Source organism: Passer domesticus, chromosome Z, assembly GCF_036417665.1.
Source record: "Passer domesticus isolate bPasDom1 chromosome Z, bPasDom1.hap1, whole genome shotgun sequence".
Taxonomy (NCBI): domain Eukaryota; kingdom Metazoa; phylum Chordata; class Aves; order Passeriformes; family Passeridae; genus Passer; species Passer domesticus.
The window spans coordinates 822,059-893,326 of record NC_087512.1 but is presented as its reverse complement, the minus strand read 5'-3'; the positions used below and the strand labels follow the sequence as shown (position 1 = coordinate 893,326).

Below are 71,268 nucleotides of genomic sequence, written 5' to 3'. Positions count from 1 at the left end.
GTTTTCACCCAGTCAGAGCTGAGGTCCTGCCTTTTTTGCAGCATGGGAAGAAGCCGGGCTGCCTCCCGTGAAGGATGGGGAGCCCAGGCAGGGAATTCTTGCCTTGCTGGCCGGAGAAGACAATTCCTGCTCTTTACACCTCACAGAATGGCACTGCAAGGCACAAAGAGCACAGAGGGAGGTGACAAAGGGATGATGAGATGGCCGAGCAGCCATCCTTTATCTCCACCTTTCATCCTTTGCCTTCCCCTGGTTTGATTCTCCACCACCCAACCCTGGTGTGGGGTGATACAGAAAGTCTACCAAACGTCTTCTCACCCCAAAAGCAGCGAGGAAAGGGGTTGAATCTCTGGCTCCTCTCTGTGCCCACGTCTGGGGGATGATGCCTGGGAGGGGACCTGGGCAGCGGTGGCTGCAGGGAGGATTCTTGCAAAGATGGTGAATTCTAATTTATTCCTACCTCTGACCCCAAAAGGGTGCTTAGAAATCTCCAGCTGAACCACTCCATTCAAAAAATGCACCAAACTGCACCCAGATCCAGCCACTGGAGGGTCCTTCCTGCTTGGTGTGGACCCCAAATCCCCTGTGCTCTGACCCCCAGGTGCACCCTGGGCTTCTGGGCCCTCAGTCCCCCTGGTTTTCCTTCATGCGCCCTCAGAAACCATCAGAAATCTGATCTGTGTTTTCAGGAGTCTTCTATATTCTCCCAAAGCCTTAATTAATTTTCTCTGTCTGCTCTTGCTGGGCCTAATATCACTTGAATGGCTCACTTATGTGAATTAGCTTGATTAATGGCAGCACCCAGACACAAAGCTCCTCAGCCTGCTCGTGCTTTTCATGGCAGCGTTTCCAGCCTCTTATTCCCCTCTGCTGAAGCCAAGCTTCAGCCTCAGCTGGTGGGAGCAGCAGCCCACAAGCACACAGAGAATACACAAATAGAGCTCCCCAGATGAGGAAGAACTGAAAACATCAAGTTGCAGATCAATCTGTCACACGGGAAAAAAACCCTGGAGTGCCTTCCTGCTCCTCAGCCTTGTCACTGTGATCTCCAGTGGGAGCCACGCTGAGGGGCTCGGGGTCTCCTGCAGGCTGTGCTGCCTCTTCCATCAGCTGCCCTGGCTGTCCAAGGGTGGCTCTGGCACCTGGAGCCTCCCCCACACCAAAGGCTCTGCCTGGCCCCGTGGAATTTCCACCCAGCTGGAAATTCTGGTTTGTTCTTCAGTGTCTCGGAAGCCTGGGAGGACCAGGGAGGTGAAACCAGAGCTGCAAAAGCGTGCAGGGCTCTGTGTGTCCGTGTGAGCCGGGGCTGGTGCTGCCCTCAGCTCCCACAAAAGCAGCTGGTCCAGCCTTTCCCGGGGATGAACCACGTCCTGGAGAAACTGGGCGGTGCTTGCCTGTTCCTGGGGGGCACTGAGAGGGAAAGCACGGCCTGGGGAGACGCAGGATGAGGGGAGCAGCATCAGCTGAGCCCCAGGATGTGGGAGCCAAGGCTGGGGACACAGCCCCACGTGAGCTGAGCCCCAGGATGGGGACACAGCCCCACGTGAGCTGAGCCAGGCTGGGGACACAGCCCCACGGGAGCCCCAGGATGGGGACACAGCCCCACACCAGCTGAGCGCCAGGATGGGGACACAGCCCCACGGGAGCCCAGCCCCAGGACAGTGACACTTTCCCTGCAGACACCCAGGAAAGCAGAGCTGGGAGCAGCAGCCCTCGTGTCCCACGCAGCAGGAGCACCCCTGCCAGGAGCAGCGGGGACACACGAGGCTTTCTGGCTTGCTCCAGGCACCAAAGCAGTGCCTGGAGGCACCAGGAGGAGACAGCCAGGGGGTGTGAGCTGTTGCCTCCACCCGCCTGTTGGACAACTCCTCCAGCACAGCCCGGCTCCAGGGGGCTCTGAGGAGGTGGCTGGGACAGCTGGGGACCCCCAGCCCAGCCCTGCCCCCTGTGCCATGCCTGATTTTGGGGCTGGAGCCCCCCAGTGATGGCCAGGGCGTGCCAGCCTTGCCCAGGCCTGGCTGGTGGGCAAGGGCAGGCTCTCAGCTCTGCCACCACTAGCATCTCAGCAGCAGCCAAACTTTCCTGGGCTGCTGGCTGCCACAGGTGCCAGCAATCCACAGCCCTGCTGCCTGCACCCCATCCTCGGGCTGCTGGAGCTCCGGGAAGGGCGAGCTGCTGCAAGGGAGCGCCCAAGGTTTGCAAATGCTCGTGGTTGAGAGGAATTGCAAAATCAGGAAGCCCACAAGGACTCCTGAAGTTTTATTAGTAAATCACACACTTGGCATGGGAATTGTTGTTAGTCCCAGAGCGAGCACAGAGCAGTGTGGCCTGGATAAAGGGATAGGGCTGGGTGTAGGGAATTCCCATGTGCTCAGCTTGGCGTGGAAGAGAGCAGCTCTGCCTTGCCCTTGTGAACCCTCAGCTAAGAACCTCTGGAAAAGGCACAGCAGTGCTAATTAAAATCTGCCTTGGGCATTATCTCAAGCGTTCTCCCCATGAGACTCCCAGATGCTGCTGGCAGTGCTGGGCTGGGAGGTTTCTCTGCAGGGAGGTCGGTGCCAGCTCCTGGAGCCCTTTGCTCTCCCAGCTCTGGAGTGTTTGGGGCTCAGCTGTGAATCCCCCCCTCTCGAAAGGCCAGTGCAGGTGGGCACTGCTCAGGTTTAGTGTGTCTGGGGATCAGAGAGGCTGGGCAGCTTCATCGCCTCCAAAACAGGTTCTTGAAAGGGAAAGGACTCCAGACCACGGCCTGCAATCAGAACAGCAGTGCAGGAAAACAGCCGGTCTTGGGGCAGTTTAAAATAAAAAGTTATCTTGCTGTGCACCTGGCGTGGTGGTTTCTGAGGCTGGAGCACCCCCAGGGCGCTGGATCTGGAGCACAGAGGGCTGCAGGATGCCTCTTCTGGGCTGCTCCTGCAGGAGACGGCAGCTCCTGGCACACAGGAGCCGGCCCAGAGGGGCTGCTGGAGGCCACTGGAGAGCCCTGCTGGCCCACACGCTTCAGACAGCTCCCTCAGCAGTGCCATCGCCAGCCCCGGTGCCCAGCCCAGCCCTCAGACAGCCAGCAGGGCTGCTGCACGGCCATCCTGCCTAATTGGCACCTCAGGGAGGCAGCTCCCCCTCTGAAGCAGGCTCTGTTTTAATTGACGGGTAAAATAATCCATGGATAAATAGGAAGGCCATGACTAACTCCCATTTTTATTTCTCTTCTGCTTCCCATGCTTCTCCCAGACAATTTGGAGCAATGCCTGGTGAAAGCCCATGCAATGGACAACCTGGCTGCTGGTTTCCTGCAGGCTCAGTCCTGCACACCACCAGGAATGCCAGAGCTGGGAGCTGGCAGAGCACGTGAGCACCCAGGTGAGCAGGTGAGGTGTTCCTGGGACAGCTCCTTTGTTAAAGCTCAGCTGGGATCCAGGGATTGGAAGGGATTCACTCCAAAGGGTGGGGGAGTAGGAGATTTGAGGTGGTGCTGTCTGACCTGGGCATCATCTGCCTCTGGCACGCTGGGGACAGCCATGGCACAAGAAAGGCTCCTTTCTGCTTTCAGAGAGGAAAAAACACCTTCTGAAACAATGCCATCCATTTTCCTTCTTGAGGCTGGGTTCCTGCTGTGGGTACGGCCAGGGATGCCGCTGATCCGGGCACCCAGAACTGCAAACCTGCACCCCACAGTCTCTGCGGGGCCTTCCTGCTGTGCCTGGGCTCTCCCAGCCCGCTGTGGCTTCCAGGGCTAACCCAGGGGCTGCGGGGGCTGCGAGCAGGCAGAGGCTGTGCTCTCAGTCAGAGCCTTCCTTAACGAGCAAAGTGCCAGGATTAATGGCTTGTGTGGCAAGGGGGAAGGATGCTGGGCGGGGCAGGGGGAGCTGTGGTGTGAGGGAGTGCTCCTGCTCAGCTCAGAATGTTCCTGGCACTGTCTGGGCTGGGACAGGGGCTGTGGCCATCCCTGGAGCCCCAGCACTGGAGCTGTCACCTCAGGGGTGTCCTGCCCCCGCTCCAGCGTGCTCTGGGTGAGTAAAACCTGCTCACAGAGCTCCCAAAAAATAACAGCAGGAGGTGAGAGGTGCTGGGTGTGGGTGGGCAGAGCAGAGCTGCTCCAGCAGCATCCCCCAGTGCCAGGAAGTTGTGACAAGCCCGTTCCCAAGGATTTACAAAGGTGGCTGCCTATGACGAGAGAAAAATTTCATTTTTTTTCATCGCCTTGGCAGTTTTAGGTCAGTTTAATGGAACAGGAGGAAAAGGAAACCTTCAAGGAAGCTGATGCTAAACTGATGGCAGTTTGGGAAATGAAAAGCTTGGCTCTTGACTAGTCCTGCTGCCAGTGAGGTGGAAGGAGCAGGCTGGGTGCCTGGCAGCTGGTGAGTGGCAGCGCTCACCACCCTGCCTTGGTGGTGGGTGGGTGCCCCCATACCAGCAGTAAATCAAATGTGACGTGAGAAAATGGGGGGAGAAGGGAACAAACTGTTATTTTGGGGTGCCAGGGGGCTGGGTGCAGCTGTGGGGCAGGGAGGAGGGCAGCAGGGACAGGCTGTGCAGCACAGAGCGTGAACAAGGACCTGCAATAAGCAAGAAGCAGATGGGTTGGTGGTTGTGCTGTGACATCGCTTTCTCCACTCAGACCCAGCTCTGCTCACACTCCATCACTCCTCACACCCTGCCCTGTGCCCTCCTCTGCCACAGCACCAGCTGGATCCAGGGCTGCTCCGGAGCATCTCCAGCCCTGCTCCCTGTGCTGACATTTCCTCCTCGGAAGCGCTCCCCTTTCCAAGAGGCAGGCTTTGCTGGGAGCTGTGCCCACAGGACACCCCGGGAGTGCCTTGACTCTGTGTCCAGCAGAGCTCTGAGCCCAGCTGTGCTCCCCCAGCACCCAGCCTGCCAGGCCTGCTCCCTCTGGGAGGCACAGGCTCACCCCGAGCTGCCCCAAAGGCAAGGACACAGCGCAGGGCGTGCTGCCCAGGGCTGGTGCTCGTGGTGGTGTCCTCAGTCCCAGTGGGACCCCAGACCCCTCCCAGCCTGCTCCTTCCACCTCACTAAACTCGTCAAGAGCCAAGCTGTTGACTTCCCAGCAATTCAGCATCAACTTCCTTGAAAGTGTCCTTTTCCTTTTTTTCCTTTTCCTTTTCCTTCTGTTCCATTTTCCTTTTCCTTTTTCATTTTCCTTTTCCTTCTGTTCCATTTTCCTTTTCCCTTTTCATTTTCCTTTTCCTTCTGTTCCATTTTCCTTTTCCTTTTCCCTTCTGTTCCATTTTCCTTTTTCATTTTCCTTTTCCTTCTGTTCAATTTTCCTTTTACTTTTCCTTTTGCATTTTCCTTTGCCTTTTCCATTTCCTTTTCCTTTTCCTTCTGTTTCCTTTTCCTTTTCCTTTTCCTTTTCCTTTTCCTTTTCCTTTTCCTTTTCCTTTTCCTTTTCCTTTTCCTTTTCCTTTTCCTTTTCCCTTCTGTTCCATTTTTCTTTCCCTTTCCCTTTTCTTTTCCCTTTTTCTTCTGTTCCATTTTCCTTTTTCCTTTTCCTTTTTCCTTTTCATTTTCCTTTCCATTCTCATTTTCCTTTTTCTTTTTCCTTCTGTTCCATTTTCCTTTTCCTTTTCCTTTTCCTTTTCCTTTTCCTTTTCCTTTTCCTTTTCCTTTTCCTTTTCCTTTTCCTTTTCCTTTTCCTTTTCCTTTTCCTTTTCCTTTTCCTTTTCCTTTCCCTTTCCCTTTCCCTTTTTCTTCTCTTCCATTTTCCTTTTCCTTCTCCTTTTCCTTTTTCCTTTTAATTTTCCTTTTCTTTTTCTATTTACTTTTCCTTTTCCTTTTCCTTTTCCTTTTCCTTTTCCTTTTCCTTTTCCTTTTCCTTTCCCTTTCCCTTTCCCTTTCCCTTTCCCTTTTTCTTCTCTTCCATTTTCCTTTACCTTCTCCTTTTCTTTTTCCTTTTCCTTTTCCTTTTTCCTTTTCATGTTCCTTTTCCTTTTCATTCTCATTTTCCTTTTTCCTTTTCCTTATGTTCCATTTTCCTTTTCCTTTTCCTTTTCCTTTTCCTTTTCCTTTTCCTTTTCCTTTTCCTTTTCCTTTTTCCTTTTTCCTTTTTCCTTTTTCCTTTTTCCTTTTCTTTTCCCAGCACCGTGCGGCAGACCCGATGGGTGCACGGTGGGGCTGCTTTGCTCCATGCACATCTCCCCACCTGCAGCTGCTTCCTAGGCAGCGATATTTAATACCAATCTGATTTATAACACTCAGGGGAGAAATCAGAGTGCGTAGAAGGATTGAACAGAGCACACGGCGAGTGGCAGCGGTTTTATTTCCCCAGATTGACACTCACAGCATTTTTCTGTCCTGCTGTTTTTAATTTCCACTTTATTCTTCTATGTTAATACCACTCTGGGGCAGCTGATCGCACGTTGCTGTCACACATTTCCCTGGTGGCAGCAGTGCAAAGGCAGAGCAGTTCCAGAGGTGTGACTACCCCAGGGCTAGGGCAACAGGACCACTCAAGCGGAGCTTTACACCAACGTGCAAACCACCACCAAGTGTGCCAGGCACCTCTGAGTAGCAGTAGGGCAAAAAAGGCACATGCATTATTAAATGGCATTTTTGTTCTGTGTGCTGGAAATATAAACTGACCTTTATGAGGGCTTGAATGTGAAACACGGGCAGGGAGGCTCGCTCTGGTCCGACCATCAATCAGCCTCTCCTTCGGTACTCCTGCACGTCCTTTTTCTGCACGGAAGGTTAGGAAGTCAAAAGAGCTTTTTAAATGTTTCATATTGTCCTTTTTTCCCTGTTTAGAGAGTGTTCAGCCAGAGCAGTTTGAGGCAGTGACTCAGGCAAGCGCTGTACCCAGTTCTCTGTGTGGCAGCTGGGCTGAAATCAAAGGATCACAGAAATCTTTAGGTTGGAAAATCCCTCCAAGACCATGGGGTCCAACCCAGCACTGCCAGGGCCACCATGACCCATGTCCCCAAGTGCCACATCCACACTGCTTTTAAATCCCTCCAGGGATGGGGACTCCACCAGTGCCCAGGGCAGCTGTGCCAGGTATGCCAGCCCTTTCCATGAAGGAATTTCTCCCAATATTTAATCTAAACCTCCCCTGGCCCAGCCTGAGGCTGCTCCCTCTCCTCCTGTCCCTGTTCCCTGGAGCACAGCCCGACCCCCCGGCTGTCCCCTCCTGGCAGGAGCTGTGCAGAGCCACAAGGTCCCCCCTGAGCCTCCTTTGCTCCAGGCTCAGCCCCTTCCCAGCTCCCTCAGCCTCTCCTGGGGCTCCAGCTCCGTTCCCTGCCCTGGACACACTCCAGCCTGGATGGGGTGGCTCTTCATGGGCTCCCATCCGTCCTGGCCCCAGATTCCCCACAGCTCCCCTTGCCCAGCCGCCTGCTGCTTCCCAGAAAGCTGGGATTTGTTTACTATGCACCAATTTATTTCATTTTCAGTTTAAAACATAAAAAGTACGTGGGTTACAGCAACATAATTTGCAGCCTGCTGATTAATAATACAGCTGACAGAACGAAATTGGGCTGCGAGCTGGAAGTGCTGAGCAAAGCTAAAATCTAGTGTGTGGATGTGGGGCAGGCAGCCTGCAGCTGGCAGAGGAGGCTGCCGAGGCCAGAAACACTGTTTGCTTTTTTAGCTGCCTCGCGCACAAATCCTGGCTCTTACATCCCCTTCCCCCTACCCTGCCCTACGATTTCCCTGCCTGGAGATGGTCAGCACTCCACTGGAGAAGCCTGTGAGGAAACTGATAGGGGAGAGCAATTCCTGAGGATTCCCCATCCACGTAGAGAGAAGGAGCCCACTCAGTGTTGATTTTTAATGTGTTTTTATTCCCAAGAGCACTGAGATGCTGTCCAGCATTCAGGCTTTAGCACCTCGGGAAACACGGCCAGTTTTACACCAGTTCTTCATTTTTTTGCTATTTGTTATGAAAAAAAACAGTCTTTGCTCTCTGCCTGCTGTGTCTGGGCCTGTGAAGGCGCTGAAGATTCATCCCCGGGTGTGCTGGTGCAGGTTGGACCAGCTCTGCCCGGTGTTCCAAGGGCCGCTGGAGCACCAGGGATGTGTCTGGAAAAGGCGGCGCCGCGGGGGATGCGCTGAGCGACAGTGCCAGCCTGACTGGTGTCACTTCAGCGCGGCCAGCACGCCCGGATCCGGCAGGGGATGTCTGAAACTCGCTCCCCATGAGACATTCGAGTCCCTTTTATTTTAGCAGCCAGCGATTTAACCCCCGAAGGAGGCTGAATGCATCCTGCGATGGGATATTGTGCAGGGCAATTTTGCCGTGAGCGCGGCAGCCTTTTTACACACGCAGGGTGAAATCCAGCCCTGGACAGGGCACAAACCCCCCCAGAACATCCTGAGCGTCCCCCTGTGCCTTGTGGCTTCTCCACCTGTGAGCGGGGTGAATCTCAGGCTGCAGGGGGTGCGACTGGGTGACAAAAATGCTCCCTGTGCTGGAAATGGAGGTGGCGGAGACAAGCACCCTCTCCCTGAAGGCAGCCTCCGACAGGCAGGACTAAAGCCACGCCTTACCTGTCTCACACCGCGGGGAGAGAGAGAGCCTGGGCTGAAAACCACAGCGCCGGGGTGCCAAAAAGAGGTGGTCGAGCTCCCGCCGCCGGCACGCATCCCAGGCGCTGCCGGCTTGGATCGAGCCGGGTCCCCCCTCGCCAATGGCCAGGAAATCCATGTAAACACTCCGGCAGCTCTCTGAGAGCTTCCCTTCCCCGGCTCGAGAAGAGACACAACCCCTCGTGCTTGAGGACGCCGTGATTACCTCGTCAGGCTGCGCGGTGTTTAATTAAGCTGTTCACCGTGCTGCGGTGCTGGCGCTCTCCATCCCGGCTGGGAGCGCGCCCTGGCACCCTCGGCGGGCCGGGAGCAGCGCTGCTGCCTGCCCCAGAGCAGCGGGATGCTCGGCGGGGATGCGGGTTAATCCCGCTCGCACAGAGCCCCTTTGTGCCGGCGCCGGCCCCGCCGAGCCTCGCTGCTGCCAGGGCGCTGTGAGAGCCCGGGGCGCTGCCAGGGCTTCTTGTCGCCGTGCTGGGGACAGCCGCCAAGGCCCTGCGAGGTGCTGCCCTGGTTTCCTGCGGCGCTGGTGACAAACACCCAAATATCCCGTCTCTTCACCCAAAGCAAGCTCCTACCAACCAGACCAATGCCTACCCCTGAAGAGAAAATATTTATGTGTTTTTATCCCCGAAAAGAAAATATTTATGTGTTTCACTGTTATTACTGCTGAGTGCAAGAGGGAATGCACCTTGAAAACCATCTGCTTCCAGCCCTTGCCATGGCCAGGGACGCCTTCCACTGTCCCAGGCTGCTCCATCCAGCCCGGCCTTGGAGATTCCAAGGATCCAGGGACTGGATCTGGGCACCCTGTGCCAGGGCCTGCCCGTCCTCACAGACAGGAATGCCTTCCCAATATCCCATCTGTCCCTGCCCACTTTCAGTTTGCTCCCATTCCCCTTGTCCTGCCGCTCCATCCCTTGTAAATGGTCTCTCTCCATCTTCCTTGCCAGCCCCTTCGGGTCCTGCAGGGCCACAATCAGGCCACGCCAAATCTTCTCCTCTCCAGGCTGAGCATCCCCAGCTGTCTCAGCCTTTCCTCGTGGCAGGAGTGCTCCAGCCCTCTGACCATCTTGGTGGCCTCCTCTGGAACTCACTGGCCCAGGTGACCAGAGAGACGGGCCCGTGGCCGTGCCAGCAGCAGGAGCAGTGGAGGGGCAGCCTCAGACCCTGCCTCATTCCCGGGCAGGGCAGGAGCTGGGGTTTGTGCACTTGTGCCTCAGCCTGGGGCTGGCACGGACAGCTGAGCTCTGTTTCCACTTTGCCCTTTGCTGGCCACTCCAGGAGCCCCTGTGCTGAGGGCCACACCGGGAGCCGGGCATGTCACCGCGTGTTTGGCTGCAGTGACATCTTGGAGCCACACCACGGCCCCGTCTGAGAACACTTTTGCCCAAACAGCCCCGAATTTCAGCACTGGGCTTTGCCCAGGGTGCCCTCAATGTCCCTGGCTGCGTGTTTGTCACCTGGGGACAGAGAGCCATGGGGAAAACCCCCACTCTCTGCACAGAGAGCACACGGGGGCAGTTTCCCTGTGAGGTTTTAGCAATAACTGCTCATGCTCCTGTTCCTCTTTCTGCTGCTTCCACCCTTCCACAGGCACAAGCTTCTATCAAACACCTTCCTGCTCACGAAGTAACCAGATGGGAACATCCATTTTAATCCTAGACAGCAAAACAGTAGAGTTACAGATTACTATGCCACCAGAAATTGCTTATACACCTTCGTTTCCTCCCATGTAATTCCCTGGGAGTTTTAATTTACGGGACCATTTTTTATTTTTTCTCACCACTTCCCTCGCATCAGGCAGGGTTCCTTCAGCTCCAACAAAGCAGCATGCCTGTCTGGAGGGATCAATAACTATTGAGCTATCACGCTTCCTCCACTTAGACTGTTGAAGCAGCTTCCTTTAATTGCTCTTTCACACTGTAAATACAGCGTACCGTGATTTTTTTAAATTTTTTTTTTCCTTTGAGGCTGCTCAGTGGGTGAAGGCACCCGCGGGCAGGAAGAGCCAGCTGCCTCACCTGTGACCCATCTGCTGCGAGCGGGGACACGAGGAGGCTGCCGAGCCCCGGGGGCCAAGGCGGGCCCCGGCACGGTGCCGGGGGAGGACGGCTCGGTGCCGACCCGCAAACCCGCAGGTCAAAGCTGATCAGCGAGTGCTGGCCGGGGAAAGGGCAGCAAGCCCAGCCAGGAGGGTCTGGCTGCTCAGCGCCCTCCTCTGCGAGGGGTGCCCCGAGGTGGGGGCCAGGCGGGATCCCCCTCCCTCGGCTCCTCGCAGGGGCTGGGGCAGGAGGGGGGAACCAGATCCGGAGCCTCCAGGGAGCGGGGAGCGGATCCCCTGGGCGGCTCCTGCCGGGAATGGCGAGGGATGGCCGGGCTCACCGGGCTCCTGCCGGGAATGGCGAGGGATGGCCGGGCTCACCGGGCTCCTGCCGGGAATGGCGAGGGATGGCCGGGCTCACCGCGCTCCTCCCGGGAATGGTGAGGGATGGCCGGGCTCACCGCGCTCCTCCCGGGAATGGCGAGGGGGACCGGACCTCTCCGTGCCTCCCCCGCCCCGGGAATACCGAGGGGCGTCCCGACCCCTGGGGGCAGCTTTTCCCGGGAATGCCGAGGGGGGTCGGGACCCCTGGGGCGGCTTTTTCCGGGAATGGCGAGGGGGGAGCAGGGGGTCCCGACCCCTGGGGCGGTTTTTCCCGGGAATGCCGAGGGGTGACAGGACGGAGCCCTCGGTGGCTCCTCCCGGAGGATGGCGAGAGGGGCTCGCACCCCTCCGTGCGGCTTTCCCTGAGACTGGCGAGGCGTGACCGGACCCCCGGGAACGGGCAGGGGGGACGCGATGCCAGGGGCGGCTTTTCCCGGGGGCGGCGAGCGAGGAGGGGACCCCGGATGGCGCGGGGGGCTCGGACCCCTTCGGGCGCCTTCCGGCGGGCACGGCAGGGATGCCCGGAGCCCCGGCGGTGCCTGCCGGTGCCGGGGGGCTGGCGGCGGCCCCGCCCCCCGCAGGTGCCGGCGGGGCCCGGGGGTGACGTCAGGCGGGGCGGGCGCGGTGCCGGTGCCGGCCGGGCCATGGCGGAGCGGAGCGCGGCCCCGGTGAGTGCGGCGGCCGCGGCGCTGCCCGAGCCCCCCGGGCGCTGCCGCCGAGCCGGGCGGGCGGGGGGCGCCGGGCGGGGGCGGGGGGCGCGGCCGAGCCCCGGGCGGCGCCGGCGGCGGCGGCGGCGGCAGCGACCCCGCGTCCTTGCCGTGCCCTGGAGCCGCTGCCCGGAGCGGAGCGGGGCGGCTCGCAGCCGGGCGAGCGGCGGACCCGGGCGAGCGGGGGCAGCGGCCGCGGTTCCGCACGGGCTCGGCGCGTCTTTGTGTGCCCGGGGGGCTCCTTCGGGCGTGTGTGTGTGTGTGCGCCCTGTCTGTCTGTCTGTCCAGGCAGTGTGTGCCTGTATGTGCCCTCTCTGTCTGTCCGGGCTGTGTGTGCCCTGTCTGTCTGTCTGTCCGTGCCCGAGTGTCTGTGTGTGCCCTGGCTGTCTGTCTGTCTGTCCAGGCAGTGTGTGCCTGTATGTGCCCTGTCTGTCTGTCCGGGCTGTGTGTGCCCTGTCTGTCTGTCTGTCTGTCCGTGCCCGAGTGTCCGTGTGTGCCCTGTCTGTCTGTCCGTGCCCGAGTGTCCGTGTGTGCCCTGTCTGTCTGCCTGTCCGTGCCCGAGTGTCTCTGTCTGTCTGTCTGTCCATGCCCGAGTGTCTGTGTGTGCCCTCTCTGTCTGTCTGTCCGTGCCCGAGTGTCCGTGTGTGCCTTGTCTGTCTGTCTGTCTGGGCAGTGTGTGTCTGTGTGTGCCCTGTCTGTCTGTGCCCGAGTGTCTGTGTGTGCCCTGGCTGTCTGTCCGGGCGGTGTGTGTCTGTCCGTGCCCCGTTTGCCCTCGTGGTCCCTCGGTGCCGTGTGTGCCCATGGTCCCCGTGGCTCTGTACCCGCCCTGCGAGCCCGATCGTGCCCCGGGGTGTCTGCAAGAGCTGCACCCATCTCTATCCAGAGCTGCCGTGATGGGCTGGACCCGCCCTGTGCACCCACACGTCCCCTGGAAGGGGGTCCCTGTGCCCCACTCGTGCCCCATGGCTGTCCCTGTGTGTCCCTCAGGTGCCCCGTGGCTGTGCAGGTGCTGTGTGTGTCCCACAGGTGCCATCTGTGTCCCTCCGTGCAGACTCGTGGGTTCACTCAGGAAACCCAGAGCCTGGCAGATCCCTGGAGCTCTTCTCTGTGCCCAGAGAGAGAAAATTCTTTATTTCCTCTCCCCTGAGCCAGACCCTCGGGGGCAGTGGCAGGAGGTGACAGTCTGGGCTTCAATGGCATCGGACATGCCTGGCATGTGGGGAAGGTGGTTTGGCTGGGCAGATCCATCCCGGGCTGCTGTGGTGTGAGGACCAGGAAGGGGGAGGCAGACCTGACCCTGGCGTGGCAGTGGCTCTGCTGGGCTGGCATGGCAGAGGCAGTGGCTCTGCTGGGCTGGCATGGCAGAGGCAGTGGCTCTGCTGGGCTGCCCTGCACCCCGAGGTCCCCAGAGGGTCCCCAGGCTGCGGTGTGCGCCCAGAGCTCAGCTTTGCAGGGTGTCAGGGGAGTTGGGGTGCCTGTGCCTGCCCGGGCACACGGAGGCCCCAGGAGGGGTGTGCAGTGTCCAGGGTTTCTCTTGTCCTGGGCAGTGGACACACAGAGCTTGGCTGCTGCCCAGGAGGGGGTCTCAGTGTCAGCTCTGTGTTGCTGGCTCCTCGCAGTTAATCAGACACGACTAATCCTGTCTGGCGCTGGGAACTTCCCAGCAAACCAGAGTGCTTTTCCCTCTCCCGGTGTGAGCAGGATCCCAGCCTCCTGCAGAACGAGGCCTGGGGACAGGGACGTCTTTTTGGGCCCCTTGGATGTGGCTGGGGTGGCAGCTCAGACCTGCAGTGCACTGACCTTGCCGAGGCTGGACAGGTGGAAGGTGACAAGCCCCGTGGAGGTTTGTGGGTGAAGGATTGCAGGGAAGGTAAGGGATATTGCAGGAATGAGGGCCAGAGCTGGACTTGTGAGGATAAACCTCACAGCCAGCAGGTGAGCATCAGCATTCCCCATCCCTACAAAAGAGGAGGGGGCGAAGGGACATGATAATCCCTGTTCCACTGATGCCCTTGTGCTTGGGAGAGCCATCAGTGGGAGAGCCATCCCTGGCCTTGGAGCCAAAGCAGAGCAGAGTCAGACTCACTTATATGGGATGTGAGCCAGGGGTGGGTTTATCACTTCAGGGTTAATGGTTGGTGATCTTGGAGGGCTTCCCCAACCTAAACAAGTCTGTGCTTCATGGCAGTCCTTTCCCTCCTGCACCAGTGCACAGCCCGTTAGCAGGGACTGAAAAAACCTGAAAAACCCCAGTCAAATGATGCGTGTTTGGAAAGAACGGCATTGGTCTGGGAACATCTCGGCCAGCCTCGAGTCCTCCACGCAGAAGGTCGTGTTTGTCTCTTCTGCGCGCCCAGGACAGAGTGGTGAAGGAGCCGGGTTAGCTCCTCGCCCTGCTCCTGCCCCCTGGGTGCTGGGCTGCCAGGAAAAAGCTGGAATTACCCCTCAGATTTGCAGCCTGTGTGAGCCAGCTCGGTGGCAGCTGGAGCTGCCTTAGGGGATGCTGTTTGTTCCCCCTCCCTCAGAGCCCTAAAAGGGTCTGTTCCGAGCTGCCCCCCACCAAACAGGGGGGACAGGCACCTCCAAGTGAGGCTTGTTTCCCTCTTGGGAAAGCCTCATTTGCAGGCCAGGCAAACGCCTCTCAGGGTTGCTGGTTCTGATTTGGATAGCTGAGCTTGAGAGGTCTAAATTTAAGCGAGTGCTTGCAAACCTTGGTTTTCAGGCTTTCCGCCTTGATCTTTCCTTTTTTTAGCATGACCCTGCTGTTCTCCTACCACTCAGGACTCTTCCCAAGCACAGAAAATGCTTCTGAAACTTTCCACCCCCCCTCCAGGTGGGAGGTGTTGCAGAAATGCAACTGCAGGGAAGCGCTTGCAGCTCATCCCCCTTGCCGGCGCAAAGCCCGGGTTAAACAGGCAGCAATTTTTTATTTTTTTTTAATTTTGTGTTAATGGCTCTGAGCAATGGCGAGCCCCCCCCCTCCACCCCCTCCCTCCCTACCGTGTGCCAACATTTAATTGCTCTCACTCTGGAGAGATGCTATCTCATTTCAAGGTTGGACTTATCTAGTTTTGACTTGCGGACGGGGGGAGGATGTGGCCGTGTCCTTGCCGCGGAGGTCACTCCCCGCTCCGTGCCCGCAGTGCCGGGGTCACCTCCAGTGCTGTCCCCCCTCACCGCTGCTCCCCGCCTGCTTTTTGGGGCACCCTCGGGACGTGGCCGTGCTGCCCAGGGGCCCGTCTGGGCGCAGCCAGGGTGTGAGCTGGCTTTTTTGGCGTTTTTGACTCCCTACGGACGTGCTCCCGCTGCCCCCCCAGGGCCCCCCGCTCCCGCTTTGCGCTGATGCCTCAGGCGGGAGGTGCTCCGTGCTCATCCCAAACCTCCCCTGGCCCTGGCAGAGTCTCTGCCCCGGCCCCGAGCATCTCCCTGCGCCACAAACTGTGGCCTCTTCGGGGCGATTTGGGCCACCGACCGACCCTCCGTGAGCAGCCGCGGCTGTTCGTGTCCGAGATTTGGTGTAATCCAGGGAAGGAGTCAGGGATGGGGCCGGGCAGTGCCCGAGGAAGGTGCTCGGGTGCTGTTTCTGCACGGGCACAGCCGCACCTGTTGGCTACACCTGCCTGAGATCCACCCTCTGTGCTCTGGGGGAATGTGGGCAAACGCTGTGTCGAGGCTGCAATAACGTCTTTGGATAGACAATAAGTCTCCTAAATAGATCTAATTCCAGGAAACTCAGCTGGCTGGTTGGAATTGTATTTTTAGTCTCCAGCTCGTGTATTTACCTGAAATTTCAGTCCTGCTGCTCTAGCTGGAGCTGACCCGGGGTTGCCTGCTGCTCCTGCCTTTTACCCAAATACTCAAAGTTCCCGAGTTCCACCGGCTGGTCTGGAAATGCTTTATTTTGGCAGATGTCTGGCAGTACTGACATTTCTGTCGCCAAGGGGCCTTAAGGGGTGATTAAGGGGCTTTGGAGCAGGTTGCACAGGGGGTGGGTGGGACAAGCCCTGCTTTGGCACGCTGGGGTGCACAGGGCGGTTGGTCTGAGGGCTCCCCTCATCCTCTTTGGCAGCTGTGTCATCAGTTTTACTGATGGTACCTAACAGTGAATCTGGCAGATTTCTAATTCTCCATTCCTGGCATGCTTTAAAAGTGCCTTATTTTTCAATTAATTCTGTTAGCTGTACAGATTTAATGGATTCCTTTAGAGGTCCCCATCAGTCACCAGCACTGGGCATTTCTTTTCCAGCGCCGTTTCCCTCTCCTTTCCTGTGCCTGGAAAGATCACGTTCCCATGCATTTCCCACGTCTCATTTTTTGCCAGAATGGCTTTCTCATTATTTAAATCCCGCTGCTTTCCCAGGTTTGTGACTTTTGGGGTCTTCGGTAGAAGCTTTAAGCGGGTTCCTTGCTTTCACCGATGCCAGCGACTGCTCTGGGCTTTTTTAAAATTTGCCCTTTTAAAGTCATACGCTGCTGCCGTTATTTTGGGCTCGCCGTGCCTGTGAGCAGCAGAGAAGCAGAGAGAAACTATAACAAGAAGAAGACTTACATTAGACATGGCAGTTCAGGCAGACCTGCTGCCGCTGCACGGACGATTAGCGCTGGAACGTGACCCGCTCCCTGTGCCAGCAGCGACTCCTCATCCCAAAGATTTGTGAGCTCCCTGGGTCTGGTGGCGGTCACCCACGAGTCGCTGGCACGGTGGCATTTTTATGTGCCCCCCTGGGTGTGCGGATGTGATGGAGGGCGGCAAGATGTCCCTGGGCAGGTAGAGAGGAGTGACATCCGTGTTTGGCCGTGTGACACCGCCGAGGAGGGAAATCGCGGACGCCGCGCGGTGGAATTATTTTGGCGCTCTGAGCTCTTCGTCTGTGCCTCGGTGTCCTCCTGCTGCTCTCCCGGGCCGGGTGCAGCCGGGCTGGGCTGCGGGAGGACAGCGAGCGCTGCCCCTGACCAGCCGAGATTAAACACTGAGCTGCTTCCAGCGCCGTCCAGGCAGGATTGCCCGGCTGCAGGATTTACAGGAGCCGATTTCAGCCCGGCTGAAAGGTGCCAGGGTGACCTTGCATCGCTGCCTGTCCCCGGGGCTGGGTCAGGAGCGGGACCAGCTCCCAGATCTCCCCACTGAAAGCTCCCCCTGGAGCTGGGGGGCTGCGGGGGAATTAACGCCGCTCGCTCCTGCAGCGCTTTCCACGCGAGCCGAGCCTGTCTTTAAAAAGCAGCCGGCGTGGTTGTGCTTGGAACAGGCGGCTCGGTTTCTATATCACACACGGCGCTCGTCTCCGTGGGAAGCCGGCCAGCCCACGCCGCTGCCGCAGCCCGGAGCCGCCGGCTCTTCCCGGCCCCTCGGGGCATTCCCGGCGGGCAGGGAAGGAGCAGGGGCTGGGCACGGGGCTCTGCGGGGCGCTGGGTGTGTGCCCCCCGCTCCCCGGGCAGGGCTGTCCCCTCCCGGGACACCGGCCACCCTCACCCTGCCCCCGTGAGCCCCGAGCGTGACCTGCAGGGTGAACATCCCCCTCTGAGCCCCTGTGAGCCCCCAGCCTCACCTGCAGGTGAACACCCCCCCCTGTGAGCCCCCAGCCTCACCTGCAGGGTGAACATCCCCCTGTGAGCCCCCAGCCTCACCTGCAGGGTGAACATCCCCCTGTGAGCCCCCAGCCTCACCTGCAGGGTGAACATCCCCCTGTGAGCCCCGAGCGTGACCTGCAGGGTGAACATCCCCCTGTGAGCCCCCAGCCTCACCTGCAGGGTGAACATCCCCCTGTGAGCCCCCAGCCTCACCTGCAGGGTGAACATCCCCCTCTGAGCCCCCAGCCTCACCTGCAGGGTGAACATCCCCCTCTGAGCCCCCAGCCTGGCTCGGGTCCCTGTGGTCTCCTGGGAAGTGGTCTAGCCATGTCTCAGGGTGACGTTACAGCCCCTCTGAATCTGGGGAGCAGCAAACAGCCCTCCCCAGCTGAGTGCTGTTGGTGTCCATCTGTCCCAGCCGTCTGGATTGTTTGCACAATTTAATTCTTGGCTACACCTGGTTTTACAACAGGATTAATTTCATGGCAACTGATACACCTGCGACAATTAGCTGTGTAAACCAAGATAAAAGGCCAATCAAATTTCATGGTTTGGAGTGCAGGCTGCTTCCAGCTGGAGGCTTCCAAAGCCCTTCTGAAATCCCTCCCCAGAGGAAGCTCTGCAGGTCATCTCCAGCCCCCAGTGAGGCTTGTTCCTCTGTGAAATGAGATGGGGAATGAGCAGGGAGGCTGAGCTTTGGGAGCAAGGCTGCTGCCCTTGCCCACCTCTGGCTCTCTGATCCTGGCAGGAGCCAGGGGTGTTCCCAGCTCCAGGAATGGGGTGCTCCGGCAGCTCTGGAGGCAGGGCCAGGTTTGCAGGTTTGTAGCCAGGCTGGAAACCCCCCTGTCCAGCTCCATCGAGTGCCCTGCCCCACACTGTGGGACACGGAAAGCTCTGGACATCAGGTCTGACCATCGCAAAGCACCTTTGGCAAGAGGCAAACTAAACCCTCTGCCAGGGGCAGGGCTGGGAACGCCGGTGTGGAAATAGCTCCTGGCTAACGGTGACTTCAAGGACAGCGGGTAGGTGCTGGGCTTCTCGGCATCGGATCCATCTGGGACCGCTTCCAGTTGAAATGAGATCAAGGAGAATGGGACGAGGGAAAAGAAGAGGCAGTTATCTGTGCATTTCTGTCAGGGCTGCAGCGTGCAGCCTTGGGCTGGGTTCGGTGCTGGGCTCCTCTCCCCACTCGCCAGGGGTGCCCAGTAAGGTTGGTTTGCTCCTGGTTTTGTGGCTGTGGCTGTAATTCCCACTCTGCATAACAGGAGAGGTGCTGGGATGGGTGGGTGAGGAAGGGGCTGCACCCTCTGGGGGTCAGGGCTGTGCTTCTGGACCAGAGCCGGGCCCCTGGGCCAGGGAAATTCACCAGGTCACGGATCTGCTGGAGCTCCTCAGGCTTGAACAAGGGGAAATCCTGGTCAGAGGATGCACGGAGAGCTGGGGCTGCTCCCCTGCACAAGAGAAGGCTGCAGGGACACCTGAGAGCCCCTGCCAGGGCCTGCAGGGGCTCCAGGAGAGCTGCCCAGGCACTGGGGACAAGGCCTGCAGGGACAGCACACAGGCCATGGCTGCACTGCCACAGGGCAGGCACACATTTTGGGATGCTGGGCAGGAATTGGTGGCTGGGAGGGTGGGCAGGCCCTGGCCCAGGGTGCCCAGAGCAGCTGTGGCTGCCCCTGGATCCCTGGCAGTGCCCAAGGCCAGGGTTTGGAGCAGCCTGGGACAGTGGAAGGTGTCCCTGCCATGGCAGGGGGTGGCACTGGATGAGGTCTATTCCACCCTAAGCCATTCTGGAATTCTGTCACTGGTTTGTGTTTCTCTTACAAGCAGAGGATCTGGCCTGTGTTCAGGCACCTGTACCCAGGAGACTATTTCAGATGATTTAAGAACTGCAGTTCTTTTGCTCTCTGGGAATTCTCCTTCCTCCGTAGCTTTTTGTTTGTTTGTTTTAATTTTTTTTTGCAATATGAGCTTGCATCAAGTTGAGAAAGGCTTTATGCAGAGCTTGCCAAAGCAGGCCAGGCTTAGTTCCCTTCCACACGACCTCCAGGCTGAGCGTGGCCAAGTGCAGAAACGCCGTAAATCAGAAATAATGACTCGTTCTCAGTGAGGCAGTGAGCAGGCAAGGGCTGTCCTCGTGCTCGGGAGGGCTGGGAGCCAGGGAGCTGCTCCCGGGGGAGCCAGAAAGGGAACTCTTGGGAAGCAGGAAGGCCAGTGGGATGGAGAGGGGTCTTGTAGCTCCTGGAGTCACTGCTGGGCTGAAAGGGACGCTGCAGCTCTGGGGTTGGGTGTGTGTTCCTCTCTCCCTCAGACTGTGCCACCAAATCCTTCAGTGAGCTACATTTCAGTGCAAAATTGTCGTTCCTCCTTTTTTCCCCCAGGCTCACTCTACGGCTGATGTCACCTTTGGGTGCTTTGGCAGGAGAGTCAAGGAAATGTGAAGTTTGGTGAGATTCCTTTAGGAAAGTGAAGTTGGAGTGGTCGGTGGTGGCTGTGAAGGGACTGGGATGTGCACGGTGCCATCTCTGGGTCATCTTCTGCTTGAGCAAGGGGCAGGGAAGTCACAAAGGGCATCTTGACAGGCTTCATACTTGCCAGAAAATGCCATTTCTGATATTCCTGACTGAGGGCTTGCCTCACATTCCGAGCCTCGTTAGGCAGGGACTTGTCCCGCCTGTTTGAAAGAACACAAAACTGCTGAGGGTGAAGAGGTGGTAACATCCCTGCTCCCAAAATCCCTGCTGGACAAACGTGATCCCAAAATCCCTGCTGGCCAAACCTGCTCCCAAATCCCTGCTGGCCTCACCTGCTCCCAAAATCCCTGCTGGTCTCACCTTCTCCCAAAATCCCTGCTGGCCTCACCTGATCCCAAAATCCCTGCTGGCTGCACCTGCTCCCAAAATCTCTGCTGGTCTCACCTGCTCCCAAAATCTCTGCTGGCCTCACCTGCTCCCAAAATCCCTGCTGGCCTCACCTGCTCCCAAAATCCCTGCTGGCCTCACCTGCTCCCAAAATCTCTGCTGGCCTCACCTGCTCCCAAAATCTCTGCTGGCCTCACCTGCTCCCAAAATCTCTGCTGGCCTCACCTGCTCCCAAAATCCCTGCTGGCCTCACCTGCTCCCAAATCCCTGCTGGCCAAATGTGCTCCCAAATCCCTGCTGGCTGCACCTGCTCCCAAAATCCCTGCTGGCCAAATGTGCTCCCAAATCCCTGCTGGCCAAATGTGCTCCCAAAATCCCTGCTGGCCTCACCTTCTCCCAAAATCCCTGCTGGAAAGATGTGATCCCAAAATCCCTGCTGGCCAAATGTGCTCCCAAAAATCCCTGCTGGCCTCACCTTCTCCCAAAATCCCTGCTGGCCAAATGTGCTCCCAAATCCCTGCTGCCCAAATGTGCTCCCAAATCCCTGCTGGCCACACCTGATCCCAAAATCCCTGCTGGCCACACCTGATCCCAAAATCCCTGCTGGACAAACGTGATCCAAAAATCCCTGCTGGCCTCACCTGCTCCCAAAATCCCTGCTGGCCAAATGTGCTCCCAAATCCCTGCTGGCCTCACCTGCTCCCAAAATCCCTGCTGGCCAAATGTGCTCCCAAATCCCTGCTGGCCTCACCTGCTCCCAAAATCCCTGCTGGTCTCACCTGCTCCCAAAATCCCTGCTGGCCTCACCTGCTCCCAAAATCCCTGCTGGCCACACCTGATCCCAAAATCCCTGCTGGACAAACGTGATCCAAAAATCCCTGCTGGACAAACGTGATCCAAAAATCCCTGCTGGCCTCACCTGCTCCCAAAATCCCTGCTTTGAGTCATTCAGAGCGCCCCTCAATCTCTTCAGTTGGAGATGGGTCTAAGGCTAAAAAACCCCACATACCTCTGAATTGGAAATTAATTGCTGTCTGCCTCAAGCACAGGGTGTGTTGTGGAAGAAGAGAAGCAGCTGGGAGGAAATCCCGACTGTAATAACACTCGCAGGATCTTTTCAGGACATGGGAATGCTGTGTGTTCCTGCACATCCATGGCAGGATTAATGCCATGGCTGAGCAGACAGGGAGGAAAACACCTCAGCAAAGTTTGGGAAGCTCTTTTCTCCCTGTGGAACAGCTTGTGCTCACCTCACCTTTCCTGGTGAGGCGGAGGGGCCAGGCAGCCCTGCAGCCCCGGGGAGGCTGTGAGGTGACCCTGACACAGGACACTCCCTGCCAGGCCAGTGCCTGGCCCCCTGGAGACCCAAATCTCCCAGCGGTTTGGGCTCACAGCCTGGAATCCGAGCTCATTTCCCACTCTGACCTCCTTTATCTGAGTAAATCTCACGTGCCTGCTACTACTCAGGCAGCAAAAATAATCTTTGCCGCCGTGATGTGTGTCAGCTCTTCCTCATCCCAGCAAAGTGCTGTAAGAGCTGCAAAATGCTTCGGAAACAGGAGAATTTTTGAGCAACAGAGATTGAAAGGGGAGGGGGGAAAAGTGAGTCTCTGGGAGTTAGAAACCAAGCCCCTCAGCCAGGTTTCCTTGGCACGATTCCTTCTGCAAAATGGTCTTGCTGCTGCCCACCAGAGCCAAAGGTGAAGGAAGGGATTAAAGCTGAAACTGTTCCATCCCGATGGCTCTTTCACAGTCCTGGGCAGAGCAGAGGGGACGTTTCAGAGCAATATTTAGCTAAATAAATGCTGGGCACTGGGGGTCTGGAGCCTGAGCTTGATTGCGTTGCTCTCAGCCAGGCCGTGCCCTAAGCCTGCATTGAAACCAGCAGGTTTGGGAGCAGAGCAGACCACCCCAAACCCAGCTCCCAGCTGTGCTGTGAGCTGCTGCCCCGCTCCCTGCTCCCTTCTGGGCTCCAGCCTGGGTGGGGAGCGGGGTCACACCAGCTCAGGTGAGCCAGGCAGCGCTGGGCTCTGATCCCCTGAGGGATCTCTGGGCTCCGAGACCTCTGCCCTCCTGCCTGAGCCTTCTCTTCACCCAAAGGGAGCTGCTGGAGCGCTTCTCCTCCTCAGCTTGGGCACGAGGAGCTGCGTGTGATGTCCCACCCCGAGGGATGGGGCAGCACCCAGGAGTGCCAGGCTGAAAGGGACAACAAAAGCTGGCAGAGATTTTTGGTAGATTGCACCCTCGGCATGGGAATTGGTGTGTTAGTGCTTGGTCCTCCACACAGCAGAGGAGTTTGGATGAAGGGCTAGGATGAAAGGGAGGAGAGAGAGAAAGAGATGGATTAAAGAAGAAAAGAGAGATAGGAGAAGAGAGAGCTCACCAGTCCTGGCTCCAGTGTGGATCAGGTGGAGGGATGTCCTGGGTGCCTGGGCTTTGTGGGGCACACTGAAATCTTCCACTCCCTGGGGACAAGCTTCCCACTTCTTGTGCAAGTCAGTTCTCATTCCCAGTGGTTCCTTCAGACCTTTCTGGAAATGGGTTGGAGGCTTTGGGGTCTTGGATGGGCTCATGTTCCCCTGCAGTGCCTGGCCCTTCTCAGCCCCATCCCTGCACCTGTACCAGGCTGGGCTGTGCTTTTCTGCAGGAGCCACAGCCAGGAGGTTTGTCCCAGAAATGCTGCCCTGCCTCATGTGGCCCCTTCTCCAGCCACATCCTGGTCTTTCTCTGGTGTGTTTTTACTGACAGTCCTTGTTTGTTATTCCCAAAAACCCTTGGCTGGCTCCACACCATGCAGCTATTGGTGTTTGGGACATGCACATTAGCCCCTCACATTCTGGGATTCTGCCCTGGGCAGTGGCTGAGGAGCACAAACCACACGTGGGAGAGAACTTCCAGGGCTCTGGGGGACTCAGGAGCAGGGTTCATACCCAAAATTTTGTTCTCCTGGTTAAGGCTGCCTTGGCCTGAGGAATGTGAGCTTGAGAGCTGCCTGAGCTGTGCCTGGCAGCACCCTGGGTGTCTGTCCAGCACAGCCTGGGTGTCTGTCCAGCACAGCCTGGGTGTCTGTCCCAGCACAGCCTGGGTGTCTGTCCAGAGCAGCCTGGGTGTCTGTCCCAGCACAGCCTGGGTGTCTGTCCCAGCACAGCCTGGGTGTCTGTCCCAGCACAGCCTGGGTGTCTGTCCAGCACAGCCTGGGTGTCTGTCCCAGCACAGCCTGGGTGTCTGTCCCAGCACAGCCTGGGTGTCTGTCCCAGAGCAGCCTTGGTGTCTGTCCCAGCACAGCCTGGGTGTCTGTCCCTGACAGCCTGGGTGTCTGTCCAGCACAGCCTGGGTGTCTGTCCCTGACAGCCTGGGTGTCTGTCCCAGCACAGCCTGGGTGTCTGTCCCAGCACAGCCTGGGTGTCTGTCCCAGAGCAGCCTGGGTGTCTGTCCCAGCACAGCCTGGGTGTCTGTCCCAGCACAGCCTGGGTGTCTGTCCCAGAGCAGCCTGGGTGTCTGTCCCAGCACAGCCTGGGTGTCTGTCCAGAGCAGCCTGGGTGTCTGTCCCAGCACAGCCTGGGTGTCTGTCCAGCACAGCCTGGGTGTCTGTCCCAGCACAGCCTGGGTGTCTGTCCAGGACAGCCTGGGTGTCTGTCCCAGCACAGCCTGGGTGTCTGTCCCAGCACAGCCTGGGTGTCTGTCCAGCACAGCCTGGGTGTCTGTCCAGCACAGCCTGGGTGTCTGTCCAGCACAGCCTGGGTGTCTGTCCCAGCACAGCCTGGGTGTCTGTCCAGCACAGCCTGGGTGTCTGTCCCAGGGCAGCCTGGGTGTCTGTCCCAGCACAGCCTGGGTGTCTGTCCCAGCACAGCCTGGGTGTCTGTCCAGCACAGCCTGGGTGTCTGTCCCAGGGCAGCCTGGGTGTCTGTCCCAGCACAGCCTGGGTGTCTGTCCCAGCACAGCCTGGGTGCCTGCACAGGAGCCCGTGGTGGAGCAATCCCAGCAGACCCCACCCTTTTCTTGTTGCAGGGGATCTGGAGGACTGGCCAGATTTGCTTCCTCCCTCACCACGACCCCATTAAAATTTAAGGGTAAAAGTAGGAGTAATGAAACAGAATTTTCTGTTTAAGTCTTTTGATTCATTTTTACCTCCAGCTTTAGCTGGAGTTTGTGCAAACCGCTGGCAAGGCAATTAAAGTGACTTTTTAATGGGTTATTTTTGTCGCTTCACCATGGTGGGAGCTGAAGATCCCAGGCTGTGAGCTGCCTGGGGTAGGGGCCATCCCTTGGCTGCGCTGCTCTGATGTTTAATCCCTAATTGGGTTTTATTCACAAGCCCTGGCTGAGTCACCACGAGAGGGAGAAGGTGCAGGGTTATGCCTGGATGGAACATGGGGTGCAGAATATCCAGGCTGCAGCTCCTCAAGGCTTCCAGGCTGGATCCATCCTGGAGAGGAAGAGTAAAGGGCTTTGGAAATGAAGTGCACGGTTTGTTTTGGATGGTTGAAGGGTGTTTTGTAGGAGTAAGCTCCGAGGACAAAAAGCAATAAAAAAACAGATTGCCTGAGAGTTCCTCTTAAATCCTGAGGGCTGCTGGGAGAGAGTGAGGGTGGGTGCGAGGGTGTGGGATTTCCTGGGTGGGAATGTGATGCCTGCACAGCAGCATCCTGTTCCTCCAGGTGAACGCGTGGGACGGAGCCGCGGGTCCCACCAGGCGATGGTGCCGTGATGGCTGGGAAGTCTAATTTCAGACTTGGTTTTGGGGCCGTTTTCCTGGTTTTGGGGCCGTTTTCCTGTGAGCTCCCCTGTGTGCAGGCAGAGAGAGGGCTTGGGGCTTGTCAGCCCTGTGGGAGTGCAGGTGCTCCAGGGGGACCTGGCACAAACAGCAGCGTGTTTATCCCGGGTCAGCCCGGCCTCCTCAGCCTCCCTGGCTCAGCACAGTGAGCAAGGACCGACCAGGACTGTGCTCCCCTGCAGCCCCCGAGCCCATCCCACACGGGAGGAACGCAGGCCTGGGTCCGGCTCCATTAATTTCTTCTGCAGGTGAGACCAAGGGTGGATCTGTTTCCCTCTGCAGCGTTCATCCATTCAGCTCCTGCCCGCATTAACACACCTCTGCTGCCTTGCCATCCCCCCCTTCCCAGGTTATTTGGGGAAATGATTTCTAAAAATAGCCTCCCGGTTTTTCCGGTGTTATCCTGTGCAGCCCTGAGAACCTGCCTAGAAAGGCTGTCCAGCTCATTGATGTTTCCTTAAAATGCAGCTAATCCATGTAATCTCATTATAGTGGTAGGTGATTATACTGACAGCAAGCTCTAGCAGAGGTCCAGCAAAGCCTTTTATTCCCTGTCTGTTATGTGGGCGGCCAAAAGTCGCTGGGAGCACATTTTGGGTTTGGTCAGTGTATTTCAGGGGCAGGACTTACAATATTTTTGCTTTGATTCCCTAGGAAAAAATGTCCTGCGTTGTTTGTGACGATGCCAGGGCGTTTTTGCCCCTGTCCCTCAGCTTTGCTGGCCGCTGGCACCCCATGGCTGTGCAGCAGGGTCTCCCAAAATTACCGGGCAGCATTAAAGCAGCAGAGATGGTTTCGTACAGCAGAGCAGATGAGCTTTGCCACGTCGTGTGGGATTCCTGCTGTAGGACAGCCCCTCTCTCTAGGGAGCCAGCCCAAGGAAAAGGCGGATTTTGGAGTGCTGAGTGATGCCTCCCCGCGCTGGGAGGACCTGCCCAGCTTCACCAGGCAGGCTGGACGTGTGGCACACGGAAAGCTGGCTGAGCGAGGAGCAGCAGGGCAGTTTGGGCTGGGAAGGGGGCTCCAGCCCGCCCTGGGAGAGGCAGGTCCCAGGAGAGGCTCCGTGAGCCCCCGTGAGCTGGGTCAAGGACTGGCTGAAGCAGCCAGGTGCTGCTGTGCTTCCTGTGCCCCACTGCATCTGGACACTCTGCTGAGGGTCTTGCTGGTCCTCCCCAAGGGCTGGGCAGCCTTGGCTGGGCAGTGTGGGGTACGGGGCTGCGTGTGCTCGGTGCTGGTCGTGCTGGGTTCTGGCTGTGCTGGGTTCTGGCTGTGCTGGTTCCGGCTGTGCTGGGTTCTGGCTGTGCTGGGTCCTGGCTCTGCTGGGTTCTGGCTCTGCTGGTTCTGGCTGTGCTGGGTTCTGGCTGTGCTGGGTCCTGGCTCTGCTGGGTTCTGGCTCTGCTGGGTTCTGGCTCAGCTGGTTCTGGCTGTGCTGGGTTCTGGCTCTGCTGGGTTCTGGCTGTGCTGGGTTCTGGCTCTGCTGGGTTCTGGCTGTGCTGGGTTCTGGCTCAGCTGGTTCTGGCTGTGCTGGGTTCTGGCTCAGCTGGTTCTGGCTGTGCTGGGTTCTGGCTCTGCTGGGTTCTGGCTCTGCTGGGTTCTGGCTCAGCTGGTTCTGGCTGTGCTGGGTTCTGGCTCTGCTGGGTTCTGGCTCTGCTGGGTTCTGGCTCTGCTGGGTTCTGGCTCTGCTGGTTCTGGCTGTGCTGGGTTCTGGCTCAGCTGCTTCTGGCTCTGCTGGGTTCTGGCTCTGCTGGGTTCTGGCTCTGCTGGGTTCTGGCTCAGCTGGTTCTGGCTGTGCTGGGTTCTGGCTCAGCTGCTTCTGGCTCTGCTGGGTTCTGGCTCTGCTGGTTCTGGCTCTGCTGGTTCTGGCTGTGCTGGGTTCTGGCTCTGCTGGGTTCTGGCTCAGCTGGTTCTGGCTCTGCTGGTTCTGGCTCTGCTGGTTCTGGCTGTGCTGGGTTCTGGCTCAGCTGGTTCTGGCTCTGCTGGGTTCTGGCTCTGCTGGGTTCTGGCTCAGCTGGTTCTGGCTCTGCTCGGTGGCCCTGTCCCATCGTCATCAAATCACAGAGTACCCTGAGCTGGCAGGGACCCCCCAGGATCACCCAGCCCAGCTCCTGCCCTGCACAGCCCCCCAGCAACCCCACCCTGGGCATCCCTGGCAGGGTGTCCAGAGGCTCCTGGAGCTCTGGCAGCCTCGGGGCTGTGCCCATTCCCTGGGGAGCCTGGGCAGAGCCAGCACCTATGGCCCCCAGGGGCAGAAGCCCAGCGGGGAGGCCGGTTGTCCAGGATAGCTCAACGAGGGTCCAGGATCGCCCAGCGGGGGGTTCAGGCAGCCCAGGCAGCTATAGTGATTTGCAGCTCAGCTCTTTAGTGATTTCAGCTCTTTTAGCATGCCTGGGGCCGTCACCCTGGGTATCGCCGCAGCAGACGCAGAGAGAGAGAGCAGCGCTGTCTGGGTTCCGCAGGGTTCTTTTATTGGGGTCTCCGCGAAGGTTCCAGTGACAGCTCTCCTCTGCCGAACCGGGCAGAGCTAGGGGTTTTTATACCTTATAGGGGGATTGAAAACTGTCCAATAGTAAGGGTCAGGGGAAAAGTGACCTATGGATCTACAGAGAGATAACAGGGTCCGAAAGGCGGAAGAGAGGGGCTTCTAAACCCTTAGTCATGCTGACTTGGTATTTCCTAGCTCAGGCTTCTGTTCTCCAAGGCCTTGCAGGCCTTGTGCCTGCTACAAGCACCCTCTGGGGAAGAGCCTTTCCCTGATACCCAACCTAAACCTCCCTGGCACACTCCAGCCGTGCCCTGGGTCCTGTCCCTGTCACCCCTGGCGGAAGATCAGTGTCTGCCCCTGCTGTTCCCCTCAAGAGGAAGCTGTGACTGCAGCGAGCTCTCCCCTCACTGTCTTCCACCCAAATTGTCCAGGTGCCCTCAGCCACTCCTCACGCGGCCCCTCCAGACCCTTCCCCATCCCGTGTCCCTCCTTGGACACTCTCTGACAGCTTTAGACCCTCCTCACGTTGTGGCAGCCCCAGTGGCACCGTGTCCCTGCTGTCCCCAGCACAGGGCTGTGCCCCCGGGCTCAGGGACACTGCTGGCTCAGATCCAGCTGGCCACAGCAGGACGACCAGCTCCCTTTCCATGGCCCTGCTGCTGGGGGGCACAGCAGTGTGAGCAGCCAGGGTGGAGCCCTTTTCCCCACGGTTTGTGCAGACACATGGGGGTTTTTCCCCTCCCCATAAAGCCCGTCCTCGCTCTTTGCCCACGCTGAGCCTGCAGATCTGCCCCAGAGCGAGCTGGTGAGATTTGTCAGCGAGCAGAAGGATTAAAGGGGAGGCACAGCCCGGCTGTGCAGGCACTTCTGTGAGATCCCAGAGCAGCGTTTGGAGAGGACAGGGCTCTCTCTGCAGAGATACCTATCTCTGGGGCCCATGGAGGGTTGGAGGAGCTGCTCTGCCATGGCTCTGCCTTGCTGGCACATGCTGCACATACCTCCTTTGGGGCAAATTCCTCGCGCAGGCTTCCCAGAGACAGTAACAAAACCCTCTAGGGCTGTTTCTGTATGTTTTTCAAAAAGTTATTTTTTTAATATCCATCCTGCTTTTGCTTATCTTCGTCCAGCCCCTCCAGTGATAACACAGGCAAAGCCCTGACCGAGGCGTCCCGGGGAGGAAAGGCTCAGCTCTCTGACAAAGTGCCGGCTCAGATTGTGGATTTCTAATCTCTTTTTTTCTGGAAGAAAAGGCTGTAGGTGCCAAACCAAAAGGGCAAAGTGATTTGCCCCAATGAGGTATCATGTTTCTGCTCTGATTTATGGCGAGGGGAGAGGCTTCTGAGTCATCCGTTCCAGGAACTGCTTTATTTTGGTAACGGAGATAATTCTGCTGGTTTTAAATCAATGTGTTGTCAGTCAGCAAAAGTGCGGGATGGGAACCGCAGCTGGCACGGCTGGGGCTGACCAGGGACAGGGGCTGAGCAGGGACAGGGGCTGAACAGGGACAGGGGCTGACCAGGGACAGGGGCTGAGCAGGGACAGGGGCTGAGCAGGGACAGGGGATGAACAGGGACAGGGGCTGAACAGGGACTGGGGCTGAACAGGGACTGGGAGTGAGCAGGGACTGGGACTGACCAGGGACAGGGGCTGACCAGGGACATGGACTGACCAGGGACAGGGACTGACCAGGGACAGGGACTGACCAGGGACTGGGACTGACCAGAGACAGGGACAGGGGCTGACCAGGGGCTGGGACTGACCAGGGACAGGGGCTGACCAGGGACAGGGAGTGGGACTGACCAGGGACTGGGACTGACCAGGGACTGGGACTGACCAGAGACAGGGACAGGGACTGACCAGGGACTGGGACTGACCAGGGACTGGGACTGACCAGGGACTGGGACTGACCAGAGACAGGGGCTGACCAGAGACAGGGGCTGACCAGAGACAGGGGCTGAACAGGGACAGGGGCTGAACAGGGACTGGGGCTGACCAGGGACAGGGACTGGGACTGACCAGGGGCTGACCAGGGGCTGATCCACAGGGCCAGCCAGCTGCTGGGCCGTGCAGCTGTGTGTGGGTGGCACAGGGGGGTGTCCCCATGGCGCGGGGCCCTGCAGGGGCAGGTGGCAGGCAGCCCCATGCACACGGGCCCAGCCGTGTTTGCTCAGGCACTGTCTGGCTGAGACAGCCGAGCCCAGAGCTGTTTCACGTGCTGGTCCCACCGGGGAACGAGGCCTGTCCCCACGTTGGGCTATGCTCAGCCCCTCCACGGCTGACTGGCCAGGGCTGGCTGCCTGCTCAGGGACACATGGGTGGCTTTCCCACACTGCCTAAAGCCCCTGTGAGTGTCAGCAAGTTCTTCTTTGTTTTCTGTTCTTTCTGTGAGCTAATGAGCGTTGTCTGATTTTTCTTTCTCCTTTTATTTTTTTTTTCTCTCAGTGTATTTTGGCCTGTCCACAATTGCCCTAGCTGTTAAGGAGGAGAATTCCTGTTTCCCTGAGTCAGGTTTGGGCAGCAGAGCTGGCTCTGCAGAGCTGGGTGATGCTGCTCTGCTTGTTCACAGTGCATGGGAAAACAAAACTGTCTGCTTTACTGCTGGTCACGCCGGGATTTGGGGTTGTTTTGTGCTGTTTCCCTTTGGTTTGCCTTTCCCCCTGGCTTCTCCCACAGGCTCATGAGGGTTTCACCCTCCTGTGACAGTGCTGCTTGATGCCCTCTGGCTTGTAGCTGGCAGCACATCTGCTCACCTTGCTGATGAGTTCCTGCTGGCTCCTGGTGGCAAAGACATTTTGGAAAGCTGTGTTTTCAGGGGAACAGGAGCATGACCCCTCTGAGCAGCCTGTGTGGCTGTTGCTGGGCACAGCTGGGCTTCCAGGGGAGCGGGACACCCATGAGAGCAGATTTTGGGAGAGCAGGCTGCTCAGATCTCCTGGTGTGTGTGCCGTGAGGCTGCGAGGGAGAGATCCACCCTGACAAACCCGGGGGTGTTGGGTCGAGTGCCTGTCTCTGCCTCTGCTGTAACCAGCTCTGGCTGAGAGGGTCTGATTCTGCCGGGGGCACTCGTGCCACGGGAGACCAGCCAGAGCCTCACTCACTCACTCACTCACTCACTCACTCACTCACTCACTCACTCACTCATCACTCACTCATCACTCACTCACTCACTCACTCACTCACTCACTCACTCACTCACTCATCACTCACTCATCACTCACTCACTCACTCACTCACTCATCACTCACTCACTCACTCATCACTCACTCACTCACTCACTCACTCATCACTCACTCACTCATCACTCACTCACTCACTCACTCATCACTCCTCACTCACTCACTCACTCACTCATCACTCACTCACTCATCACTCACTCACTCACTCACTCATCACTCCTCACTCACTCACTCACTCACTCATCACTCACTCACTCACTCATCACTCACTCACTCATCACTCATCACTCACTCACTCATCACTCACTCACTCACTCACTCACTCACTCATCACTCACTCACTCACTCACTCACTCACTCATCACTCATCACTCACTCATCACTCACTCATCACTCACTCATCACTCACTCACTCATCACTCACTCACTCACTCACTCACTCTCTCACTCACTCATCACTCACTCATCACTCACTCACTCATCACTCATCACTCACTCATCACTCACTCACTCACTCACTCACTCATCACTCACTCATCACTCACTCACTCATCACTCACTCATCACTCACTCACTCACTCATCACTCACTCATCACTCACTCACTCACTCACTCACTCATCACTCACTCACTCACTCACTCATCACTCACTCATCACTCACTCACTCACTCACTCACTCATCACTCATCACTCACTCACTCATCACTCACTCATCACTCACTCACTCACTCACTCACTCATCACTCACTCATCACTCACTCATCACTCACTCACTCATCACTCATCACTCACTCATCACTCACTCATCACTCACTCACTCACTCACTCACTCACTCACTCATCACTCACTCATCACTCACTCATCACTCACTCATCACTCATCACTCACTCATCACTCACTCACTCACTCACTCACTCACTCACTCACTCACTCACTCATCACTCACTCATCACTCACTCATCACTCACTCACTCACTCACTCACTCACTCACTCATCACTCACTCATCACTCACTCACTCACTCACTCACTCACTCACTCACTCACTCATCACTCACTCACTCATCACTCACTCACTCACTCATCACTCATCACTCACTCATCACTCACTCATCACTCACTCACTCACTCACTCACTCACTCACTCATCACTCATCACTCACTCATCACTCACTCACTCACTCACTCACTCACTCACTCACTCACTCATCACTCACTCATCACTCACTCATCACTCACTCACTCACTCACTCACTCATCACTCACTCATCACTCACTCATCACTCACTCATCACTCACTCACTCACTCACTCACTCACTCACTCATCACTCACTCACTCATCACTCACTCACTCACTCATCACTCATCACTCACTCATCACTCACTCACTCACTCATCACTCATCACTCACTCATCACTCACTCACTCACTCACTCACTCACTCACTCATCACTCACTCACTCATCACTCACTCACTCACTCATCACTCATCACTCACTCATCACTCACTCACTCACTCACTCACTCACTCACTCACTCATCACTCACTCACTCACTCATCACTCACTCACTCACTCACTCACTCATCACTCACTCATCACTCACTCACTCACTCACTCACTCACTCACTCACTCACTCATCACTCACTCACTCATCACTCATCACTCACTCACTCATCACTCACTCATCACTCACTCACTCACTCACTCATCACTCACTCATCACTCACTCACTCATCACTCATCACTCACTCATCACTCACTCATCACTCACTCACTCACTCACTCACTCACTCACTCATCACTCACTCATCACTCACTCATCACTCACTCACTCATCACTCACTCACTCACTCACTCACTCACTCACTCACTCACTCATCACTCACTCATCACTCACTCACTCACTCACTCACTCACTCACTCATCACTCACTCACTCACTCACTCACTCATCACTCACTCATCACTCACTCATCACTCACTCACTCATCACTCATCACTCACTCATCACTCACTCATCACTCATCACTCACTCACTCACTCACTCACTCACTCATCACTCATCACTCACTCATCACTCACTCATCACTCACTCACTCACTCACTCACTCACTCACTCATCACTCACTCATCACTCACTCACTCACTCACTCACTCACTCACTCACTCATCACTCACTCACTCACTCATCACTCACTCACTCACTCACTCACTCATCACTCACTCACTCACTCATCACTCACTCACTCACTCACTCACTCACTCATCACTCACTCACTCACTCACTCACTCACTCATCACTCACTCACTCACTCACTCATCACTCACTCACTCACTCACTCATCACTCACTCATCACTCACTCACTCATCACTCATCACTCACTCATCACTCACTCACTCACTCACTCATCACTCACTCACTCACTCATCACTCACTCACTCACTCACTCACTCACTCACTCATCACTCACTCACTCATCACTCATCACTCACTCATCACTCACTCACTCATCACTCACTCACTCACTCACTCACTCACTCACTCACTCACTCATCACTCACTCATCACTCATCACTCACTCATCACTCACTCACTCATCACTCACTCACTCACTCACTCACTCACTCACTCACTCATCACTCACTCATCACTCACTCACTCATCACTCACTCACTCACTCACTCACTCATCACTCATCACTCACTCATCACTCACTCACTCATCACTCACTCACTCACTCACTCATCACTCATCACTCACTCATCACTCACTCACTCATCACTCACTCATCACTCACTCATCACTCATCACTCACTCATCACTCACTCACTCACTCATCACTCATCACTCACTCATCACTCATCACTCACTCATCACTCACTCACTCACTCACTCATCACTCACTCATCACTCACTCACTCATCACTCACTCATCACTCACTCATCACTCATCACTCACTCATCACTCACTCATCACTCACTCACTCACTCATCACTCACTCATCACTCACTCATCACTCACTCATCACTCATCACTCACTCATCACTCACTCATCACTCACTCACTCACTCACTCACTCACTCATCACTCACTCATCACTCACTCATCACTCACTCATCACTCACTCATCACTCACTCACTCATCACTCACTCACTCACTCACTCACTCATCACTCACTCATCACTCACTCATCACTCATCACTCACTCATCACTCACTCACTCACTCATCACTCACTCATCACTCACTCACTCATCACTCACTCCTCACTCACTCATCACTCATCACTCACTCATCACTCATCACTCACTCACTCATCACTCATCACTCACTCATCACTCACTCACTCATCACTCACTCCTCACTCACTCATCACTCATCACTCACTCATCACTCATCACTCACTCACTCATCACTCACTCCTCACTCACTCATCACTCATCACTCACTCATCACTCATCACTCACTCACTCATCACTCACTCATCACTCATCACTCACTCACTCATCACTCATCACTCACTCATCACTCACTCACTCATCACTCACTCATCACTCACTCATCACTCACTCACTCACTCACTCATCACTCACTCATCACTCATCACTCACTCATCACTCATCACTCACTCATCACTCACTCACTCATCACTCACTCACTCACTCACTCACTCACTCACTCACTCACTCATCACTCACTCATCACTCATCACTCACTCATCACTCATCACTCACTCATCACTCACTCACTCACTCACTCACTCACTCACTCACTCATCACTCACTCACTCATCACTCGCTCACTCATCACTCATCACTCACTCATCACTCACTCATCACTCACTCACTCATCACTCATCACTCACTCATCACTCACTCACTCATCACTCACTCATCACTCACTCATCACTCATCACTCACTCATCACTCACTCATCACTCACTCACTCATCACTCATCACTCACTCATCACTCACTCACTCATCACTCACTCATCACTCATCACTCACTCATCACTCACTCATCACTCACTCACTCATCACTCACTCATCACTCATCACTCACTCATCACTCACTCACTCACTCACTCACTCACTCACTCACTCACTCATCACTCACTCACTCATCACTCGCTCACTCATCACTCATCACTCACTCATCACTCACTCATCACTCACTCACTCATCACTCATCACTCACTCATCACTCACTCACTCATCACTCACTCATCACTCACTCATCACTCATCACTCACTCATCACTCACTCATCACTCACTCACTCATCACTCATCACTCACTCATCACTCACTCACTCATCACTCACTCATCACTCATCACTCACTCATCACTCACTCATCACTCACTCACTCATCACTCACTCACTCACTCATCACTCACTCATCACTCATCACTCACTCATCACTCACTCATCACTCACTCACTCACTCACTCACTCACTCATCACTCACTCATCACTCACTCATCACTCACTCACTCATCACTCACTCATCACTCATCACTCACTCATCACTCACTCACTCATTCACTCACTCACTCACTCACTCACTCATCACTCACTCATCACTCACTCACTCACTCACTCACTCACTCACTCATCACTCACTCACTCATCACTCATCACTCACTCATCACTCACTCATCACTCACTCACTCATCACTCATCACTCACTCATCACTCACTCATCACTCACTCACTCACTCACTCACTCATCACTCACTCATCACTCACTCACTCACTCACTCACTCACTCATCACTCACTCACTCATCACTCATCACTCACTCATCACTCACTCATCACTCACTCACTCATCACTCACTCATCACTCACTCACTCACTCACTCACTCACTCACTCACTCACTCATCACTCATCACTCACTCACTCATCACTCACTCATCACTCACTCATCACTCACTCACTCATCACTCGCTCACTCATCACTCACTCATCACTCACTCATCCCTCACTCACTCATCACTCACTCATCACTCACTCATCACTCACTCATCACTCACTCATCACTCACTCACTCATCACTCACTCATCACTCATCACTCACTCATCACTCACTCATCACTCACTCATCACTCACTCACTCATCACTCATCACTCACTCATCACTCACTCACTCATCACTCACTCATCACTCACTCATCACTCACTCACTCATCACTCACTCATCACTCACTCATCACTCACTCACTCATCACTCACTCATCACTCATCACTCACTCATCACTCACTCATCACTCACTCACTCACTCACTCACTCACTCATCACTCACTCATCACTCACTCATCACTCACTCACTCATCACTCACTCATCACTCATCACTCACTCATCACTCACTCACTCATTCACTCACTCACTCACTCACTCACTCATCACTCACTCATCACTCACTCACTCACTCACTCACTCATCACTCACTCACTCACTCATCACTCATCACTCACTCATCACTCACTCATCACTCACTCATCACTCATCACTCACTCATCACTCACTCATCACTCACTCACTCACTCACTCATCACTCACTCATCACTCACTCACTCACTCACTCACTCATCACTCACTCATCACTCACTCACTCATCACTCATCACTCACTCATCACTCACTCACTCATCACTCACTCATCACTCACTCACTCACTCACTCACTCACTCACTCACTCACTCATCACTCATCACTCACTCACTCACTCACTCACTCACTCATCACTCGCTCACTCATCACTCACTCATCACTCACTCACTCATCACTCACTCATCACTCACTCATCACTCACTCACTCATCACTCACTCATCACTCACTCATCACTCACTCATCACTCACTCACTCATCACTCACTCATCACTCATCACTCACTCATCACTCACTCATCACTCACTCATCACTCACTCACTCATCACTCATCACTCACTCATCACTCACTCACTCATCACTCACTCATCACTCACTCATCACTCACTCACTCATCACTCACTCATCACTCACTCATCACTCACTCATCACTCACTCATCACTCACTCACTCATCACTCACTCACTCACTCACTCACTCACTCACTCACTCATCACTCACTCACTCACTCACTCACTCACTCACTCACTCACTCATCACTCATCACTCACTCATCACTCACTCACTCACTCACTCACTCATCACTCATCACTCACTCATCACTCACTCACTCACTCACTCATCACTCACTCATCACTCACTCATCACTCACTCACTCATCACTCACTCACTCACTCACTCACTCACTCACTCATCACTCACTCACTCACTCACTCACTCACTCACTCACTCACTCACTCATCACTCACTCACTCATCACTCATCACTCACTCATCACTCACTCATCACTCACTCACTCACTCACTCACTCACTCACTCACTCACTCATCACTCACTCATCACTCACTCACTCACTCACTCACTCACTCACTCACTCACTCATCACTCACTCATCACTCACTCACTCACTCACTCATCACTCATCACTCACTCATCACTCACTCATCACTCACTCACTCATCACTCATCACTCACTCATCACTCACTCACTCATCACTCACTCACTCATCACTCACTCATCACTCACTCATCACTCACTCACTCACTCATCACTCACTCATCACTCACTCATCACTCACTCATCACTCATCACTCACTCATCACTCACTCACTCACTCACTCACTCATCACTCATCACTCACTCATCACTCACTCATCACTCACTCACTCATCACTCACTCATCACTCACTCACTCATCACTCACTCACTCATCACTCATCACTCACTCATCACTCACTCACTCACTCATCACTCATCACTCACTCATCACTCACTCACTCATCACTCACTCACTCACTCATCACTCACTCACTCACTCACTCATCACTCACTCATCACTCATCACTCACTCATCACTCACTCACTCACTCACTCACTCACTCACTCATCACTCACTCATCACTCACTCACTCACTCACTCACTCACTCACTCATCACTCACTCACTCATCACTCATCACTCACTCACTCACTCACTCACTCATCACTCATCACTCGCTCACTCATCACTCACTCACTCACTCACTCATCACTCACTCATCACTCACTCATCACTCACTCATCACTCACTCACTCATCACTGATCACTCACTCATCACTCACTCATCACTCACTCATCACTCACTCATCACTCACTCACTCATCACTCATCACTCACTCACTCACTCACTCACTCATCACTCATCACTCACTCACTCACTCACTCACTCACTCACTCACTCACTCATCACTCACTCATCACTCACTCACTCACTCACTCATCACTCACTCACTCATCACTCATCACTCACTCATCACTCACTCATCACTCACTCATCACTCACTCACTCATCACTGATCACTCACTCATCACTCACTCATCACTCACTCATCACTCACTCATCACTCACTCACTCATCACTCATCACTCACTCACTCACTCACTCACTCACTCATCACTCATCACTCACTCACTCACTCACTCACTCACTCACTCACTCACTCACTCACTCATCACTCATCACTCACTCATCACTCACTCATCACTCATCACTCACTCACTCACTCACTCACTCACTCACTCACTCATCACTCATCACTCACTCACTCACTCACTCACTCACTCACTCACTCATCACTCATCACTCACTCATCACTCACTCATCACTCATCACTCACTCACTCATCACTCATCACTCATCACTCACTCACTCATCACTCACTCATCACTCACTCATCACTCATCACTCACTCATCACTCACTCATCACTCACTCACTCACTCACTCACTCATCACTCATCACTCACTCACTCATCACTCGCTCACTCATCACTCACTCACTCATCACTCACTCATCACTCACTCACTCATCACTCACTCACTCATCACTCACTCACTCACTCATCACTCATCACTCACTCATCACTCACTCACTCATCACTCACTCACTCATCACTCACTCACTCACTCACTCATCACTCACTCATCACTCATCACTCACTCATCACTCACTCACTCACTCACTCACTCACTCATCACTCACTCATCACTCACTCATCACTCACTCACTCACTCACTCACTCACTCATCACTCACTCATCACTCACTCACTCACTCACTCACTCACTCATCACTCACTCACTCATCACTCATCACTCACTCATCACTCACTCATCACTCACTCATCACTCACTCACTCATCACTGATCACTCACTCATCACTCACTCATCACTCACTCATCACTCACTCATCACTCACTCACTCATCACTCATCACTCACTCACTCACTCACTCACTCATCACTCATCACTCACTCACTCACTCACTCACTCACTCACTCACTCATCACTCACTCATCACTCATCACTCACTCATCACTCACTCACTCACTCATCACTCACTCACTCACTCACTCACTCACTCACTCACTCACTCATCACTCACTCATCACTCACTCACTCACTCACTCACTCACTCATCACTCACTCATCACTCACTCATCACTCACTCATCACTCACTCACTCACTCACTCACTCATCACTCACTCACTCACTCACTCATCACTCATCACTCACTCACTCACTCACTCACTCACTCACTCATCACTCACTCACTCATCACTCATCACTCCTCACTCATTCACTTACTCATCACTCACTCACTCACTCACTCACTCACTCACTCACTCACTCATCACTCATCACTCACTCACTCACTCACTCACTCATCACTCATCACTCACTCATCACTCACTCACTCACTCACTCATCACTCATCACTCATCACTCACTCACTCATCACTCACTCATCACTCACTCACTCACTCACTCACTCACTCATCACTCACTCACTCACTCATCACTCACTCACTCATCACTCATCACTCACTCACTCACTCACTCACTCATCACTCATCACTCACTCACTCACTCACTCACTCATCACTCACTCATCACTCACTCATCACTCATCACTCACTCACTCACTCACTCATCACTCACTCACTCACTCACTCACTCACTCATCACTCACTCACTCATCACTCACTCATCACTCACTCACTCATCACTCACTCACTCACTCATCACTCACTCACTCACTCATCACTCACTCATCACTCACTCACTCACTCATCACTCACTCATCACTCACTCATCACTCACTCATCACTCACTCATCACTCACTCACTCACTCACTCATCACTCACTCACTCACTCACTCACTCACTCATCACTCACTCACTCATCACTCACTCATCACTCACTCACTCATCACTCACTCACTCACTCATCACTCACTCACTCACTCATCACTCACTCATCACTCACTCACTCACTCATCACTCACTCATCACTCACTCACTCCTCACTCACTCAGAGCCCCCTGTGACTGCAGCTGGCTCTCACACAGCTCCCAGAGCCCCCAGGGTCCCTGGGGGCCAGGGTGGGGTGTCCCTGCTGGGGACCCCGGCACAGGGGACACGCAGCTCAGGAGCACCCCTTGTTCCTCAGCATCCTTCAGGGCTCGTGGCTGGGTTTGCCACGGGGTTTGGGGACCGTGGAAGTGCTAACAGCCCTGTGGATGTGGCATTTGGGGCCGTGGCGTGATGGCACTAGGGTAGTGTTTGGACCAGGTGATCCTTTTCTGGCCCCAGTGATTCTCTGATTCTCTGTGCTGCTGCGGCCAGGCTGGTTTTGCTGGGGTGGGTTCTCTCCCTGTGCTGTCCCTGGGATGTCCTGTGCCATGTCTGGTGTCCTGCCGTGCTCCCCACGGCACAGCCCCTCGGTGTCGGGCTGGGGTCACAGGGAGGGGGTGTTACAGGCAGCAACCAGATCAGGCCAAACCAGTAATTTGAGAGAGCCAGACTAAAATAAAAAGGGAATATATTTTATTTCGCTAATCGAAATTAATCGAAATTGCCAGCCACAATCAAAGGGACAGCATCGAGCCTGGGACTGACACTGGGTGAACACAGGCCTGACTCTGTCTCATATCAGACCTGTGGAGTTCACAAAGTCTGTCTGGTGAGCCACAGCTATATACTGTTTTTATTGCCAGAGTTAGGTTTCCTTTGTTTCTTTCTCTTTCTCCAAATATTCATGCGGTCCTCATCCCCTGTCAGGTGTTTAGCAGAATTCTATATTCATATATTCAAATATTCATGTAGTTCTCTGTCCCCCTTCAGGGGTTGGAGGAATCCCGTCTCCTGCTCAGACAAAGCTGCCTTGGGGCAAACAATGCCACATTTGGGAAATGATACATGTAAAATGCAAGTTAGGGAACTTGGCATTCACTTGCTAGTCGAGTTAGGGAACCGGGCATTCACTTGCTGGTCCAGAGCTGTCCTCAGTTGTTATAGGCCGATTATGGCTTGAACGCTCTGAGATTTGCTCAGAATTTCCAGATTTGCTCAGAATTTCCAGAATTTCCGTAGGAGCTACTGCCTTCACTTGCTAATGTGGACTCTGATTCTGAGAACACCTGTGTGTGCTACAATCTAGTGAGGTAACCCATTTCCCAACCCTTGTGTGAGATTTCTACAAACCTGGGTGCTTTTCTTAATATATTCTAAAACGAGATTCGATATATATCTATATACATATATTCTTAAGTACGAATATAATTTATTGCATTTATTTGAGCACGAACTGGATACATTTATTACAGGGGCACAGGGCCCCCCAGCCCGGTGGCAGAGCCCTGGTGCTCCTGGGCACCAGGAGAGCACGAAGCAGGGAGCCAGGAGCTGTGGTGTGTGCAGCGGGGCAGGAGAGGAGGAGAGCAGAGCTTTGTTCCCACCTGTGCTCGTCCCCAAGGAGCCACCATGCCCGGGGCTCTCTGTGGGATGCTCTGCATGTTATAAACGAGAAGCTTGACGAGGCCAATATTCAAGCAGCAATCAATTTATTAATTAATATGGTAAAGTATGAGCAATACAGGCTGGGTACAGTGGGGGAAGTTTTCCTCCCAACTGCACCCCGATAGTTGAGGCTTACAGGTATTTATAGGGGTGCTCATAAGCTTTCTCAGCAGTTCCTATTCCCAATTTTTACGTCACAATTCTCTACACTATTGTGATTTAGTTTTTCTCAGGATGTATCTCAGAAAGGAGCATCCCCAGATGGTGGGGTCCAGCTTCCGAAAGAAGAAAGAATTCTCCCAGCTGGTGAGGTCCAGATTCCAGATATGGGTTCACCTTTTAATTGCAAGGACTATAAATCTCATACCAGTGATGTCCAGCTTCCCTCGGTGGAAACTATCAATCCTTCAGTTGATGTTCATCTTCCTTTCTCAAGCTGCTTTTCACTGTTTTGTTAAGGCATCAAGATAAGCATGTTTCCTTTTTATATATTCTAAAGCTATAGTTTCAAAGATCCTTACTGCAAGCAATATTCTAAAATTATACTTCAAAATGTTATTATTGCAAACCTCTTTAAGGCCTGGCTACAAGCAGAAAGTTCCTGTCAAACAGCAACATCCTTAAAGCTTTAATTCAAATGCTCCTAAATCAACTGAAGACTTATAAAGGTTAATTGCGAACAAAGGATGGGTTCCAAGGCCTTCTTCCATGCTTTATTCCCTCAGTTATTTATTAGAATTGTCTTTATACCACAATCACAGGCACACATGTTGCCTGTGTGTCTCTGACACCAAGCACAGCTTGGTATTTCACATGCAGAGCACCAGCAGCCCTGTTTATTGATGGGCTGCCATAATTGAATTTCAGCCTTGGAGCAGCCGCTGGCGTGGGAGCAAAGAGCAGCAGGAGCCTTGTCCTTGTCCCCTGCTGTTCCAGTAGCTCTGGCTGAAGCCTGGAGAGGGCTCCTGAAGACAGGCAGGCCCTCAGCATGTCTGAAGGCATCACGGGGGCAGTGGGACAGGATAAAGGATGTCTGGAAGGGTTTGGCTGAGGGGGGAGGAATGCTGGGGTGAAGAGAAGTAAGGAGAAAATGAACCTTGGGCTGCTGCCAGGGGCACCCGAGATACACACGAGGTGTGATGGCCTGTGGGCTCCAGCCCTTTCCCAGGTGTGATCACTGCCACCTCGCCCTAATCAGCACCTGTGGTGCCCTCCTAATGACAGACAGGCTGCTCAGACTCCAGCTGTGATGGATTCACCTGGCTAGGGAGAACACTGCTTTCAGATGGGGCTGGGGACAAGGAAAAGCTCTCTCCAGTGTCACCCTTGGGCTTGGGCTGGGAGCTCACTGGGGTGTGACAGCAGAGAGCCACTGTGAGGACACCCAGTGACCTCCCAAGCCCTGTGAGGGCACCCAGAGTGACTCTGAGGGCACCCAGAGTCCTGTGAGGGCACCCAGAGTGACTCTGAGGGCACCCAGAGTCCTGTGAGGGCACTCAGAGCCCCCATGAGGGCACCCAGAGTCCCTGTGAGGGTGCCCAGAGCCACCACGAGGGCGCTCAGAGCCCCCATGAGGGCACCCAGAGTCCCTGTGAGGGTGCCCAGAGCCACCACGAGGGCGCTCAGAGTCCCCCCAAGCCTTGTGAGGGCACCCCAAGCCCTCAGAGGAGGAAGGCAGCAAAAAGGTCGGCCCAAATCCCAGCAGCATCGTCAGGGCAAACGCTGCCCTTGCACAGAGGAGAGTGGGAGAGAGAAAGGAAGGATGGAAGAATGAAAGGAAACCTCTAAATTCTTCCCCCGTCTTTGCATTTTATGGCATTATAAAATACAAAAATTATAAAATCTGTGCACCTGGGCAGAGGCAGCTGCTGGAGCTGCCCCTGGTGATGAAGGGAGTGAGAGCTGAATTGAGTCTGTGAAATACACTCAGTGCTCATCGGGGGGAGGAATATCTCTACGTTCCCTGCATTATTCTTGAATGCAGAGTGGTTTGTTTTTCAGTTGGGTGGTTTAGCTCTCTGTATGAGCTCCCCCATCCTTTCCTGGTCCTTCCCTGTGTCCATCTGTGCCCAGTGGCTGCAGGGCAGGCTGGTGGCACCACAGGGCTCCCGCTCGGGGCAGGATTGAGTGATGGCCATGACAGATACTCGTTAAATTAGGGGATCCATGGTCTGCACCATTGCTGTGTGCCTCCTGGGGGTACCCAGGACTTTCCTCTCTTCGAGCTGGGACTGATAGTAACCGGGGAAGGAATGAAGTTGGCACTCCCTGAGACCACTTGGAACGGGTGTCCCTTTGTTTTGCTGGCCTCTGTCGGGCACAGAGAGCAGGCTGGGGCCTCTGCGTGTGGGCAGGTCGGGTTTGTTCCCTACACACTGCTTTGGCGCTCCCACAGACTCTGTTACTGCTGCCTCACTGCCTGCTGTGCTGCAGGAGCTGCTGGCTGTGCCTGCTGCAGCTCTCCTGAAGCTCCCAGGATGGATGTCAGAGCCTGGCCTGACCAGCCTGAAAACTGCTGGGCTCTGGGCTGCAGTTCCAGCTCAGCTTTTCCCTGGATGTTCAGTGTTCCACAAGAGGACAGAGGTGTGACTTGCTGGGCTCCAGGGCCATCCTTCAGAGCCATTCTGCCTGGGTTCCCCTGGTTGCAGAAGCTGCAGCAGGACCCTGGCTCAGCCTGGGGGTGAGACACAGCCCGGAGCACCACAAAGGCCCTCGTCCTCTTTGTCAGAAAAAACAGGGCTCTTTCTTCCCGTTTTTTCCCCTCATATGTTGCGTTTTCCCTTTCAGTGCTTCTAGAGCTCTACTAATTATTAATAATTAGGCTGACGAGGCAGAACTTGGTTTCTTTCCACTGCGTCTGGAGTAAGCCAAGGAGCTCGGCGTGGGAGCTCGCTCTGGGTCCTGCCAGCAGCCCCTGGGATTCTGCTGCCAAAACTGCAGCAGGGTTTGGTGAGGAGGGCCCTCAGGGACCATCCAGTCCCACAGAGCCATGAGTGAGAGAGCTGAGCAGCAGGGTTTGGAAGAAATGGCCCTCAGGGACCCTCCAGTCCCACAGAGCCTGGAATGGCAGAGGCAGAGCAGCAGGGTTTGGTGGAAAGGCCCTCAGGGACCATCCAGTCCCACAGAGCCCACAATGGCAGAGACCTGAGCAGCAGGGTTTGGTGGGAAATGGCCCTCAGGGACCCTTCAGTCCCACAGAGCCTGGAATGGCAGAGGCTGAGCAGCAGGGTTTGGTGGAAAGGCCCTCAGGGACCATCCAGTCCCAGATCCTGGAATGGCAGAGAGCTGAGCAGCAGGGTTTGGTGGGAAATGGCCCTCAGGGACCCTTCAGTCCCACAGAGCCTGGAATGGCAGAGAGCTGAGCAGCAGGGTTTGGTGGAAAGGCCCTCAGGGACCATCCAGTCCCACAGAGCCCACAATGGCAGAGACCTGACCAGCAGGGTTTGGTGGAAAGGCCCTCAGGGACCATCCAGTCCCAGAGCCATGAGTGGCAGAGGCTGAGCAGCATGCTGGAACTAGGGCTGGATGCTGGGGATGGATTCTGGGAATGGGGATGGAGTCTGGGAATAGGGGCTGTCTCTCTCTGAGGTGCTGAGATGCGTCTCACAGCCACCATGGCATCATGTTAAAGCACGCCTATCCCAGCCCTATTGCACAGAGTTCCCTTGGCCAGCAGGAGATTTCGGTTACCCTGGCTGCTCACCGGGTCCCAGGCTGCCCTTGAGCCTTGCCATGGTCCTCAGGGCCTCCAGCAGCTCTGGTGGCTTCAGCAGCACCTGCTCCCTTTCATGCCTCACAGCTGGGGCACCTTCCTGCTCTTTCCTGGCAGAGCCTTGGGGTTCATCCACCTCCCTGTCCCCTTTCTCCCCCTGTTCCCCGCCTGGTTTTGTCCCCCTGGTCTGCCTGGACCAGGGCACCTCTCTGCTGGCTGCACCAGCAGCTTTCTCTGCTCAGTCCTTGCGTGCAAAAGCCAGCATTAGATAATTGCTGGATTGAAAAGAGGCTGTAATTATTTTTGCTTCCCGACTGGAGGAGCAGGCAGTGCTTGCCAAACAGCTCGGGAGCTGCTGGCAGATGCTCCTCCGAGGGTATCCCTGCCCTGCCTACATCCTCTCCGTGTGCCTTCATTTCAGCTGGCAGCTGGCTCCCTCCCCAAATCGCTGCTGCCCTGGAGCGCCGCCTTTCTCATCCACCCTCAGCAACGGGCCATTGCTCAGCGTTTAATATTTTCCCTGCTATTTTGTTGTTCCTGGTAACTTCTGCCGGGGAGCAGGAGGGTCCCAGCAGCACTGCCTGGGGTGCACAGGGCACAGGACCAGGCTGTGAACCCTGTGCCAGGTTAATGGAGCAGCTCTGGTGATCAGGGGCTCTAACAGAGCCATTGCTCTGGCTTGAAGAACACAACAGGAGCAGATCCACAGTTGTTTTATTTTATTTTATTTTATTTTATTTTATTTTATTTTATTTTATTTTATTTTATTTTATTTTATTTTATTTTATTTTATATTTTATTTATTTATTATTTCATTTTAATTATTATTTTATTTTAATTTACTTGTTTTATTTTGTTTTATTTTATTTTATTATTCTATATTCTTATTTCATTTTAATTATTGTTATTTTATTTTATTTTATTTATTATTTTATATTATTATTTCATTTAAGTTATTATTTTATTTTATTTTATAATATTATTATTTCACTTTAATTATTATTTTATTTTAATTTACTTATATTATTTTGTTTTATTTTATTTTATTATTCTATATTATTATTTCGTTTTAATTATTGTCTTATTTTACTTTATTTATTTTATATTATTTCATTTTCATTATTTTATTTATATTTTATATTTTTATTTCATTTTAATTATTATTTTATTTTAATTTGCTTGTTTTATTTTGTTATTCTATATAATTATTTCATTTTTATTTTATTTTATTTTATTTTATTTTATTTTATTTTATTTTATTTTATTTTATTTTATTTTATTTTATTTTATTTTATTTTATTTTATTTTATTTTATTTTATTTTATTTTATTTATATTTCAATGTTCCTCCTCTGGGCAGCACGGGGCCCAGAGGGTAACCCGGGACCTCCCTGTGCAAGGTCACATCACAGCCCCTGTGCAGCCGGGTGGTCCCACAGGTCCCCCAGCCCGGAAGGACCCTCGGGGGTGGCACAAGGATGGAAATGGGGTGCAGCAAGGCATCAGGGGTGTTTGGGAGCAGGGTGGGGGCCAGGCTCAGGCAGGAGAGGTGTCCTTGCTCCTCTAGGCTCACAAAGAGCTGCAGGGAGATGTGTTGGTGCGCTGAGAACCTGTGCTGATCATCTGGGAGGAGAAGCCCAGCTGCTGCTCCTGCTTCAGACCTTTTGGTCCATTCTGTTTCCAGGTGATGTGAAAACCACAGTGGGAAAATTGGAGTGCCCTGAGGGTCTTGAGCTGTCTTTTCCCAGCTGGAGCAGCTGTGAGAAGTGGTCCCTTGCCCATGGCCACCTCTGCAGGGTCACCCACCACCAGACAAGGACATTCAGTCAGGAAGATCCCCGAGAACCGGGATCCTGTGGCTGTGTGCACCCCTGTCCCCAGCAGGTGTTGGTGTTTGCCCGCAGAGGCGAGGGTCTGGTGCCAGCAGACTCCTTCCCAAGCTCTGCAGCTCGGTGAGAGGCTCCTGGGCAGCTCGGGGAGCTGTTGGCACAGCGCAAGGCACAGAGCTCTGGGATCTGGGGCTGGGCTCCAGAGACGGCTCAGCCTGCTGCCGCTGCTCACCCAGCTCCTCTGGGGTCCACACGCACCACATACAGCTCCTCCCTGGGGCAGAAAACAAACTTTGTGTCCTTCATGTGTAAATATGTGCATATTTACCTGTCCAGCTGTCATCCCAGAGAACCCAGGATGGCATCCTGGGGCTGCTGCTGGCATTTGCTGTGGGACCTGAGTTCGGGGGGTGTCACATCCTCACACGCACTTCTGAAGGCTTTCTGCAAAAAAAGCCTCGCTTGCCTGAGCAGCTCTGGTTGTTATACCCTGGAAAGCTCCGTGGCTCTCTCAGCTGCCCGGCAGGGAGGGTTTGCACCCTCATTTCTGTGATGGTTTTACCATGTGGTTTACATGGGCAGTCACTGACGTGACACACTCTGTGACACACACTGCAAATTGCTCCGCAATGTTTTCAAGAAAATTTAAAAAAAGATAAAAAAAAAAGCCAACAAAGGGGAAAGAAGGGGAAAGGAAGAGTTACAGATGACACAGAGATTCTCTGCATATTACAAATGAAAAAGGGAAAATTAAGCAGCTGAAAAATGCTGGTGGTGTTGCATGCCTTGGGAGGGGATGACTGATGATCCTCTGAAAGGTCACAGTTTAGCTCATGGTCAGCCTTCAGCAAGCTGTGATATGGGCAAGGCACGGGCATCAAATGGATCTCCTCTCTTCTCTTCTCTTCTCTTCTCTTCTCTTCTCTTCTCTTCTCTTCTCTTCTCTTCTCTTCTCTTCTCTTCTCTTCTCTTCTCTTCTCTTCTCTTCTCTTCTCTTCTCTTCTCTTCTCTTCTCTTCTCTTCTCTTCTCTTCTCTTCTCTTCTCTTCTCTTCTCTTCTCTTCTCTTCTCTTCTCTTCTCTTCTCTCCTCTCCTCTCCTCTCCTCTCCTCTCCTCTCCTCTCCTCTCCTCTCCTCTCCTCTCCTCTCTCCTCTCTCCTCTCTCCTCTCTCCTCTCTCCTCTCTCCTCTCTCCTCTCTCCTCTGATAGAGATCTCCAGGCTGCATTTCTCTACTCTCCTTAGAAAGTCCATTGATTTCTCACCCAGTTTAAAACATTTTATTTCTCTCTCTGCGTGTGTCCTCAGATTTATTTTCACCCTCTGTCATCTTGAAGCGCCGGGCTCAGAGCGAGCCCCCTCCCTGGGCACCTGTGCGTAATAATGAGGGCCCTGATCTCCAGCTGCCTTTCTGACCTGGAGGCCCTGGCGCATTCCCGGCTTTCCCAGTGACGAGCGCGGAGGAGCGGGCAGAGCGCCATGGCAGAGAAGTGCGACTGCCTGGCCAGCATGTACGGCTACGACCTGGGCTGCCGCTTCGTCAACTTCCGCCCGCTGGGCTTCGGGGCCAACGGGCTGGTGCTGTCGGCGCTGGACAGCCGCAGCTGCCGCAAGGTGGCCGTGAAGAAGCTGACCCTGGGTGATGCACGCAGCGTGAAGCACGCCTTCCGCGAGATCAAGATCATCCGCCGCCTCGAGCACGAGAACATCGTCAAGGTCTACGAGGTGCTGGGCCCCAAGGGCGCCCACCTGCGCGGGGACTTCTTCAAGTTCAACGTGGTGTACATCGTGCAGGAGTACATGGAGACGGACCTGGCGCGGCTGCTGGAGCAGGGCAAGCTGGCCGAGGAGCACGCCAAGCTCTTCATGTACCAGCTGCTGCGCGGGCTCAAGTACATCCACTCGGCCAACGTGCTGCACCGCGACCTCAAGCCAGCCAACATCTTCATCAGCACGGAGGACCTGGTGCTGAAGATCGGCGACTTCGGCCTGGCCAGGATCGTGGACCAGCACTACTCGCACAAGGTAGGCAGCGCAGGAGGCGGCCAGTGTGTGGGTGATGTGGCTGGGATCTTCCAGGGGAACTGCTCCTGGAGCCTCTTTGGGCAGCAATTCCTTTCCCTGTTTCTCTTTCTCACCCTGCTGGGTGATTGCTGCTGGTAGCCGCTCTGCCCCAGTCCATGATTCCCCAATCCCGTGTCCAGGGATTCACGTTTTGGGTGAGAAGGGACATTTAAAGCTCGTTCAGTCCAACCCCCCAGCAATGAGCACAGACACCTTCTACTAGGTGGGATTGCTCAGAGCCCTGTCCAGTCTGTTCTGCCATGTTTTCTGGGCACAGCCCATGCGCTGAGCTCTGCCAGAGTCCCCAGGGCTCTGCAAAGAGGGCACGGGAAGGGTTTGAGAGCCCTTCAGCTGCCTTGCATTGCTTTATATTGCGTGTATCAAACACACACTCAGGTATTTTGCTCTGTCTCAGCAGTGGACTGTGGGGAGGCGTGTGTTTGCTTGCTTTATTCAAATGACTAAGCTCTGTGTTTCTTGCTCTGCTGCTGTTAAAAAGCACAAGCTGTTGGAACCACATGGAGAGGGGACCTGGCATGTCCACACCCACTCTGCTGGGCTTTGTCCTCACTTCGGTGCCAACCAGCTTCTTAAAAACCCAATTTCATTTGAATTGCATTCATTTAACATAGGGGGAGAGGAGTGGGTCTTTGAGGTTCAGCCAAACCCTTTCATCTGAGGTCGGGATCCAAATGACACATGAAGTCCTTTGCTGTTTGGCACTCGGTGTGTCATGGAGGAACAATAGCGTGAGTGGCCGGGGCAGCCTGCAGTGCTGACAGCGGGCAGGCAGCGTGGGAGGGAGGGAGGGAGGGATAATGGGTGAGAAGGCTCTGTAACACACAGTCCTGATGCTAATGGATCCTGAGCAGAGCTGCAGATGTGAAGTGCAGGTTGCCTTCCAGGCTGGAGCCCTTGAGCAGTGGAGGAATGTGGCGGAGGCTCCATCAGGCTCCACGTGTTCCTGTGAGAGCACAAAGCCACGGTGTGGCCTGCAGCTGGCTTCTGGTTAAAGCCACTGTTTGGTGTTGTGAGATGAGATAGAATCTGATTTCTAGTGTCCGTGGGCGAGGCTGGGGTCCCCCATGGGTCTGTTGTTGTACAACAGATTTAACAGGTTTAAATGCACTTAGCACTTACCAGTGCGTTCCCGTCCCTTGCTCTGGGAAGGGAAGCAGCAGAGGATGACAAAAAGACAATCTCATGATCCTGAGCTGATTTATTCTGGATATCAGTCTGGGCTGTGGGGAGAAACAGAGCCTGGGGAAAAGGAATGAGGCTGCAGGAAGCAAGCACGGGTCCCTGTCACTCTGCCTGCCCTTTCTGTGCTCCCTTCCTCACTCATTATTTATGGCCCAGCTCAGGAAGAGGCTCCCAGCTCTTCAGACGTGTGATTTGTTTGTTTAAAGTCAGGTAAGTCCCAGAGAAAACCCCTGCAAACAAGGCAGGCTACATGAACACAGAAAGTCTCTGATTTAAGGACATCGTTTTGTCAGGGACTGGGGGATCAGGGTAGGAGTCACCTCTTCGTGTCTGCTGCAGAATTATTGTTATTTCTAAGCAATTCTCTGTTGCCTCAATCACAGCCAGTGCAGTGGAAGGAGCTGTCAAGGGCTGCAGCTTCATGTTGGGGTTTAACTCTGCCAGAAGCCACTGCACGAGCATCTCCAGCTCCTCATGGGGTGGAAGGCTGGAGCATCAGTGCAGAAAATCCCATCTGAGTGTGCAGAGAAAGCTGGATGCTGCTCGGGATCATGGCAGCAGCAGATCTTGTCAGGCAGCAGCAGGGCTGGGTCTGCCAGGGCTACAGCAGGATGGGGTGTGGGTCAGCCCTGCCTTTGATGTCCAGCACTTCAGAGATGGCTCAGAGAAATCAATTCCTTTCCCTGTTTCTCTTTCAAGCCCTGCTCTCCTGCAAGGCACGCTCAGATTGATGAGCCCTGTGCTCTGGCAGGAGGCAGCAGCAGGAGGCAGAGCAGAGGAGCATCCCGAGTCTGAGGCTGCGGGGACTCCACCCTGGGGACCCCCGATGCCCTAGCATTTTAGCTTTTGTATTTTTCAGATTCTGTATACTGCTTTAATGCATAGCTCTAAACTCCATATAAAGTGTTGGATACTATCTTCACATTTTGAGCAGGAAGAACAGTCCCTCTAGGCCTGAGATCCAAGGATACCTTACAGCCTCAGGCCCCAAAAAGTATAAACAAAAATAAATTGTGGGGAGCAAACTGGGAGTGTGTTACTTCATTACCTGAAGCTGTAATTGAAGGATTAACCCCTGATACGTAAATAGACAAAACTTACAATTGTGTGAAAATATCATGACCATCATCCACCTTGGGTGAGGCCTCTGGGAGGCTTTGACTGCCCAAGGTGTAGCTATTGAGGGCCTTTAATAAATGCCCACTTTAGCAGAGCAGGGACCCTCAGAGCACAGAGCTGGTGCTGCCAGCCCAGGAGCAGATAAAATCCTGCAGCCTTTGGGCAATTAATTACCCCAAAGACCCTGCAGATCCAAACCTCTGTCTAAACCAGCTGCACCTCTGTCCTCATGGTTTCCTGAGAGCCTTTGCTGTGTGACATCTTGAGTGCATGGATTTTTTTCTCGTGGCATGTTTTGTGTCTGGAATTCGCTTACACTAATGGCTGGGCTCTGCTAACACAAACGATTGCAGGTTGTGGTGTTATTTGTCTCAAAGGTCACATCTCTTCTGACCTGATGTTTCTCAAACCCCAAAGCATCCTGCTGAGTGTTAAAATGGCAAATATGAACCACGCTGGATTGTGAGCAGAATTTTAAACACAGCTTGGAGTACACATCCCACCTGAATAATAGCCCTTGCCTGGCAAGATGTCTTGTTTGTGTGACTTTGATCAGCCAAACGCTGAGTTGGGATAACGTGGTGGGAAGGGGAGAGCTCCCCAGCTCTGGGGGATGCTGAATTGGGATAACGTGGTGGAAGGGGAGGGCTGCTCATCCCTGGGGGATGCTGAGCTGGGATAACGTGGTGGGAAGGAGAGAGCTGCCCAGCCCTGGGGGATGCTGAGCTGGGATAACGTGGTGGGAAGGGGAGGGCTCCCCTGCTCTGGGGGATGCTGAGCTGGGATAACGTGGTGGGAAGGAGAGAGCTGCCCAGCCTGGGGCATGCTGAGCTGGGATAACGTGGTGGGAAGGGGAGAAAGGGGAGAGCTGCCCATCCCTGGGGGATGCCCTGAGGCACAGTGAGGAGCTGGCTGCCCCAGCTGCGAAGCAGAGCAGCTTTGGCTCTGTCTCTCCCACTGTTTGGCTGGTTTTGCTGCTCATACCTTTCTCCATGCGGTAAGAGCAGCATGGGGACATCTCTTTGTCGGAAATGTCTCCAGAGCAAACAGCAGGGACTTCCAGCTGCCAGGGCCACATCCAGATCTCAGTCTGCACCTTCCCAGGCTGCCCAGGCTGACAAGTTTAGCCCTGCTTCGGACTGGTGAGGTTCTAGGCTCGGGTACTTGCAGACATTTCTTTAGGGCACACAGTAGCAGGTGTAGCAGGAGAGAACCTTCAGGAGCTGATCCTGTTCATCCACGTCTCTCTCTCATCCTGTCTCTTCCCCAAAGCTCTCAGCACCCAGCTGTGCAGGCTCCTCTCTTTTCCACCATGCTCCCTTTATCCCTGGGAGTTTATCCCTCTGGAGCATCTCCACATTATCACGGTTTCTCCTTGGCTGCTGCTGTTTGTGGTTTGAAAACTTGGCGCTGCACCTCGGTGCCCAAATGGTGAGCAAAGGGCGGTTGGAGGTGAAGAAAGGAGCATTCCCAGCCTCCACAAGGTCCTTATCCTTGTGCAGGACAGGCAAAGCTGGGCATTTCTTGCTCACAACCCTTCATCCCCTTGGGGAATGCATTCATCCCACCTTCCCCACCGGAATCCTCTGGAATGCTCCCTCTGTCTGTGGGGCCCTGCCTGCCCCGATGATCCTGTACCTGCCAGTCTGTCCGCAGAGGCTCCTGGGCCTGCTGCCCATCTCCAACCCATCCATCCATGGATCCATCATCCATCCATCCATCCATCCATCCATCCATCCATGGATCCATCCATCATCCATCCATCATCCATTATTCATCATCCATCCATCCATCATCCATTCATCATCCATCATCCATCCATCCATCCATCCATCATCCATCATCCATCCATCCATCCATCCATCATCCATCATCCATCCATCCATCCATCCATCCATCATCCATCCATCATCCATCCATCCATCATCCATCCATCATCCATCCATCATCCATCCATCCATCCATCCATCCATCCATCCATCCATCCATCATCCATCCATCCATCATCCATCCATCCATCCATCCATCCATCCATCATCCATCCATCCATCCATCCATCATCCATCCATCCATCCATCCATCCATCCATCCATCCATCATCCATCCATCCATCCATCATCCCTCCATCCATCCATCCATCATCCATCCATCCATCCATCCATCATCCATCCATCCATCCATCCATCCATCCATCCATCCATCCATCATCCATCCATCCATCCATCCATCATCCATCCATCCATCATCCATCCATCCATCATCCATCCTTCCATCCATCCATCATCCATCCATCCATCATCCATCCATCCATCATCCATCCTTCCATCCATCCATCATCCATCCATCCATCCATCATCCATCCATCATCCATCCATCCATCATCCATCCATCATCCATCCATCAATCATCCATCCATCCATCCATCAATCATCCATCCATCCATCCATCAATCCATCATCCATCCATCCATCCATCCATCCATCCATCCATCATCCATCCATCATCCATCCATCCATCATCCATCCATCCATCATCCATCATCCATCCATCCATCCATCCATCCATCCATCCATCCATCCATCCATCATCCATCCATCCATCCATCCATCCATCCATCCATCCATCCATCATCCATCCATCATCCATCCATCCATCCATCCATCCATCCATCCATCCATCCATCCCTCCATCCATCCATCCATCATCCATCCATCCATCCATCATCCATCCATCATCCATCCATCCATCCATCCATCATCCATCCATCCATCCATCCATCCATCCATCCATCCATCCATCCATCCATCCATCCATCCCTCCCTCCATCCATCCATCATCCATCCATCCATCCCCACTCTCCCTGCCTGGATAAACGCCCTGGGCTCCGCAGGAGAGCTCTGATCCCTCTGTTCCGGGTCTGGGAGGGCAGAGCTGTGGAAGGGAGGTGCTCTCCTCCCCGAGCACCCTCAGCTTGTGCGGGAGCAGGGAGACAGCGCAGTCAGGCACTAAATATCGGATGGCACGAACGCCACGGATGTCTGGAGTGTACAGTAATGAATGTTTTGTAGGCCGGGCTCATCCCCAGCCGTGCACCCCGCGTGGTGAGTTGGCTCCCCCAGCACTGGGCAGAGCACGGGATGGTCCTGTCTGGGAAGGATGGGAGATTTCTGCTGACAGGGACACAGAGGCTCACTGAATGTCTTCCCTGGGTGACACGTCCATGAACCAAAACAATCCTTACCCTCCCTGTCTTGTGCAAGACAGATTGTCCCTTCCGCATGCTCCAAAGCTGTTGTCTCCAAGCTCCAGCTCTCCTGGAGACGTCAGCACGGCGTTCCCAGAGCACCTGCTCTCCCTTTCCTGTTGGCAGCATTCATTACACGATTAATTGGCAGAAACTCCACCCCATGGAGATGTGTCAGCCCTTTTAGGGGGAGTTGTTGTGGTAAATACTTCACACACCATCTTCAAAGCTTTGAAGTCCTCCTTTAGTTCCGTACTTGCTGTCCAGCACACGCATAATCGCTTCCAGTCCACCCATGAAATGACAGAATTCCCAGTGGGGTGGCGGTGAGGAGGAGTTCAGGGGAGATGAAGGTGTGGGGCTGCGTGCTCCTGTGGCCAGGACCACCCTCCGTGTCCAGCCCGTGGCAGCCGCCCATGCAGCTGGTGCTGACCTCCCTGCTGTGACCCCAGGGCGTTTGTTCTGCCCTGGCCTCCGAGAACACCACTGATCATCTGTACTCCTGAGATGAACGCCCTCTGCCCTCCCAAAACCAGAGCTGTCACGCTGCCGGGGCCAGCACAGCAGCCCATCTGCTGTCCTCCTGTGGAGCAGCGTTCCCGCAAACCTGGCGTCTCCCACAGCCCCTCCTAGAACCGCCCGACCTGCATTTTATAAAATGAGGTTAAAAACCCTGCTGTGAAGAGGCAGGAGCTTGCTGCTGCTCCAGGATTATTCCAAAAGCTTGGGCTTGTTGCTATTTTGAGCCCCCCATCTGCACCAGGAGCTGATCCGGCTCCCACGAGTGCAGCAGCAGAAATCCTGACCGTGTTTGTGGCTGGCTGCACGGATACACAGGCTGTGCTTGGATCCTGATGGATCTCCAGTTTGAGAGCACCTGGTCTGCCCCTCTGCGGCCTCTCGGCTGGAGGAAGGTGGATTCTGGTGTGGGGCACACCTGGCAGAAGCCTTGTGCTGCGGCGTGGGGGCTGCTCGGTTTGCAGGAGGTGGATCCTGCACTCCCACGGCCCCTGGATCCCTCCGGCTCCGGGGAGGAGCCCTGGGGGTGGATGGTGTTGGTCTCGGAGCAGCTCAGTGCTCCCCGTGTGCTGCCGGGGTGTGCCAGACTCCCTCAGCACCCACGGAGGGCAGGTTCAGTGTGCTGTCGCCAGGGCGACACCGGGATGCAGCAGCACCTGCCCGGAATTGTTTCCCCTTCTGGTGTTTACAAGCAAAACGCAAAATACGTGTTGTGTAAGGAATTTGAAAAAGCATCCATTTCTCTTTGCTTTCCACTCCCCTTGCTGTGCTGTTTGATACGACTTGATGCTTATCCTACCTGTAGTGAATTCATCACCTTTATAGATTGCCTGAGCTGTTGACACACAGGCAGGAGGACAAGAGGAGAAGCAGGAAAATGATACTTGAAAATCACAGGGGGAAAAAAAAATAGCGTGGAAGGTCTTAGACTCGAAACTACTTCTGTTTTTCAATTAACTCCATTATGTTGTTTCTTAAAGAGATTCTTCAGTGCAGAAAGGGCTGTGCTGAATCCACAGAATATTGTCACAAAGATGTATGTTCCATCTTCATTAGAACTAATTAATACACTTTGGCTCTCGCACTTTCTGTCTGGTTGAATCTACAAAAAGGTGAAATCCTAGCCTGGAGCCCTGCCTTGCTCAGGTGATGGCCAGGAGTGCCTGGGCTCCCAGCCTGGCCCCGCAGCTCGGGGCTGAGTCCGTGCCCAGCCCAGGTGAGGGTGGGTCCTGTCCATGCAGTGACCTCATCCCGGGATAGGGATCCTGGATCCCAAAGCTGCGGTGCCATTTCTCCCTGGAACCTCTTGGTCCACAGGACTGCAGTTACTTCCTGCAGGCAGCAGGGCAGGAGCTCGGCGTTCTCTGGAAACAGGGATCTAGCCCAGGTTTTATCCGGGGGAAGGTGCCGGGGCTGTATCTGCTGCTCGAGGCTGTGCTGCCCACGGCAGGACCTCCAGCCAGGTCGGAAAAGTCTCCATTCCCAAACCTCCAACCGCTCCTCCCTGTATTCCACCCCGAGGAAGAGGAGGGATAACGCAGAGCCCAGTGTGGAATGCCCCGGAAGGCAATGGCGGGGTCCTGAGTGGCGGGTCCATGAGGTGGGATCCTCAGTGGTGGGTCCACAAGGTGGGATCCTCGGTTGTGGGGTCCACGAGGTGAGTCCTCAGTGGTGGGGTCAGAGCCAGGGCGAGGGGGAGCATTAATCACAGCATTAATTAGCCACCACCAGGAGCCTCGCGTGGCAGCAGGAAGGTCAAAGATGTGTCCATTTGGCGAGTTTTTGCAGGGAGTTTTCTCTGAGGAGTGAGGGGAGGAAAACGTTTGGCTTGTTGTGACTTTGAGATATTTGCAGCGTATTGCTCATGCATCTTGCATGGTGCAGACACCCCCGAGAACTCAGATCTCCTTGCTGTCAGAGAGGAGAAACACATGAGCAGTGTTAAATCCACAAGGAGGATGGCACTCCTTCCCTGGGAGAGGGAAGAAATGGTTCCAGCTAAGAATTGCCCTGGATTACTGCCCTCAGAGTTTATTTTCTTGGGATTCTCCAATAAATTCCAGCATCTCCGTTGTTGAAAATAATTGCAGCAGCTGAGAGGTGGTGGTTTGATCTGATGATGCCTGGGGGTTTTTTTGCTGTTTCTGACTGAGCAGCATTAGCAAAAATATAACAGCATTAAAGGAAACTTCTTAGCTAATCAGTCTGCATTACAACTTACCATGAGAAGGCCAAAATTAAAATGTTCTTTTAAAAGCAAGCCCTTTATGATTAAAAGCTTGATGACTCGCACATTTGGGAATTGGCACGAAAACCTGCGCTGGGGGAAGAGGAGTGTGATCAGCCTCGTGGTGTTTGTGGTGGTGCACTGCTCTCGTGTTTAGGTGGAGAGATGCATCCTACAGCACCCCAGGAAATGCTGTGCAGCACAACTCCAGGCAGAGTGCAGCTGAAAACGGTCTCTGGAACTAAATCAGTAGGGATGGAGTTTTCAAATAGGCTTTTATGTGAACTGTGTTCATGCTGTCATTGCATTTTTACGTTCTCCAAATGCTTTGTGGCATTTAAATGCAATTCGGCTTTATAATTTAATTTTATTTTGCTGCTCCTGCTGCATTTCAATCTACCTCCTTCTGTTAATGTGTTATATTTAATATAGAAAAGGCTGCTTATGAATATTCCAATGTTATCCCGGTGCAATAACCATCCATGCCCAGCCCCGGTGTGGCAGTGAGGGGTCCCTGCAGGTGCCAGGGTTATTTCCAGGCTGGGACACACGTCCTGGCTCCAGCAGGACTGTGAGCACCTGGCTCTGGTGACAAATCCCCAGGGCGGGCTCAGGAGTAGGAGGGTCCTGCTTCAGAGAGGGGGTGGCTTTTGTCCCATGAGTGCTGCTGGGAGTGTCTCCTGTGGAATAAGGTGAAACATCCCAAACACCATCCCCACATCCAGCACAGTGGCACTGGGGCTGAGGAGCTGCCCTCACCATCCTCAGTGCCAGCAGAGTGGGACTGGGGCTGAGGAGCTGCCCTCACCATGCTCACAGCACAGAGGCACTGGGGCTGCCCTCATCATCCTCACAGCACAGAGGCACTGGGGCTGCCCTCATCATCCTCACAGCACAGTGGCACTGGGGCTGCCCTCATCATCCTCACAGCACAGAGGCACTGGGGCTGCCCTCATCATCCTCACAGCACAGAGGCACTGGGGCTGCCCTCATCATCCTCACAGCACAGTGGCACTGGGGCTGCCCTCGCCATGCCAGATCCACAGCAGCCTGTGACAAGGGAGGGAGGTGATTTGTTGGGCAAGGCTCAGGCTCAGTGCAGGAAGAACAGGGTTTCCCATCCCTGCATCAGCTAGGTGCTCCCCTTAAGGGCTTTCCCAGTTATCCCATGGGATCATGTTTTAGGAGTCTTGGCTGAGAGCCCTGGACAGTTCTGCTCCCCATAAGGCAGCTGCTGGTACAGGAGGTTTTCCTTCTGTGCTCTGCCAGCAATCCTCCCTGACCCTTTTGTTTTCCTGGACAATGTCTCATGTGAAGGGGATTGGGATTTGTGGGATGCATCCTCCAGGGGTGACCTGGAATGACTCGGGCAGGTGTGATCCGCAGGTCTGCGCTGCCGAAGCCATCTGTCCTGTGCAGGCGGTGCTGCAGTACCATGGTGACAAGCAGCCAGTGCCCTGCGTGCTGGAGCCCCGAGGTGCCTCTGTCCCCACTGGTGTGCCCCGGGTCCCTGCTTCCCGCGGGGCAGCCAGCCCCAGCCGGCCCGGGAGCAGCACAGGCACGGGGGCAGGATTCCCTGCGGAGGGGCTGCAGCGGGGAGGGACCGGGGGCGGCTGGAGGAGCTCTGCTGCCTGTCCCTGTGCTGAGCCCTGTCCCTGCTCAGGATGGAGGAGCTCTGCTGCCTGTCCCTGTGCTGAGCCCTCTCTGCTCAGGATGGAGGAGCTCTGCTGCCTGTCCCCGTGCTGAGCCCTGTCCCTGCTCAGCATGGAGGAGCTCTGCTGCCTGTCCCTGTGCTGAGCCCTCTCTGCTCAGCATGGAGGAGCTCTGCTGCCTGTCCCTGTGCTGAGCCCTCTCTGCTCAGCATGGAGGAGCTCTGCTGCCTGTCCCTGTGCTGAGCCCTCTCTGCTCAGGATGGAGGAGCTCTGCTGCCTGTCCCTGTGCTGAGCCCTGTCCCTGCTGAGGTTGGAGGAGCTCTGCTGCCTGTCCCTGTGCTGAGCCCTGTCCCTGCTCAGCATGGAGGAGCTCTGCTGCCTGTCCCTGTGCTGAGCCCTGTCCCTGCTCAGCATGGAGGAGCTCTGCTGCCTGTCCCTGTGCTGAGCCCTCTCTGCTCAGGATGGAGGAGCTCTGCTGCCTGTCCCTGTGCTGAGCCCTGTCTCTGCTCAGCATGGAGGAGCTCTGCTGCCTGTCCCTGTGCTGAGCCCTCTCTGCTCAGCATGGAGGAGCTCTGCTGCCTGTCCCTGTGCTGAGCCCTCTCTGCTCAGGATGGAGGAGCTCTGCTGCCTGTCCCCGTGCTGAGCCCTGTCCCTGCTGTTCCAGGGGTACCTCTCTGAAGGCCTGGTGACGAAGTGGTACCGCTCCCCCCGCCTGCTCCTGTCGCCCAACAACTACACCAAAGCCATCGACATGTGGGCAGCTGGCTGCATCCTGGCCGAGATGCTCACCGGGAGGATGCTCTTTGCTGGTAGGTTTCTGTCTCCTGTTCATTCACTTTTTTCCTCCCTCCTTCCTTGCTGCCCAATTCCGAGGCTTTCTAGCCCGGCAGAGGGAATTCCCCTGTGTGGGGAGAGGAGACACTGGTGCCCTGTTCCAGCAGGTTTGTGCTCTCTGCCATGGGTTTTGGATCATGATTGATGTCTCCAAGTTATTTCTTTCCTTTGAGGGAAGACATCTGAATGCCGCCACCCATTTTTAGGATTTACCTCTAAGCACAAATTGCAGCTGTAAATGTGAAGTGCAAGAAAAGACAACAAAAGCCCAGCAAGGAGTTATCAATGCAGCATTTGAAGCTCAGCTCTGACGTTATTGAGAAGAAAACATGTATTTAATGGGGCCCCAAAGATGCTGTGTCGGGAGCAGAGCTGTGCCTCCCAAGCTGGGACACGGAGCCATGGGCTGAGGGAGGGAGCAGCTGCCCTCTGCCTGCTGCAGGAGCTGCTCCCCTTGCAGCCCAGAGCTCCCCTGGGCTGTCTGTCCGTGCTGGCAGGGCTCTGGATGACCAGGTTTAACGCCTTTGCTGAGCAGCTGTTTGCAGAGCTGTGTAAATAAATAACCAGACCCGTTAATAATGGAGGAGGTTTCCCTCACAGATATCTCAGCGCACTGCTGAGCTCCACAGACTTGGCTGCAGCTGCTCTGTTGCTGCCTCCCCACTCCTGCTTGCAGCTTCCATATTTCTTTTGTGAAAGCTTTAAGATAATCAGTCAGTACCCTTATGAAGAGATCATTAAAAAACTGCCTCCCTTTCCTTCCTTATCTTCTTCCCCAGTTTCACCAAAGCTTTCCAGTCCAGGGGTTTCAGCTTTGAAAACTGTGTGTTTAACCTGTCTGCTCCTGGTGTTTCCTTGGGAAATGTTCTAGGAGCAGGGGCATCTGCACATGCATGTGCAGGGAGATGCTGCAGTCTCTGTACTTATTCCTCACATCAAACAGCAAAACAAGAGCTGCCTGTTGAGCTCTCCTGGCCACCAGCACAGCTCCCAAGCTTTTTTGGCTTTTCACATTGTGCTTGACCCCTCTCTCAGCCCCAGCTTGGGTTTCTTTTTGCTCTTTGTGGATCCCACTGAGGTATCCAGGGTGGTGCTTTAAGCTCATTTCGTGGTGAGGCAGGGGCAGAAGTAGCCCTGGGATGGGATTATCTGTCCTCTGCCTGGGTGAGCTGCCCCATTCCACACAGGAGCATCCCCAGGCTGGCTCCTGAGCCCTCAGCAGGTGGAGACCAGAGGTGATTTGAGGTGATTTGGTGATCAGAGGTGGGGTTTGGCACACCACAGGCTGGGCTCAGCCAGGCACACGCTGCGAGCATCCCTCGTTCTCTGCCTTCCAGCCCAGTGAAATCACTTAATAATCCCCAGGTGCTGGCAGCGTGCTTGGTTAGTGGGTGGGGATCAAAGCCAAGCTCAAAATGTCAGCTCCTTTTGGGTAGCTTTGAAAATATGTCATTGTCATGGGAGGTTCTGGCCGCTGCCCCCTTTTCCTGGCCTCCTCCTGTGCCAGCAGGTAGAGCAGGGCCAGGGCAGGAGCCTGGCAGCAGGCAGGGTGCCCGTGGTGCCTTTCATCTGCTGCTCTCCAGAGAGGAGGAGGGTAAATCCCAGAGCAGCTAAAACTCACAAACACCTGCACAGCAACATGAATGAATTCACAGAGCTGCTGCTCTTCTCCTCTTTGCTTGGGAGAAGGAGCTTTTCCCCAGCCAGCTGCAGCCTCCCTCCCTGCAGGGTGACACCTTCCCAGAGGTGCAGGTGACACCGTCCCAGAGCCCTGGGTGCCAGCCAGCCCTGGGTGCCAGGGAAATGACAGCAGAGTAGTTCAGAGAAAGGCTCCAGCCTGCAGCAGCCCCTTGCCCTGGGTGAGTGGTTTCTTGAGAGTGCAGTTTAAATTGAGTGCTCAGCATAAATCAATATAATTAACTCAGTAGTCCATCTGGGGTGCTTAAGCAAGGCAGGTAAATGAAGGTGATTGGTTATTTGTAGATGTCACTCACTGCTTCCATTCTCCCACATGGATTACTGGGTGTGCAGCCAAAAGGGACCCCAGCCCCTCCCAGGGCCCCCTCCCTGGGTGCTTTGGGTTTGGCAGAGCCCTGGGGGGCCACAGCCAACCTGGCTGTCCCACAGCTCACGGGGTGCAGCGCATCCTCAGCAGCTGGAACCTGGCTGGCAGGCCTTGGGAGAGCTCCCCAGCAGCACAGAAAACAGGGAAGAGTGTCCGTGCCTGAGCAGCTGCAGGCTGCATGTGTCTTTTCCACCGAAAGCAGCAGCAGTGGAAGCAGGAGTAAATGGGGAAAAGGAGAAAAGAGAAAAAAGGAAGAGAGATCTGTCCTTGCAGATCTGCATGGGGTTCGCAGTGAGGCTGTGACCAAGAGCTAGAGATGGCACAGGGGCTTTTCCCGTGGGATCAGGGCTTGCTCCTAGGACTTGGGTTCTTCCCTGGGGCTTGGCTGCAAGCCTGGAGAAGGTTCTGTTTTCCAAGACGTGCTGCAGAGCTCCTCATTCTCCCCCTGGGTAACAACAGCCTGCCGCGTTTATTCTGCCACCGGTCCGTGTTCTCCTTTTCAGGAGTTAATACCTTCAGAAAAAGGGCCCTGGGAATTCCATAAATAGCGGATAATGGAAGAGAATGGGGTTTCTTGAGAGCCGTAATTCAAGGCTTCCAGCACTGCATTAGCAGCTTCTTTGTGTGACTAAACACGGTGTCTCTTGGCTGCCAGGTATCTTCAGTGAGCAGTGGCTGGGGCTGCACTGAGGGAAAAGCCACAAAGGCTTTGTGACTTTTATCACCCTATAATTTTGATCACAGCTGGGGAATTAGCCAGGCTAACAAGGTGTTCATTTCCTGGTAGATATCTTTAGTTTCCCCTGGAGCCACGCTGTGAATCTCTGAGTGGCCTAAAATTAGTTCTTCTGTAGGAAAGGGAATTAATCTGCCCAGGATTGATATGGGAAGGGCGTCTCTCCCTCTGTCTTCTCTGCTTTTCCTGTTGCTCTGTCTCGTTGATTGAGTGGCTGAGTGTGGTGCTGGTGGCCAGCTGGGCTCTGTCAGCACCACTGTGGGGCTGCCTGAGCTCACTGCTGTGCCACAGCTCTGCCCTGAGAGTGGCCACCACACTTTGCTGGAGTGGCCCAGCCAGGAAGGGAGAAGAGTTTGCCAACATCTCTCATCGTCCCCACCCTTGCCCAAGGGGGCTGTGCTGGGGGTCAGCGCTCTCTGTGTTGCTCTCTTTGGGCCCCTGAGCTCCCCTGATGGGGGGAAACCTCCTTTTAACAGTTCTGTGCCAGGACTGAGAGACACACGGGACTTTTTTCGGTCTTCAGGTTGCTGTTTATTGTCATCTTATCAGAAACTTGGCATGCTGTCTGCACCAGACAGCAAAATGGTCACAAGATGTACAGTTTCAAGGTCTTTTAAAGCTGTTTTATCCAATTAACTCTTAAAATGTACTTTATTTCTACCTTTCTACCAATAACTAATCCTTTGTCTGTCCACGTAACCTCTGCACTGAGGACACAACGCACTGCACTTCCCACAGCCAATCCCTCTGTGCCACCAGCACTGCAGAAATGGATGAAGAAGAAGAAGGAGAAGGAGAAGGAGAAGAAGGAGAAGAAGAAGAAAAAGAAGGAGAAGAAGAAGAAGAAGAAGAAGGAGAAGAAGAAGAAGAAGAAAGAAGAAGAAGAAGAAGAAGAAGAAGAAGAAGAAGAAGAAGAAGAAGAAGAAGAAGAAGAAGAAGAAGAAGAAGAAGAAGAGGAAGCTCAGACAATGCCCAAGATCCTCCATCTTACCTCCTATCTACCTTTACACTAAAAACCCAAAACTCTGCATTTCTCGCCCTGTGACAAGCTACACTATTCTCGACTGTGTTTCACAGACGTGTGGACTCCAGTCCATCCCAAAGGCTGGGAAGCCCTCTCTGTGGGCAAAGCTTAAAGGCAGTGCTTCCCTGGGGGTCGGGACCCCTCAGGGCAGGCAGAGGAACACTCCCTGTGCCCTGGCTTCCAACGAGCTCCATGGTGTGAGTCTGGAAAACTCGTGCTGACCCACAGGGAGCTCTGGGCTGTGGAGGGCAGCCCCTGCAGACACCAGGGACCTCCACGGGAGCAGGGTTGCCTCAGGGCAAGCAGAGCCCATCTCCTGTGGGGGGCACTCCCCTCCCTCCCTGCTGGCCATCGATGAGGTTCACTCTCCTTGTCGTGGATGGGGTGGGTGCTGCTCGCCATTGCAGCAGCCTGAGATCCACCCCTGGGCCAGCAGGGGCTTGGTAGCCCAAAACTCCCCCCTGCTTTGGCTGCCCCAGGCTGCTCCGTGCTGGCCCTGCCTCTGAGGACAGAGCATTTCTACCCAGCCCTCCTGGCAGGCAGGAATTCCAGGGCGCAGCTCCGCGTTCCTGCCAGGCTGCTCTGCCCACGCAGGAGGCTGGGAATCCCCACGGAGCGCTTGGTGGCATCCCCGAGAGTCTGGAGAGTGGGAATGGTGCTCACTAACGGGGTGCTGCGCTTGGCTCTGCTGCTCTCCTCTCACTGACAGGCAGCCAGCCCTGAGCAGAGCTCGGGGTTGCATGGATTAATGCATCCTGAAGGAAAAGGACTGAAATGGCACATGGCAGCCGTGGGGTTGTCACCACCAGAGCCCGACTTGGTGCCCAGCAGCTGCTGGGAGCTGGTCAGAACACACCTTTCATCTTGGCATCCTTTAAAGGGGGAGCCTGGGGACCCCTGGAGCTGACAATACCCAGTTTAACCTCCATGTCTCATCTCGTTCTTCCCGCTCAGGGGGCCACGAGCTGGAGCAGATGCAGCTGATCCTGGAGACCATCCCCGTCATCCACCAGGAGGACAAGGAGGAGCTGCTGAAGGTGATGCCCATGTTCATCAACAGCACGTGGGAGGTGCGGAAGCCGCTGCGCAAGCTGCTGCCCGAGGTGGACAGTGAAGGTACCGTGGTGGCCACTGGCCCAGCAGGGCTTCTGTCCTCGGCGCTCTCTCCTTGGGGCGCCACGGGGGCTGAGGCTGGACAAGGCTGCACGTCCCTGGCGGTCCCGGCTGGGCTCAGGTGTCCCCACTGCTGTCCCCTCACAGTGGCCTGTCCCCGAGCCCTGCTGCAGGACAGCTCTCACGATGCTGTGCCGTGCCCGCAGGTGGCTCCCAAGGGTGAAGCACACTTCCCAGGCCCTTTGGAGGTACACCCCTGGCTCCCCGTGTGTCTCCCCGAGCTGTGAGCGAGGGCTCAGCCCAGAGGCTCTTTCCAAGCCCTGTCTGCTCCCTGCTTCTGGCCTGAGCACAGCTGTGCAGCACAGCCAGGGACAGGCTTCTCCTCCGCTAACAGCTCCTGAGGCATTACAGCCAGGAGCACCAGCAGGGCCCTCCTGAGCTCCTTCTGAGGGTTAAACCAGGCCTGGCCACCTGCTTTTGGGAAGAGGTCAGGACCAGGCTTGGCTCACGTTCTGGAGTGACTCTTCCTTGTGAGAAGTGCCGTGCCTGGCCTTGGTGACACAATATCCATGGGCCAGGGGTACCCGGGGCCGTGCCAGCCCCCAGCCAGCAGCAGCAGCAGATTTATTCCCTGCTGTGGCTGCAGCAGGAAAGGTCACCCGTGCCCTGTACATGATTCATTGTCGTCTTCCTGCCTCGCTGGCCCGTCTGCATCACAATATATAACCCGTAATGTGTTCTTGTGACCTTACGGAGCAGCTGATTCCTTCCTGCTTAATGAGGCAAGCCATGAGGTAATCTCAGGGAGACAGTCAGAAATTGGTTAATGTTTAAGCTCTGGGGCAGCAGGTGTGGCTGTCCTCCCTGCTGAGGGGTTCTGTCCCTACAGAAGCTGTCCCATCCACACAATTACACCTCCAGGGATGTTCCTGGAGGTTTCAATACAAAGCTGTATCTGAAGAAAGGCATCATTCCTATTTTTATTGCCTAAACTCGAGGGGACTTTCCCATGAAAGGATCAACTGGACAAGCAACAACTTCAGTGACAGGATTTTACCTTTTCACATAACCTCAGTAAACGGACTCATCAGAGAAATCACAGCAAGCCCTCTACATTTATGTTTAATTGCACCTAAATTCCCTGTCATCACAGAAAGAGTTCACGCACCACAGTCTTTCTAAAACCATTTTAGCCACTCAGAATTCTTCAAACATTAATGGGCAAAATACCTTCATAGCATCAGTCGCGCCAAAGGCTTTTAAAAGTTGCAGCAAATCTAATCCACTTCAGTGGGGCCTAAGAGGTGAAATCAGCTGTCTGAAACGCAGCGTGCTTGTTGAATGGACCTGAGGGTGTGGAGGCAGACCCCAGCGCCTTCCAGAGCCCGTTTTGGGGTGAGATGCCAGCTCTGTGCTGGGGGGAGAGAGATGCCAGCTGTGTGCTGAGCTCCGGGGCTGCAGCCCTGGGGGTGTGTGTGCCACCCTGGCTGTCCTGCAGGTGTGAGGGTGCTCTCACCATCATTCCCCAGCTGTGCTGCAGGAGATGACACCTGGGGGCTGCAGGCTGCTCCCCTGCAGGCTCACAGCTCCCCTGAGCTGGTTTGGGTGCACCTGGGGGCAGCCTTTAACTCACCCCCCGCTGCAGGGGGATTTGCTGGGGGTGCTCGCCGTGGCAAGGGAGCTCTCCTGCTTTTGAGGAGTGGCTGAGCTTGTCTGTCTGTGCCTGGCAGCTATCGATTTTCTGGAGAAGATCCTGACGTTTAACCCGATGGACCGGCTGACGGCCGAGATGGGGCTGCAGCACCCCTACATGAGCCCCTACTCGTGCCCCGAGGACGAGCCGGTGTCCCAGCACCCGTTCCGCATCGAGGACGAGATCGATGACATCCTGCTGATGGAGGCCAGCCACAGCCAGATGTCCAACTGGGACAGGTACCGTGCTGCAGGGCACACCCTGCCTGCGGGGCTGGTGAGCCTCGGGGTGGCTGGGCTCCAGACCCAGGAGATGCCTGCTTTTCCTTCTTCCTGCCATGTTGTAATTCCAGCCCAAGCTGCCCAGAGGCTCATCCTGGATTCCACAGGGACCAGAAGCTGAGCCTGCACGCCCTGGTCGCTGAGTGCCTTTCTGCTCTTGGTTTTACTCACAGCCTAGCTTGTCTTCATGTGGGTTTAAGTGGCCCTGCAGCCCTTCCCTCTGTGCCTGTAGTACAGGTACAAAATAATGTAATTCTTGTACCTTTTGGGGACAGGGCCTGATTTGGAGTGTTATATTCACCACTTTTCAAAGTGCATAACCCCAGAGGCCACAGATTGGCGGCCTTGTCAAAAATCCTGAATTGTGTTGACCTTTAAGTGGTTTGCTGGAAGCCCTGCTGGAAGTTTGGCACAGCTCAAGGCCTTGAGCTGAGTCTCCCACATTCTAGGTGATTACCCCATCACTGGGCCAGTCCCAGCACTGGAGCAGGCAGGACAAAATAAGCAGCTAAGAATTAAAAAGGTTCCGTTTTCTGTGGAGCTCCTTGTGGCTGTGGGGGATGAACTGGCTGAGGATGTCTGCAGCATTGTTCCTCCCTGCAGAGCAGTTAAATATCCTTACCTTCCAGATCCACTGGGTCTCTCTCAGGCAGGGAGGAGGGCTGGAAGCAGGATATCTACCTGCAGGGTATCCCCAGAGCAGCAGCTCAGCTGCTGGGGCTGCCGTGTCACCTTCCCCTGGGCTGGCTTCCTTGGTGTGACACAGGGGGCTGAGTGGGGCTGTCTGCCCCCGGCTGGGGACATCCCCTACCAGGCTGTGGCTCTGCAGCACCAGCCAGCTGCTTTGGGGACAGCAGGTGACTGTGGCCCTGTGCTGAGGGACACCCGAGGAGCAGCTGGGTGCTGTGACAGGTCCCAGGAGCTGGGATAGTGTGTTCTACAGGCAGCTCAGTTAGGAACCGGTGAACCAGGTGTCACTGGAGAGCCCTGGGTGCTGTCAGGAAGGTGCAAGTCAGGGACTTCACCCGGCTGGAGAGCTGCCACTGAGCAAGGTGAGCCTCCAGAAATGCTCTGGGTCCTTGACATCAGAACAAACTGGTGATGGCCAGCCTCAGTGGGGCTGTTCACAGAACCACAGAATCACAGAATCACAGAATCACAGAATCACAGAATCACAGAATCACTGGGCTGGAAGAGACCTTCAAGATCATCAAATCCAACCCAGCCCCAACCCCTCAACTAAACCCTGGCCCCCAGTGCCACATCCAGGCTTTGTTAAACACACCCAGGGATGGTGACTGCACCACCTCCCCAGGGCCATTCCAGAACTTTATCACCCTTGCCATTAAAGCTTTTTCCTAATATCCAACCTATATTTCCCTTGGCACAGCTTGAGTCTGTGTCCTCTGGTTCTGCCAGTTTGAAGTTCATGTCTTTTACTGTTCTGTCACCAAGCAGGAAGGGCTCACCGAGGTCTGTGGGCAAGGGCAGATTGGGTATTAATGATGTTATTCACGTTTTAACCCGAGTGGAGGGGAGGTGATCGACATCTAAAGGAAAGGGCCACTTGGTTTGGTTGTTGGGCTTTCATTCCTGCATCTCAGGCCCTTGATAAATAAAAATTATTGCCCCCCTGACAATTTGGCAGAGGAGCAGGCTATCTGTGCTGTCAGAAAGGTGAAATCAGCGGGCAGAAGGCCAGCAGCAGTGCTGGGGCTGCCCGTGCCTCACAGCAGCGTGTCTTTGGCAGGTACCACATCAGCCTCTCCTCAGACCTGGACTGGAGGCACGACAAGCACCACGAGATGGACGAGGTGCAGCGGGACCCGCGCGCGGGCTCCGAGGGCGCGGCGGAGGAGGCGCAGGTCGACCCGCGGAAATACTCCCAGAGCAGCTCGGAGAGGTTCCTGGAGCTGTCCCACTCCTCCATGGACCGAGTCTTTGACGCCGACTGCGGGAAATCGTGCGACTACAAAGTGGGGTCGCCCTCCTACCTGGACAAGCTGCTGTGGAGGGACAGCAAGCCCCACCACTACTCAGAGCCCAAGCTAATCCTGGATTTATCCCACTGGAAAAGGGCCACCATAGCGCCCGCAGCTGAGCTGTCGCTGGAAGAGGAGCCTTCCAACCTGTTCCTGGAGATTGCCCAGTGGGTGAAGAGCACGCAGGTGGGGCTGGAGTGCCCCAGCTCTCTGCCGGAGGTGCAGGAGCGGAGCCTGCCCTCGTCCCCTCGCCGTCTCCGCAAGGAGCCCGCCGCGGTCAGCGGCGAGACCGAGCCCGAGTTCGACCTGGACGTCTTCATCTCCAGGGCGCTGAAACTTTGCACAAAGCCCGAGGAGCTCCCGGACAACAAGCTCAACGAGATCAACGGGGCCTGCATCTCGGAGCACGCCGGGGACATGGTGCAGGCTGAGGTGTTCCAGAAGGAGCGGTGGTGAGCGCCCCGCGCCTCCCTCTCCTTCCAGGGCCGTGCAGCTTCCCTGAGCATCCCCTTCCACACTGTACCAAACGCCTTTTTGGGAAAGGCAAGCACAAACCACACGCCCCCCCTTGATGCCTTAGAAGTGCTTCTAAGGGGATCGAGAGGTGCGGATGAAATACTGAGTTTCTTACACTGCCTTAACAATCTTGCCTTGCGATCTCTGGGACCTGTTTGAAACTTAAATGTACGAGGGGAAAAACGACAGTACATGGTAGGTTTGCAAACAGTAGTCAAACAGACTTCCTTTCCTTTCTTTTTCTATAGCAACTTGAAATGACAAGGACAAAATTAACATTTTCAGTATGGTCAGATGCCCTCCTGGTTGGACAGGTTCCCAAAACACCAAACTTTGAGCCCCTCTGAGGCACCTGTGTGAGTACAGGTATGGCACAAAGTGATGCCAGCCATCAGAACGGAACTAGAGGTAGAGTTTGGCCATCAGACAAAAAAATAACTCTCTGACAATGTTAATGGGGAAGAAATTTGACCTACAAAGTATGGGCCGTTGGGGATTTGTTTTATTTTTTTCTGAGGAGAAGACAAAATTTTTGCTAAGTTTGTGGTTTCTCACACCAAAATCTTCCCTCGGCTGCACGGGGTGCAGCAGGGGATGCACGGGGATCTGAGCTTTCCGAGCACTTGGGAGGGCCCATGGATGCACTTGAGTGCAACAACCTGGTGCTGCTGCCAGCCCTGCCTCGGACAGCTGCCATGAGACCAGCAGAATTCCAGCAAGGAGAGCTGGGAGCGGGGTGTCCCACGGAGTGACACTGCACCACCAGCCACGCGGGCCCAGCAAGGGCTCCCACCCACCTCTGCTGCTGGAAAAGGAATCAAAGCACTACTGGCTTTCCTCCTGACAAGGATCTCGTGAAGAAAACAGCAGTTCCTGTGGCACGAGGTTCAAAACTGGCCTCTTCACCCCCAGCTTCTGTGCAGGATGCTGCTGTCAGCAGGCAACTGTGTGTAAATAGATGAAGACACAACTGATCTACTGTACCTTCTGTTTTCATCCACACTTCTGAGCACCTTAATAATTAATCGGCTAACAAGAGTTTGTATATGGGAGAAATGTTCTATACTTATATTTAACCCAACTCGGCAGCTTTTTAAACGGAGATCTGTAAATAGTGCAGCACAGGATAGCCTCTGCTTTCCTCACCACCCTGCTCACATTTGTAAAAGAGAAACTGCTGTATTTAGTACTGCAAGGCCCATATTTAACTACTCCTAGTTCAATTATTTCTACCCTTTTAACAAGCAATCCACGAAATGCTCTGAGATGTGAAGACACTCGTGTGAGGCTCAGATAGCTAACAGCAGTGTTTACTGTTCTAGCCCTGGTTTCTGCTCTTGCTGGGACCAGGGGCAGGTTTAGCTGTAGCAGGCCTTGACCAGCCCAAAAACGTGTTCCTACTGTGAAGATCTCACACTGGGGTGGTGGAAATGCCTCTGCTCCAGCCGGCCAGCAGCACTGGTGTGAGGGCAGCCAGGATGGGATGGGCTGCACCCAGGTGCAGGGGTGGAGAAGGCTTTTGTAAGGCAAAGCTGGTGGAGAAGGGCTCAGAAAGGCAAAGCCATTCATCTCTGGCCTTTGCTTTGAGCGTTTGGACGTCCCCCAGAGTGGCTTAGAAAGGGGAAACAGGACAGAGACAGAGGTTTGGTTTCTGGTGTGGTGCAGGCGATTGATATACCTCAACTCAAGCTCAGCACTTTCACTGCTGGTGGGGGACATTCCAATGCCAGGAGCAGCCACCCCCGTGCTGGAGCAGATCCAACCAGCCCAGCAGCCCACGGCTGGCTGCCCACGGTCCCACTGCCCACAGTCCCACTGCCCATGTCCCACTGCCCACAGTCCCATTCCCCATGTCCCACTGCCCACAGTCCCATTCCCCATATCCCACTGCCCACGGTCCCACTGCCCACAGTCCCACTGCCCACAGTCCCACTGCCCATGGGTTTTCACCAATATTGCTGAAC

The 71,268-nt window shown here is 54.6% G+C and overlaps 1 protein-coding gene across 1 annotated transcript; it reads left to right on the top strand.

The window, feature by feature from the left end:
* The first annotated feature begins 11,511 nt into the window (after window positions 1-11,511).
* Window positions 11,512-69,787, top strand: MAPK4 (mitogen-activated protein kinase 4). Its single transcript, XM_064403755.1, has 6 exons — window positions 11,512-11,634; window positions 48,341-49,057; window positions 59,725-59,869; window positions 64,674-64,835; window positions 66,563-66,764; window positions 68,557-69,787. Exons 2-6 carry the CDS (start codon window positions 48,512-48,514, stop codon window positions 69,242-69,244), a joined length of 1,743 nt encoding a protein of 580 aa, XP_064259825.1. The 5' UTR covers window positions 11,512-11,634; window positions 48,341-48,511; the 3' UTR covers window positions 69,245-69,787.
* The last annotated feature ends 1,481 nt before the right edge of the window (window positions 69,788-71,268 follow it).

Bases quoted from the DNA above. Each gene is read 5' to 3' on its own strand.
- MAPK4 (XM_064403755.1), top strand. From the start codon at position 48,512: ATGGCAGAGAAGTGCGACTGCCTGGCCAGCATGTACGGCTACGACCTG. The intron at 59,870-64,673 runs GTAGGTTTCTGT...CTTCCCGCTCAG, and splicing joins CGGGAGGATGCTCTTTGCTG to GGGGCCACGAGCTGGAGCAG. The intron at 66,765-68,556 runs GTACCGTGCTGC...TGTCTTTGGCAG, and splicing joins CAGATGTCCAACTGGGACAG to GTACCACATCAGCCTCTCCT.